This window comes from Symphalangus syndactylus, chromosome 5 (genome assembly GCF_028878055.3).
Source record: "Symphalangus syndactylus isolate Jambi chromosome 5, NHGRI_mSymSyn1-v2.1_pri, whole genome shotgun sequence".
NCBI classification, from domain to species: domain Eukaryota; kingdom Metazoa; phylum Chordata; class Mammalia; order Primates; family Hylobatidae; genus Symphalangus; species Symphalangus syndactylus.
Window position 1 is genome coordinate 109,774,015 of NC_072427.2, and position 72,089 is coordinate 109,846,103.

General features: G+C 34.2%; 1 long non-coding RNA gene across 1 annotated transcript; it reads right to left on the minus strand.

Annotated features, from left to right (window-relative positions):
* Window positions 1–15,844: 15,844 nt before the first annotated feature.
* Window positions 15,845–37,809, minus strand: LOC129481809 (uncharacterized). Its single transcript, XR_008657516.2, has 4 exons — window positions 37,707–37,809; window positions 36,363–36,475; window positions 20,177–20,281; window positions 15,845–15,940 (listed from the first exon to the last, which is right to left on the minus strand). It is a non-coding gene; the product is annotated as an uncharacterized lncRNA (long non-coding RNA).
* Between the last annotated feature and the right edge of the window lie 34,280 nt (window positions 37,810–72,089).

A 72,089-nucleotide genomic window follows, 5' to 3' on the forward strand; every position in this document is an offset into this window, starting at 1 on the left:
TTGGAGCAGGAGTTGCAGAAGCCATAAATATTTACATGGTTACAAATATTTACATGGTTATTTTGATTGATTGTTAGAGATAAAATGTGGACTAGCTTTAGAAGGAGAAACTCTTGGGGGACCCTGTCTTAAGAGGGTCTCCACACTTACATGGGTTTTACACTCAAGAACTCTAACAGTTCTCAGAGCAAAGATCTCTTTGTGTTTCTAGCAGGGAAAGGAAAAGTCATGATTTGGAAACATGGCCAGAGTGCTCTACATAACAAAGGTCTACTCTCCAAAGGAAAAGTCTTTGCTGGAACCTTAGCAGAACCAGGGGAAGGAAAATCCCCTAATTCTAGCCAATTCTAGCCCCATCTGCCTTTCTGTCTCACCCAAGAAAACAGAAGAGGTAGTAAACATTTGTGAAGGTCACAAAGTGCAGGGACATAAGCCCATTAAAAGACTAAGATATAATCATAAGATTGTGGAATACTCCTTTGTACTTCCATCAGCAGGTCTCCAATATAATAATGGAAACTCTAAGAAGGAATCAAAATGATATACTAGAAATGAAAAAAGCACTGAGCCAGGCACCTGTAGTCCCAGCTACTAGGGAGGCTGAGGTGGAAGAATCTCTTTGAGCCCAAGAGATCAGTAGTTCAAGGACAACACAGCAATAACTTGTCTCTTAAAAAAAATTGCTGTAGTAGAAATGAAGAATATTCTTGATGGGCTCCTAGAACATCCAAGAACTGTTACATTATTTTAAAGTGTAACATTAACATAGACATATTTGAAAAACCAGAAAGAGAATCAAGAAGGAACAGAGCAGAAAAAAAAATTTTGAATGTAAAATGGTTGATGATTTTCAAAATTAATAATAGGCACTCAATCCCAGATCAAAAAATCTCTGAGTAGAAAAAATGCTAAAACAAACAAAAGAAAACAAACAAAACACACAAACACACACAACAAACAAATAAGCAAAACTCAACTACACCTAGGTTATGATTAAAATTGTGGGAAGCCAAAAACAAGGAGAAAATCTTGAAAGAAGCCAAAGGAAAAATAATACCTTACCTATAGAAGAACAAGGATAATATTACAGGAGACTTCTTGTCAGAAACCACGTAAAAAAAGAGGCAGGTGGATTGAAACATTTAAAGTGTGTAAGGACGAGGAGAAGGAGGAGGCAGGGGAGGAGAAAAATACACAAACCCAAGGATTCTTTATCTAGAAAATTATCCTTCAAATGTGAAGGAGAAATAGTTTCTTAGACAAAAGCTGAAGGAATTTGTCACAAGTAGGCCTGCCATGTAAGAAATATTAAAAGAAAATTTTCTAGATAAAGGAAAATTATATGCGTCAAAAACACAGACCAAGCTAAACAAATAATGTAACAGAAGAAATAATGAAAGTTAAGATTGGAGGGTCTGGGCCAAGACAGCCAACTAGAAGCAGTGGAAATCAAAGGCTTCCATCAAAAAGAACCAAAACAGCATGTGAATCCCACACCAGCAACCAAGGTATCCAGGTTCTGTCATCAAGACTAGCTTGGCAGCTGGTGTGACCCACAGAGAGAAAGGAAGAGCAGGGTGATGCGGCAGCCCACCTGATAGCCACATGGGGCAGGGGAGCCCCCTCCCCCGATCCAAGGAAAGCAGTGAGTGAGCGTGCTACCCAGCCTGGGAAATGTGCTTTATCTACAGAACTGTGCAACCCAGAGTTCAGAAAATCCCACTTGTGAGCCCATGCTGTGGGGGCCTTGGCTCCCAACCACAGAGTAATGCAGATTCTCAACAGCCACTCAACTGAAATCTGCCTAAGCCTGTTGATTTCCCAGGTGGAGGGGTGGCCATCACAACTGCTGCTGCTGTTTGCTGTCTAAGCTCCTTGAGGGATGAGTGGCAGCCACCACTGCCACAGCCTAAGACAAAAGCTCCCCAAGGGAGGGGCAGCTGCCATCATTGCTGCAGCCTGCTGTCTAAGCCATCTGAGTTTCCTGGGGTAGGGATATCAGTCATTACTATAGCTCCAGGCTGTGCTTTTTCCCTGCTGGAGCCAGGGAGGCTGGATGGCTTGGTCCTAAGAGGTATTCCCCAAAGCGCATCACACCAGCTGTGGCAGATGGCTGCCAGAATACCTGTTCAGGTCAGACCCTTGCACAATCCTCCTTACTGGGTGGGACCCTCCTGAAGGAACTCCAACAACTTCATCCAGGGGCTCAGGGATAGAATTCTGATCTCCCTGGGCCTGAGCCCCTAGGAGGAGAGATGACTGTAGTCTCCGTGGACTGGCAGACTTAGTCTTTCTTCCTGCTCGCTCTGAGGAATCTGGGCAGCCCAGATGAGTGGATTTCCCCCCAGCACAGCACAGCCCCTCCACCAAAGGACAGCCAAAGTGCTTCATTAAATGGGTCCTGGTTCATGTGTGCCCCAAGTGGGTGAGACACCCCAACAGAGGTCGCCAGACACCCTGTACAGAAGTGTTCCTACTGGCATCAGCTTGTTGCCCCTCAAGGTCAGAGATCCCAAAGGAAGAAGGAGGCACCTATCTTTGATGCTCTCCAGACTCCTCAGGTGACAACTCCAGGTGCAGGAGTGAACCAGATGAATAGGGCTTGAAGTGATCCCCCAGCAAACCACAGCAGCCCTACAGAAGAGGAACCTGACTATCGAAAGAAAAACAAACAAAAAAGCAACAACAGCATCAATGAAAAAAGTCCCAATCAAAACCACACCCAACTGTCAGCAGCCTCAGAGATCAAAACCAGACTAACTCATGAAGATGAGAAAGAACCAATGAAAAAATGTTGAAAACCCAAAGGCCAGAGTTCCTCTTGTTCTCTTAATGATCGAAACACCTCTCCAGCAAGGGCACCGAGCTGGACAGAGGATGAGATGAACAAATTGACAGAAGTAGGCTTCAGAAGGTGGGTAATAAACTTTGCTGAGGCTAAAGGAGCATGTTTTAACCCAACGCAAATAACTTAGGAACCATGATAATGATACAGCTCTGATGAGTGGAGGAACACCAGGGCTCTTGTCTCATGTCAAATTAGATAAAATGACATGGACACATGTGGAGTGGTTTTAAGAAGCCGAGAGTTTAATAGGCAGCAAAGAAGGGAGAAGAAAGCAGGAAAAGCTCCTCCCTACAGAGACCGAAGGAGAAGGGGCTCCAAAGCCAAGAGAGGGGACCCCAAGTGTGGTGGATATCAGCCAGTTGTACGAGGAGGCTGTAAGAGGTTGTGTCTGATTTGCATTAAGGCTCAGGGGATTGGTTTGACCAGGCATGTCATTCACTTTGCCCATGAAAAAACTGGCCCTCCCACCCTAACTTTTTAATATGCCAGTGTAGGGTGCCATGATGTTCTACACAAGTGGGGATATGTTGGGGCGGCCATGTTGCCAGGCACATGTGGAGGCAAAGGCAAGAGGACAACTGTGGGAATCACAATGTTGAGTGGACCCAGTTTCTAATGGCCAGCATTTGGATATCAAAGGTTGCCGGCTGGCTCTAAGAGCCAGGGCTTTTCTGCTAGACAAGAAACGTTTCTAGAGGTGCTTTAAAAGAGACAAAAACTTTCCAAGGACCCCTTTTCCTCTCTATCTGCCTAATTTCTTAATAATTCCTAAAACATCACCCCCTATGGGGAAGTCACCTAACTGCTATTGGGGGGTTTTGGGCGACAACTCTTTCTGGCTACCTCGTGCAGAAAAGGGCGTTGAATGGGAAACAGCAGCTGGCGCTCCTCCTGGGGTCGATCTAAGGGTCCTGGGAAGAATGGCATGTCCATGCATAGTTCAGTTTGCAGCACCATTTGGAGTTTGATTGCTTCTAGGTGAGAAAAAGCAATTCAAATTATAGTATTGAGTATACAGGGTCCAAATATTAATAAAAGATATATAAGCAAGAGAGGGCTTAATAAAGGGATTAATGAATTTGACTGAGAAGAAAAGAGCCTTTTTCCAGAAAAACAAGATCCAATAAGAGAAAAACATAAAGGCCTTTCAAATATACCTATAACTTGAATATCCATGTTTAATTAAGCCTAGCACTCTTTAAGAAAATCCTCTCAAATCCCTTGTTACTTGACTTTAGCCACATCAAGCAGTTAAGATTTTCTGCTTTTGAACGTTACAAAAAGTAACGTCCCAAGTGAAACTGACAAACTTTAATTAGATTGTGACTTAACCACAAGCATACAAGGTACTTTTAAAGGGGTGATAGGAAGCTTTTGAAACAGTAATTGCAAAATTGTGACTGAGACAGTGAAAGATCTCACCCAAAAAACTCCATTTTGTTTCTAGCTCCCAAGCTTTCCTTGCCCATCCCTGGGCATGGGTGGAACCAACTTTGGGAGGAACCGGGTTTACAGTTTATAGTCTAAAACAAGGATGATAACAACCTCTTCTTAAGATACACTTCCCTCTTGTCTGGGAACCCGCCCAAGAAACTAGCCATAAAATTAGAAACTATGGCCCAGGAGCTATGCAGCTGAAGGCTGCAAGATTTTGCCCCTCCCTAAATTGCTGTTAAAATCAGTGCATAAGATACTTTGTAAACCCTGCCCCGATGGATTACCTGGCACCACCCAGATTGATTAACTGTCTTATCTGATTTTGTGGCCCTCACCCAGGAACTGACTTAGCAGAAAAAGACAGCCACCACTGTAAAATGGTGGAGGCTAAAACAAAGTATTGCCACAAGGTTACAGGTCATGTTCCCAAGGACATGAAACAAGATGGAGGTCTGTAGTCAAGTTTGTTACTATTTTGTTGGGCTGGCTTGAATAGCAGACTTATGGGGTCCTGGGCCTCCATCCTAACCTAAGATACCCTTTACTTGACAGAACCCCACAAAAAGACCTGCAAAGTACACCAGATTGTCTACAGCTTAAGACCAACTTCACAAATCCTTTTTCATTAATTGTAAATTTACAGAGAATATAAATGATTATCCTTATTATCCCTTTTACTGGTTTGCACAGGGGGAGAGAAGCCAAAAGCCCATTTGTAAGAAATTTTTACCCCTTTGCTGGCATATCAGGCTTCTGGGTTCCCTTCCCTCTAGCTTAAATCTAAGTCAAGCATTTTAAGGTTTGGAACTTTTCAGGTTGGAAGAACATTGTAAAAGAGATATAAGTCATTTTAAACCACCAAAAAAAGGTGAAACACCATAGAAAGGGGTTCCAATTAGCGTTGTCAAAAGATATTGCCTTTTTTTTCCTATTGAGAATGGTGTTTTTCCTATTTCTTTGCCTTTCCGATTTTCTCTTTTCCCTTTTGGCCTACTATAGGAGACATATTGCTCATCTCCAAAATTTTCTTCTGCTTGCAGAGCTGCCTGTTTTAGCTGCAGTTAGGGTTTGGCTGAGGAACATCATAACATTCCTCCATGAGAGGTCAAATACCTGAGTTAAATTTTGAAAAGCTTCTGTATACCTATCAGCGTCGTCAGAAAATTGGCCCAAGTCTCCCTTTACTTGCCTAAGACCCTGCAATGAGAAGGGGACTTGAAGGGGCCCCAAATAAGGGAATCCTCAGATGATTTCCCTGAAAGTTACTTTTTTCATCTGGGGAAACTATTTTCCCTGGGCCTGCCCGATATGGCTGCTAAAAGAGCTGGGTTGATTTTGCAACACTTGCAAAGGTCTAGTAAAAAGGCCATACCCTTGTGCAAAAGAAAATAAGCCACTTTTTCTTCAAAGTTTCAAGGTCGAAGGAGTCCCAGTACTTCAAAATACACTCCAGGGGAGTTCATGTTGAAGATGATCTGTTACCCATCTAGAAAAAGAAGTGAGAATAAAAGATTTATTTTAGTCTCTTTGCTTTTGGTATGTGATCTAGGATGGAGACAAAAACAGTAGAGGGTGTCTCCTCCACTATTTTTTCTCCTTTGCTCCTAAATCCTGGCACCCATTTAAATGTGCTGCCCATTACAGCAGGTGTGACCCTCCAATCTATGGCACCAGAGGAACTAAACTTTTGGTCCTTAGCCATGCTGTCTCCAAGCAGTCTTAGTCCTCTGCCTTTTATTTCCCTTTGACTTCCTAGACTTGTGTGGCCTGTATGCCTCCCCTGCCCCCACCCCCCGCCAAAAAAAAAAAAAAGAATTTCAATAAAAATCACGTAATTGTACAAGGCCCCTTTAAGGGAGGAAGGGTGCTACATTGAATTCTATATTGTGCTATTGTAGCCCATGCTAAAGTATTTACCCATAGAAGAATGGTTCTGGTTAACTTCTGGATTTAAAATCCCCTTACTAATTAAGTACTGTCTTAATAGGAGACAAAATAGGTGCCTTAAAGAAATGTAGGAAACGAATGGCCTACATATTGTCCCAGTGGGGCAATATCGAGATTAAAATTTGGCTATGGAAGACATCTTACCCCTAACTGCTAAAGGCGGAAATTTCCTGTTCCCAGAAGAGGACTAAAGCCTGATTTACTTCCACAAGTTGACACTGTTGGCTTAGAAATGCTATGTGCGCTCCAGAGAAGTGGTAGCAAGTAACCTCACCACAGGGGAAAATGGGAAAACTCTTTCTAGGGTGTAAAAATCCTTGCACATTTCACACAAAGAAAGAGCAAGAGGCTGCAGATAGAGAAGGAAGAAGAGTTTTGCCACAGGACAGTTGAGGATGCTCTAACCACACCCAGAATGGCCTGTCGGAGTCTGTGTCTGGTACAGAGGCCTTTGAATCACACCAGGGTGTGCCGTGGTCAGAGATTCTCAGTTGTCTCAGAAATTTTCCCAGCCTCACATGATGCTGAGGTCTCCCATGAGAAGAAGCCAGTTCAAACATGGCCAACAATCCCAATACCTGTGGGTAAAGGGGGTTCTCCATGTTCTCCCCAGCAAGCCTCACATCCATGTCTTTAGTACGGCAGCCAACACTAAGAAATATTTCTGGAACTGCTTTAAAAGAGATGAAAACTTTCTCAGGATCCCTTTTCCTCTCTATCTGCCTAAAATAATTTCTTAATAACTCCTATAACAATAACAGGTTATAGGAGTTGCTAACTAGAATAACCAGTTTAGAGAGGAACATAAATGACCTGATGGACCTGAAAAACACAGCATGAGAAGTTCATGAAGCATACACAAGTGTCAGTAGCCAAACTGGCCAAGCAGAAGAAAGAATATCAGAATTTAAAGACTATCTTGCTGAAATAAAGCAGACAGACAAGATTAGAGAAAAAGAATAAACAATAATGAACAAAACCTCCAAGAATTATGGGACTATGTAAAAAGAATGAACATACAATAACTGGAGTATGGAGAGAATGGAACCAAGTTGGAAAACAACCTTCAGGATATCATCCAGGAGAACTTCCTCAACCTAGATCGATAGACCAACATTTAAATTCAGGAAATACAGAGAACCCCACCAAGGTAATCCACAAGAAGATCAACCCCAACACACATAATCATCAGGTTCTCCAAGGTCAAAATGAAGGTAAAAATATTAAGGGCAGCCAGAGGGAAAGTCCAGGTTACCTCCAAAGGGATGTCCATCGGACTAAGAGCGGATCTCTCAGCAGAAATGCTATAAGCCAGAAGGCCAATTTTCAACCCAGAATATCATATCCGGCCAAACAAAGCTTCATAAGTGAAGGAGAAATAAAATCCTTTTCAGACAAGCAAATGCTGAGGGAATCCATCACCACCAAGTCTGCCTTGCAAGAGCTCCTGAAGGAAGCACTAAACATGGGAGGGAAAAACCGGTACCAGCCACTGCAAAAACATACCAAAATACGAAGACCAGTGACATTATGAAGAATCTGCATTAACTAGTGTGCAAAATAACCAGTTAGCATCATAATGACAGGATCGAATTCACACATAACAAGATTAACCTTAGATGTAAATGGGCTACATGCTGCAGTTAAAAAACACACAATGGAGAATTGGATAAAGAGTCAAGACTTATTGATGTGCTGTATTCGAGAAGCACCTCATGTGAAAAGACACATATAGGCTCAAGATAAAGGGACGGAGGAAAATTTATCAAGCAAATAGAAAGCAGGAAAAAGCAGGGGTTGCAATCCTAGTTTCTGACAAAACAGAATTTAAACCAACAAAGGTCAAAAAAAGACAAAGAAGGACATTATATAAAGGTAAGGGGATTAATTCAACAATTTATCTATCTATCCTAAAATCAATCTATCCTAAAAATATATGCACCCGATATAGTAGCACCCAGATTCATGAAACAAATTATTAGAGACCTCCAAAGAGACTTAGACTCCAACACAAGAATAATGTGATGAAAAATTAACAAGGATATTCAGACTTGAATTGAGCTCTGGACCTAATAGATATCTACAGAACTTTCTACCCCAAAACAACAGAATATACATTACTCTCAGTGCCACATGGCACATACCCTAAAATTGGAAGTAAAACACTCCTCAGGAAATGCAAAACAAAGAAACAAACAAAAAAAGGAAATAATAACAAACAGTCCCTCAGGCCACAGTGCAATCAAATTAGAACTCAAAATTAAGAAACTCACCCCAAACCACACAACTACATGGAAATTGAACAGCGAGGCACCCATTGCCGCTCTGGGTTCGTCCTAATCTAGCTGAACACTAGTCACTGTGTTCCATGATTCTTTTCCATGACCCATGGCTTCTAATAGAGCTATGACACTCACCAGATGGCCCAAGATCCTATTCCTTGGAATCCGTGAGGCCAAGAACCCCAGGTCAGAGAACATGAGGCTTGCCACAATCTTGGAAGCACCCACCACCATTTTGGAAGCAGCCCACCACCATCTTGGGATCTCTGGGAGCAAGGAGCCCCTGGTAACATTTGGAATAGTTGAATTCATTTTTAGCTTAATACAGATATAATGGTTAAATAAATGAATTGGTAGATACGTGTGTATGTCTACAGGTTAGCATACATACATATGTTTTTTCTTTCCTGTCAAATGAGAGGGCCCAAAAGAACTGACATTCCAGGAGCAAAGAGCACTAGATCTTGGTTTCCAGTACCATTAACCATTAAAGAAACTAACACTGCTTAGAGAAATGGCTGATTCTAAGGCTGAGGCAGAAAATTTAAAACTTGAGTCTGGAGTGTTATGTGGCATTAGAAAGGAAGAAAGTGATCAAAAACAACAAACAAACAAAAAAACCCTTTCACACTGATAAACGTACTTCAAAGGAACATAATAGCCAACTGAAAGAGCTCCCAATGCCCAAAGCTGGAATAATTTGAGAAACAAAGTAAATAAAGTAGTATTGGATTATAACATAAAGTACACAATGAATACACATGACTCCATACTGTTACACAAAAATGATTGTGTAATTTACCAAACAGGAAAGAAGTGCATAACAACTGCCTTCCAAAGTATATATCATGGGAATGGAGACAAAAACAGCAACTTTAGAGTGAAGAAACTTGACACTTGACAAGCACTGCTTCAGCCAGATGACCAAGATCTACATCAATAGTGATACAACTTGTTGATAGTATGTACTCTTCATATGATGTGATGATAACAGGACTTTATATCAGTGCCCTTCCTCCCCAAATCTCAATATAGTTATGACAATATATCAGGATATTTCAAAAGCTTACTTCCCAAAGCTGTCACATCCAAGAGGAGCTTACAGTGATGCAACAAGAACCACGTAATGTGGTATCCCAGATGAAATTCTGGAACAGAGAATTAGAGGAAAAATTAGGATATGTGATTAATCAAGGACTTTAGTTAAAACAATGTGCAATATTTCTTAATTAATTGTGACAAATATACTATTCTAAAGTAAGATTTAATAACAGAGAAAACTGTATGTGTGAAAGGGAAATCTCTTTGCTATGTTCTTATTTGTTTTTATAACTCTAAAATTTTAAAAAAATAATGTATTAAAAATAAAGTGGAAAATAGATACATGCACTAGATTTGTAGTTAGTAAATCTATGCATACTTCTGGACAAGAAAGTCATGGTAGAATAAACAGAATAGAAGTTTGAAAGAATGTTAAATAAGTGTTGAAAGTAGAAAAATTGTGGATAATTTTTAAATTTTAGATTTTTTATACTAGTCTTGTCACCTTCAATTTTCAATTAAAAGTATGTATGAAAATAATAAAAATTGTTGACAAAAAGTAGTGGTGTTATCTAATGGGAGAATATATTCTTAAGAGACTCATACAGATAGTTTTTCAGAGCCATGTTTATAAAATCACATTGAAATCAATAGGACTAAAACTCTCATATTTTATACAAAATCACACATTTGGGCAAAAATCTGTGACACCCAGGACATGAATCACACATCACTGTGTTAACTAGAGTTAGGTGGTCTGAATATGTGATGTACTTAACCATGGTTGTGGATGCTGAGTGATCTACATTTTGAAACTTAGAAATTAAAATAGAAACATTGAATTAGAGAGATGCACAATTCCATTTTAAATACCATTTGCCTCTTTATTCATTATGTTTCAGAAAGTAGTATTTTTAAAAAATAACCATGTTTCTCCAATTCACTGTGCACATGTAGATGCATTCAAATATATTGAAAAGAGGAGAATTCCAATTTCATCCCACCGTTTTGAGGAATGCAGATAATTCTCATATGCAAATATTTCATGAACAATTATGAGTTCATTTCAGCACAATGAGCTTGCCTCTTTAAAAAAAAAAAACTATTGCAAATTGGTCCTTTAGATCTCCATTTAATTATTAGCAGCCTTTTAAAATGTTCTCTTTGTGTTTAAAAGGGATTGAAAATGCCTGGCTTTTTCTCAAATGCCTACAGGTATTTCTTTAGAGGAAAGTAGGATTTCCTAGAGACCATGACCCTGCTGTGAGGCTGTTCAAAGATATTTAAAATAGATAAAATTGTGACTGTGTACAATAGGTCTGGCTTTAGTTATTTCAAAACAGCTATTTCTGTGACATAAAACAGTAGGAAAAAACTCACAAAAGTGGTAGGTTATGAACTTGATTTGCATTGCTGTTTCTATTGTTACTATTTTTTGTAAAAGAAAATAAACTAATGGACTCACAATTAAAGAGAGATTTTTAAAAAATTATTTTCTAATACACTTACATAGACAAATAAAATTTACATATTAATTATTAGCCCTGATTAACAGTATATGGTTTCCAACCTGTCACCCTCTGGCCTAAAAAAGGAACCATCTTCTGGGAGTAATGCATTCTCCGGGGTCTTCTCCCTGTTGGTCAAAATATCTTTGTTCTTATTTTTCTCTTCTCTATCCTGCTTCAGTTTCTTCCTGAAAAACATTCCCACCAAAATTCAGGTATATCTTTATTCCTGTCTCAGGTTCTTCTTCTAGTATATTTGTGAGCTACATAGATACAGGTATGCAAGATTGCTGAATTTGTTTATCAGTTCTAATAGTTTTTCAGTGGAATTGGTTTTTCCAAATGTGAGATCCTATTATCTGCAAACAAGGATAATTTGACTTCTTTCTTTCCAGTTTGGATGGTCTTTATTTATTTCTCTTGTCTAATTTCTCTAGCTAGGACTTCCAGAACTATGTTGAATAACAGTGGTTTGTGAAAGTGGGTATTCTTGTCATGTTCCAGATCTTAGAGGAAAGGCTTTCAGTTTTTCCCTATTCAGTATGACACTAGCTATGTGTGTGTCATATATGGCTTTTATTATGTTGAGGCGTGTTCCTTCTATACCCAGCTTTTTGAGGGTTTTTAACATGAAGGGATGTTAAATTTTATCAAATGCTTTTTCAGTATCAATTGAAATGATCATATACTTTTTGTCCTTCATTCTGTTGATATGATGTATCACGTTGATTGATTCATGTACGTTGACTACTATTGCTGATTGATTTATTTTCTTTCACTATTATGAACAGTAATCATGAAATTCAATATGTTGAATTTAATATTAGTGTTATTTAAAATGGAAGTAATCATCAATGTAATACAGTTTTTAACGTAGAGGTTTAATCTTTACCTGAAATTTCTAAATAAATGTTGTCTGAAAAGTAAAATAAAAGAAAGTCAAGGCTATATAAGGGCAGGTGTGGTTGAGGCAGTAAAAGACAAAAGTGAGGAGTTTAAAATGCCTTCTTGTTTCTCTTAATATTGATAGGATTGTCCATTAAACCAATCCTCAAGTGTTTCTCACTTCTGTTTGCCTCTTGGTGACTGTTTTGGCTTGTTTGCATAATCAAATTTGAAGTAAGCAAAACAGACATTCAGCTTTATTTTAATTTTTAGCATGTGTTTGCATTGCTTTTAGTTTAAAACTTTTATTTATGAAATAAATAAACAAAAAATTAAGACAAATTATATGTATGACCAAAATCTATATGTCAAATATAAATCCATATTTCAAATAATATTTTACTATTATTAGTTTTAAGATGCTTTCTAAACAACTAAAATCAATTAAATGAATAACTTATATAATTTTTTTTTCAAATTTGCAACTTTTGTCAAGGGTTGTAAAATAATCAAAGGTTAAAACCTAATTCATAATTACTATGATGTACCAGTCACAACTAAATGTGACGTCTTTTAATGAAATAACTTGCGACAAATATTATAACTACATTGCATTGTAATCTGCTTTCTAGCTTCTATGTTTTTTCCGTTGCCCACTCATTATTATTACAATTGTCAAAGCAGTTAATTTCATTGCTTTTATCTTTAGAATAAAAATAGAGAGGATCAAATACATCTATGTGGTAGACAAGTCCTTTATAATGTGCACTCTGTTTAATAATTTCCTTTTTTAAGTATATATATAGAGACCTACCTCATTTTATTGTGCTTTCCTTTCTTGTCCTTCACAGGTAATTGCATTTTTTACAAATTGAAGGTTTGTGGCAACCTTTTGTTGAGCAAATATATCACTGTTACTTTTCCAACAGCATGAGTTTATTTTGTGTCTCTGTGTCACATTTTGGTAATTGTCACAACATTTCAAACCTTTTTGTTGTTATTATATTTTTTATATGATCAGTGATCTTTGCTGTTACTACTACTATTGTCTGGGGGCACCATAAACTGCGTCCATATATGATGTAGAACTTAATGAGTAAATGTGTGTGTTCTGACTGCTTTATCAACCAGCCTTTTCCCCATCTCTCTCCCTCTCCTCAGTTCACTCTAATCCTTGAGAAACAACAATATTAAAATAAGGCCAATTAATACCCTACAATAATCTCTAAGTGTTCAAGTGAAAGGAAGAGTGACACATCTCTCACTTTAAATCAAAAGCTAGAAAAGAAAGTTCAGAAGCTTTTGAAAGACCAGGAAGTGAATCCCTGGGGGATGAGGAGGCATTCTGCAAGACGACTTTTAAAAATGTTTACTGCAGAGTCATTTGAATCATTAAGAAATTTTTGTCTTAAAATTTTTTCTTTGATTTTACAAACTGACATAATTTCTTATTCTGTTATGAATACACACTGCTGTAGTCCTTCAACGAGCCTATCACGTTTTCGCTATGTTATCTGTCGACATTGCTTTCTGCTACCCAAGCAATGTCATTTGAATTACTACTATTATCATGATCACCTTGATTCAGAACAAGTTTGGCTGTTTTGCTATCAGTTAATGAATAAAGAATAGAATTTGAAAATTTCTTCAGTACCTACTTCTTCTAGCTTACTGACAGACTCTGAATGTATATTTTTACATATATAAAGAGATTAGAGATTTTTTTTTCACTTGGCATAGGAAATTCTTCAAAAAAACAATAAAAAAGGAGTAAATAAAGCACATACGTCTTGGTCCCAGGTAGGGCACTGTGGGAAACCCACCGCTGGCATGTGAAGCCTGCACATATGACATTTTATTACCTTTTTGGTATTCTTGCTTGTGGAAATCTGGGCATTTGTGGAAAAGATATATTGAAGCTTAAGGGGGTTGGAGAGGTATTTTTTATTTTTGTTTGTTTGTTTGTTTTTTCTTGAGGACACTGAATAAACTCTGTATTGTGCATCTGCAAACCATTATGTGATTTTAGGTGTGGAATTTTCCACTGGTGGCATCATGCCAGCCCTCAAAAATTTCAGATTTGGGAGCATTTCAGATTTCAAATTTTGGGATAAGGGATGCTCAACTTATACATGAATTAACTTGCAAATAATTAAAAATAGCCATCATAATGATACTCAACCAGGTAGTAAACTATTGCAAGGACAAAAAACCAAACACCGCATGTTCTCACTCATAGGTGGGAATTGAACAATGAGAACTCATGGACACAGGAAGGGGAACATCACACTCCAGGGACTGTTGTGGGGTGGGGGGAGGGGGGAGGGACAGCATTAGGAGATATACCTAATGCTAAATGACGAGTTAATGGGTGCAGCAAAACAACATGGCACATGGATAGATATGTAACAAACCTGCACTTTGTGCACGTGTACCCTAAAACCTAAAGTATAATAATAAAAAAAAAGAAAAATGATGTGTACAAATTGAAAATGTCAATGAAGAGAAAATATAAAAAGAACCAAATATAACTGCTACAGTTGAAGAATATGCTAACTGAACTGAAAAATTCAGTAAAGGAATTTCACAACAAACAAGGTCAGGCAAAAGAAAGGGTTAGCAAATTTGAAGTCAGATCACTGGAAATAATTTAACCAGAAAAGAAAAAGAAAAAAAAAGTAAGGATGACAAAGGAAAGCATCTGATAATTTTGGAACACCATCAAGCCAACTAATATACACATTCTGGGAGACACAGAAGAAGACTGAGAGAATGGTGAAAGAAAAAAAAACTTACTTGAAGGAAATAAATGGAAAATCCTGGATCTGGGGAAGAAAACAGATGCCCAGATTCAAGTAAAACAATAAACTCCAAATACAATGAATCTAAAATGTTTACACTGAGACACATAATTGAATTGCCAAAAGTCAAAGAAAATGAAAATTTTGAAAGCAACAAGGAAAATGTACATCATCATGTACAAAAATACCCCATAACACCATCAGCAGGTTTCTCAGCGAAAACTTTGCAGGCCAGAAAAGAGAACAATGACATATTCAAAGTGATGAAAACAAACAAATGAAAAAAAAAAAAATAAAACCACTGCTACTCAAGAATACTTTATCCAGCAAAAGTATCCTTCAAAAATGAAAGAATTAAAGACTTTTCCAAATACATAAGTATTTTTATCTTCACCAGATATACCTTAAAAAAATTCTAAATGAAATACTTCAGTTTAAAACAAAAGGAATGTAGACAGCAACACGAAAGCAAAAGAAAAATAAGCTTACTGGTAAAGGTAAATATATCAACAGGTTTAGAATACTGTAATACTCTATCAGCATTATAAAAATCGCTTTTAATTTTGTCATAGAGGTTCAAAAACAAAAAGAAAACCAAAAGTGTCTTGTGACGAATAATCAAACAAACTATAATATACCAAAAATTATAGAGGCAGCAAAAACACTACTAAGATGAAAGTTTATACCAGTAAATACCTTTACTTAAAAAAGAAAAAAATGTAAATATCTTTTAAGTTCATTTGTTCTAGGGTATAGCTTAAGTCCATTGTTTCTTTGTTGTCTTTCTTTCTTTATGACTTTTATAGTGCTGTCAGTGGAGTATTGAAGTCCCCCACTATTATTGTGTTGCTGTCTATCTCATTTTTTAGGTCTAGTAGTAATCATTTTATACATTTGAGAGCTCCAGTGTTAGGTGCATATATATTTAGGATTATGATATTTTCCTGTTGGACTAGTCCTTTTATCATTATATAATATCCCTCTTTGTCTTTTCTAACCTCTGTTGTTTTAAAGTTTGTTTTGTCTGCTATACGAATAGCTACTCCTGCTTGCTTTTGGATCCATTTGCATGCAATGTCTTTTTCCACTTCTTTACCTTAAGTTTATGTGAGTCCTTATATGCCAGATGAGCCTCTTGAAGACAGCAGATTTTTTGATTGGTGAATTCTTATGCATTGTGCCATTCTGTATCTGTCAAATGGAACATTTAGGCCCTTTACATTCAATATTAGTATTGAGACAAGGTACTATTCTATTCATCATGCTATTTGTTGCCTAAATACCTTGTTGTTGTTTGTTTGTTTGTTTCATTGTATTGTTGTTTTATGGGTCCTATGAGATTTATGCTTTAAGGAGATTCTATTTTGGTGTATTTTGATGATTTGTTTCAAGATTTTAGAGGTCCTTTTAGCAATTCTTTTAGTGCTGGCTTGGTAGTGGTGAACTCTCAGGATTTGTCTATAAAAGACTGTTATTTTTCCTTCATTTATGAAGCTTAGTTTTGCTGGATACAAAATTCTTGGCTGATAATTGTTTTGTTTAAGGAGGCTAAAGATAGAACCCCAAACCTTTCTAGCTTGTAGGGTTTCTGCTGAGAAATCTGCTGTTAATCTGATAGGTTTTCCTTTATAGGCTACCTGATGCTTTTGCCTCACAGCTCTTAAGATTCTTTCTTTTGTCTTGACTTGAGATAACTTGATGAATATGTGCCTAAGTGGTGATCTTTACAGAACATTCTACCCAACAACTGCAGAATATACATTCTTTTCAGGTTGAATATTCAAATAAAATCAGTAATAAAAGAGGAGACATTAACACTGATGCCACAGAAATAAAAATGAGTTACTATAAATAATTACATGCCAATACATTGCATAACCTAGAAAAAATGAGCAAATTTTTTAAAACATACAACTTATCAAAAATTAATGATGAAAAAAGAGAAAATTAGAGTAGACCTATAACTAGCTAGGAGATTGAATTCATCACCAAAACTTCCCAGTGAAGAAAAGCTATGGTCTAGATAGCCTCCCTGAAGAATGCCGTCAAATATTTAAATAAGAATTAACACTATTCTTTCTGAAACTATTCTAAACAATGTAAAGGGAAGAAACAATTCCAAACTCATTTTATGAGATCAGAATTACCAACACTAAAGCCAAACAAAGATATAATTACAAGATGTAAATATAAAATCTTGTATCCTCAACAAAATACTAACAAACCAAATTCAATACCACAGTAAAAATACCTCATGGCATGACCAAGTAGCATTTATTTTTGTGAGACAAGGATGACCCAACATAAACAAATGAATCAATAGGATACACTATATTATATTAACAGAATGGAGGTTTTTAAAACACAGGATTAACTCAATAGATGCAGAAAAAGCATCTGACAAAATTCATCATCTTTTCATGAATTAGAAATACTAGAACACAAGGAATAGAAATAAATTATCTCAATATAATAAAGGACATATACAAAAAGCCACAGTTAACATTATACTTAACAATAAAAACGTGAAAGTTTTTCCTCTAAGATCAGAAACATGGTAAAGATGCTCACTCACATATTCAATAAAGTACTGGAAATCCTACCTAGAGCAATTAGGCAAAAAAAAAATTAAAGTGAAAAAGCACTCAAACCAGAAAACACACTTTACCATCTTTAGTATTGTGAAGAAATATAATGTGACTAGTGAGAAAATGTTCACAATATATTACATCAGAAAAAGCATGTGTTTTAACAAATAGAAACTTACATTTCATCATTAAATGCAGTTCCACTCAATTACAATATTGACTATATGAAGGGGTTTTGGGTTTGGAGTAGGTTGAAAAGCAAGTGCTATGATTCTGTACTAATAAACTGAAATAGTGCGGTAGTTAAAAGTTTTAGCTCTATGGATAAAGGTTAATTTTATTTCTTCAATTTATTGCTTACTGGTTATGTTATTTTTGTCTTGCATACCAAATCTTTATACCCAGTGAACAATAACTCTAAATTTCCCCTGCTTCTGGTCTCAGTTCCTTCCATGTAAAATGGAATGAGTATGAATATATGCAATCTCAATTATTTGTTGTATGGGTAAAATTTGAGAAAGTAGTATGCATATAACACTCTACCTAGTATCTGGCTAGTGATAACAGTCCAACAAATGATCATAATCATGATTATAAGAATTAGAGTCAGCATTATTATCAATGTTTGTTAGTACTCTCATGCTTTCTTGATAAAACAAAGCAATAGTTTTTCTAAAGGGATTAATTGTATTTGAGAAAATTAGAAGTTTGCAAAATTTGTTAATTATTTTTACTTACATGAACAGCCAGTGCACCATCTAGAATTATATAAGTCTAGAAGTATAAAGTATTTTAAGAAGTAACCCTGTCAGTTAATATGGTTGCTCCTTAAAAGAAAAAAAAGTGAAGTAACTCTAGAGGTTGTGAAGTTGTGGAATGTTGCAGTCACCAGCATGAGTAGGAGTGCACAAGATCTAGGTCCCAACCGTAGATTTACTTCAACTTGCTTGATATAAAATTGAATTCATTGCCCCCCCAAACTTTGTTAATATTATTCATTCTGATGTCCATATCTTTTATTTAACAAACAGATACGTCATAATTTATATCAGACAGTAAAATGGGACTATTAATCACGTGACAAATTTGGATTTTTAAATTATTTTGGTTTCTAGTCTAGTTCTAACATTCGGAATTCAGATGGAAATAACTTTTGACATTGTATTAGTTTTCTTTTGCTGTGTAATAAATTGTCACAAACTAATTGGCATAACACCCATTTTCTATCTAATAATTTCCACTAGTCAAGTATCTGAGCATAGATTAGCTTGATCCTGTGCTCAAGAGCACGTCAAAGCTGAAATCAAGATGATGGCTTTAGCTAGGTTTGGTGATGTGTCTGTAGTTACAGCTACTCAGGAGGCTGAAGTGCGGGAAGAGGAAACCACCTGTGCTTAGAAGATTGCTTGCACCCAGGAGTTCAAGACCAATCTGGGCAAGGTAGAGAGACTCGGTCTCAAAAAATTGTTGGTTGAGCTGCCTTCCTTTGTGGAGCTTGGGATAGTTTTTTAAGGCTTATGTGGTTTTTGACAGAATTCAATCCTCTGTTTTTACAAGTCAGGCCCCTGTTTTGTTTCCAGCTATTGGCCAGGGTCCACTCTTCACTCCTGGAGGCCACCTGCTATCTTAACCAGCAATGGAATTGAATTTTTCTCACATTCCACATCTCTTTCTTTTTAGAGTCTACACATGACTAATTCAAGCCCACTGAAATAATTCCTTTTTTTATTAACTCAATACCAAATGATTTGGAACCTCATTTGCATCTGCAAGATCATTCTACCTTTGTCATATAATGCAGCCTAATTATAGTTATAAAATCCATCTTATGCACAGACCACAACACACACAAGAGGAGAAATTTGTACAATGTTTGCAAACCATAAGGCAGCTGTCTTCAGATTCATCTTAGAATTTTGCATAACATGATCCAGGATTAGATAACATTGACATATCCCGAAAAAAGGCCAAAATATCATACAGTATTTCAGCATATGCAAAAGTAAAATACTGCTGATTACATAAGGCAATGCTTGTTAATAAAGTTGCAGTCTGATAGTTATATTTATATCTTAAACAAAATATTTTTATTATTTTTCTAATAATCTTAATTGAATGACATTTGTTTATTACAATTTTATCATAGACTCCATGTAGAAATGCAGAGGGACAAAGACTACCAACAATCATAATTGTAAATTAATTCAAAGACATTTTTCCCTTATTAAGTGAAATAAACTAAATCTCTACTTGGATTTGTAAAATTCCAATCATTAGGAAATTATTATGTGATTTTAGGACAAATAAATTTTAAAAGCCATTCTAAGAAGTTTCTTAGAAGGAGACTTAGTACATAACCATTTATATTATCAAATAAATTGTGCTGTACATTTTCAAATACTTGTACCAAGAAAGACTTATAGAATATTTGCCTTTAAAATCTCCTTTCTAAATCTTCTCTCTGTGTATTATCATGGAAGAGTATGGAAAATGAATATATGTAAGATACCAATGACCAATATGGATCAATAAGATAGTTATACCAGAGGTATTCATATTCATATGTAAATGGAAGTAGATGGAGTTCTAACATTTTAGAAAATTGTTGAAAATATATTGTGAAATGTAGGCATTTCTGAGGATCCAGAATGACATCACGTAGATTTCTAACTACACCTTGCTTTTCATTCAGAAGAATTTTTTTTTCAAAAATTACCTCTTTCTGTCACCACCAGGGCTCACCTTATATTCATGTACTACTACTTATAAACTTCCTACTGTTTTGCTTCCTTTTTGTACATTTCTTGCCAACCAGATAATCTGCCATTCTGATTCTTACCTTTTCTCAGTTGCCACTGGATGGTCAGTCAGTTCTCAAACATTCTACTCTCCATTTCACAGGTATTCTTGTTGGTTGCCTATCAGTCATTTCTTGGTCTTCTCTCTTTTCAGGTGAGGAGGGAATTAGTTTAGCTTGATAGATATTTTTTAACACATTATAAATACAGATTTATTGAATGCAATATTTGCTTATCATTCACAACAGAAATCATTCACAACAAAATTCTTTTCATTGATTTTATTGCTCTCTACTCATCATTATGTGGCAAATTGGTAGTAGGTTTAGCTGTTGTATATTTATTTGGATATATAAGGATTATTTTTAAATATATCACTTATTAAGAGTATACTACATAGTATATTCACAAAAGGTTTTCATAATTTGAAATGTATATTTAAATGAGAAGGAGAAGGTGAATAGCAACAGATGCATCAAAAGCACTTTCCCTGTATTCTCAAATTTGTTCTCATCTTAATAGATTTATGAAATATGTCTAAGTTTACCTAATATTTTGCCTTATTTTGTAACTTATTTTTGAATAAGTTTCTTCCTTTGCTTTTGCTTTTCAATATCCTTCACTTTGCCTTTTCTTTTAACGTAGTCTCTCCTTCCCACCTTAGTAATATCCTTGTAACACAAACACATGAATTATCTTTAGTAAAATTAAATGTCAAGATACTAAATATTATTTAGTATTATATTGGTCAAAGATGTGGAAAACATGGTCAATTCACATGCTGTCTTATGGCATATCTCCAGAACCTTCTAGAAATATATTCACTTCTTTATCATTATTGACACCTTCTCTAGTTCAAGCAAATAGCATTCTTCTTTCTAAAACTGCAGTCAATATCTGCCTGGTCCCTCAAATCTTGTTTCCCCCTCCACCCATTCTACTGCCAGACTTAAAAAAAAAAAAAAAATTAGCTTAAAACCCTTCAGCTCTTACCATCATACTTCAGATGAAATCTACATTATGTTCTATAGCCTATTTTGTTCCCCAGTTATCAATTAAAGTTTCTTTCCTTAAAGTTTCTTTCCTGTTTAGTCAGGATGATTCCCCAGGAACACTGGTGTTCTGTTTCCCAGATCTTCCAAATGACCCTTTCTCTGTTAAAGCTTGACTTTATCATGATTCTTTTCTATAACACTATCTTCATATATGTGGTTCTTTCCTTTCCTTCTAAAAACTAAAAACAGGTGACTTAAAGAAACTTCTGGGTTTTGTTGTTGTTGTTGTTTGGTTTTGTTTGTTTGTTTGTTTGTTTTTGAGATGGAGCCTCACTCTTATTGCCCAGGCTAGAGCGCAATGACGAGATCTCTGCTCACTGGAACCTCTACCTCCGGAGTTCAAACAGGATTCTCCCTGCCTCACCCGCCTGAGAGCCAGGATTACAGGAGCCTGCCACCACGCCCTGCTAATTTTTGTATTTTTAGTAGAGACGGGGGTTTTGCCATGTTGGATAGGCAGGTCTTGAACTCCTGAACTCAGGTGATCCTCTCGCCTTGACCTCCCAAAGTGCTGTGATTACAGGCGTGAGCCACTGCGCCAGGCCAAAAGAACTTTTAAAGTAAGTTATATTCCATATTGTTCTCTGTAACTGTATTCTCTATCTTCCTAACATGTCACATGTTATATTTACTTTTTCGTGTGTTTGCTTATTTCCTGAGATACCCACTCTATTATACATTTTACACAGGCAAGTAGTGCAAACTCAGTGCTTGTTACACATCTAGCCAAATACATGGAACATACTTGCAAGTCAAGAATTATTTAGTGAATAAATAAATGGATGAATGAATGAATGAAGATGGATCAGTCAGTACCACTGGACTGGAGTGGAGTAGTTTTTGTGTTTTATAAATTGTGATATTTAAAAATATAAATTGTGATATTTTAAAATAATTTTTTCCAAAGTACCACAAAATATCTTAAAAACCAAGCACTGACCTCCCACCTATCTCCCATATTTCTGATATAATTACCTTCTCACAGGAGAGGAGTGTGAGAAATTAGCTTTGCTTCAAAAGCCACGAGCTGGTGGAGGAAAGCGCATGCTGGGTTGGCTATGTTGAAATCAGCAATTGGAATCGCTGTTATAGACTACTGAAAATTCAAACAATCACTTGAGATATAATTCTACTCTTGTTTTTATTGAGTAGGAAAAAAATGAAAGCATTAAAATAGAGTCCAGAAGCAAACAAGTATTTATCCGAAATCGGTAATGAAATCATAGCCTTAGTCACTCGTATTTTTTCATGACAGAGTATCTAATTATGAATTTCTGTCCTAGGATAAGAGGTGGGAAATTAGGAGGCTGAGTAATTAATTCCTGTTTGTTACCTTTTCCTCCTTACCAGTAAGATTTTATAATTATGTGGTTTAGGTGTTAATATCCAGAGGCCAGCATTAAAACTGATTTCACTGGACCAAATACATAAGACAGCCTTTTAATTACCACAGTAAACCAAGTATTCTTTCTGCAAAGATAATGACTGAAATGTAGCGAGACCAGCTCTGAGTTGAGTGTATTTTCTTTTAAAGCTCAGGTTAAAGAGGGATGAATAATTGCAAAATGCAAACTGTATAAGTTACATGATGTAACAAAAAATAAATTATGTATTTTACTATTTATTGATGACCTGGAAAAGTCATACTAATCATATAAATTGTTTTTTGTTTGTATCTAAATCATTTTCATCATCAACAAATCTTCTTTTGAATTTAATGCTACATGATTAAGATTATAGGCTTTCAGAGAGTAATAGAAATAATCAGTGAGTAAATTAACAAAAATAATTTATAGCTTTCTAAGTTGCATTAATGTATAGAATATTATTTTACACTATGGCTAGATAAAAGACTGCATTATTATTGTTATGATAACAGAGATAATTATCAAGCTGTTTAAATAAAAGGATTATTCACAATATTTAAGGCATTGAGATTCATGATTTTAAGAATGAAAGTATGTTCCAGATAGATAGCATTGCACTGACTGAATTATATTTAGAGATGCCAGTTGATTAAAACAAATACCTTTCATCCCCCTTTCTATTTTGAACAGCTTTTTGTGATTAGCAAATAAAAAATGCTTTCTACTTTCATATTACATTTTTTATAAATTTATAATTTTAAATATATATCTTTTACAATTAAGATAGAAAAATATGGATTCATATATTATAATAATTGTATGACTTATATTTTTCATCTTCAATGTACTTCTGATTTGTTTTAGGTACCATATTATTAAGCCTTGTATAAAACATCACTGTAAAAGAGTCCTGATACCATAAATTAAACAAAGTCACTTGATATGATTATTTGCACAAATATTTATTGGGTGTGTCTAAGATACTGCACTAAACTCTTTGGGGATTGCAAACATGAGTTTAGTAAAGATCATCACTGCTAGAACCCTATATTCAAGTGAAAGGGTGAAGCTTTCTTAATGTCAGTCAATAACTCCTAAACATAAATTACTGATTGTGAATTCCCTTTTTTTTTTTTTTTTTGAGATGGAGTTTTGCTCTTGTTTCCCCAGGCTGGAGTGCAGCAGCACGATCTCAGCTCACTGCAACCTCTGCCTCCCTAGTTCAAGCAATTGTCCTGCCTCAGCCTCCTGAGTAGCTGGGATTACAAGCCCCTGCCACCAAGCCCAGCTGATTTTTGTATTTTTAGTACATACAGGGTTTCACCATATTGGCCAGGCTGGTCTCGAACTCCTGACCTCAGGTGATCAACCCACCTTCTCCTACTAAAGTGCTGGGATTACAGGTGTAAGCCACCACACCCGGCCTGAGTGTGAATTTCAAAGAAATATTTCTAGAATAGAGTGCTTTAATTTGGATTCTTCCCAGAACAAAGTTCAAGGTAAAGACTTTTTTTAATTAAATTTTTAAATTTTTTATGGGTACATAGTAGGGGTATATATTTATGGGGTGCATGAGATAGTTTGATACATGCATGCAATGTGAAATAATCACATCAGGCTAAATGGAGTATCCATCACCTCAAGCACTTATCACTTCTTTGTGTTATAAACATTCCAATTCTACTCTTTTAGTTATTTTTTAAATAGATGCTAAATTACAGTTTACTGTAGTCACCCTATTGTGCTATCAAATCCTAGATCTTATTCATTCTACTTTTACTATATTTTTGCAACCATTAACCAACCCCACCACCCTTCCCAGGTCCTGGTAACCATTTTTCTACTATCTATCTCCATGAGTTCAATTGTTTTAATTATTACCTCCCACGGATGAGTGAGAAACGAAAGCAAAGACTTTTATGTGAGCCATGTGTTGGAGAATGTTAACTATGGAAAGTACAAAAACTCTGAACATCTCAGTTTCTTTATTAGTAACATGGTGATGATAGTTATTTTTGTTAAAATTACAAGAAATAATGTATATCATTTATCTGAGTAGCCTCTAAAATTTCTGAATAAAGAGTAACTATTATATGCTAGAGATAGCACTTTGCCTTATACTTTATTTTTATTATCATTATTCCTTACATCTAAAGTGCTCTTTACTTTGTCAAAAAAAATAAATTTTTTTCTTTATAAATTTGTATGCTACTTTTACGTTCTTTTTAAACTATAGATTATCCTAAAAAGCAATGTCACCTTTTAAATGTTTTTCATGATAAAACACCATGTTACACTGAACAAGTGGTACAAAATCCTGAGTAACCTTTTTGGGTTGTTTGGTGAAACATTCATTGGGTTATGTGTCTCTCTCTTAGACATGTGGCTGAAATTCCTCTAGAATCCTTGATTTCAGTTATATTTTATTTCCTGTTTAAGTTCTGGAGATATCTGGTTCTTGTCTGTGTGGAGTACATCCCTTGCCAGTGATCACCCAGCAAACTTCTCTTCCTGAATAGCCTTGATGTCCTTTACACATTGCATTCCTTGATATGCTACCTTGCATGACCTATCACGCTAGCACACCAGGTTACGTATTTCTTATCATGGGTTACTCAGTACACAAATATATTTTACCACAAGTATCAGAACTAAAGAAATAATGTGATATGTTGCCAGAAAGAGAAGAAAAAATGAATAAGAGGTGAAGAAAAAGAGAGGAGCATCAAAAGTAGCATAACTCGTCACTATAGTCTTCCTATAAAAATGAAAAACATATTTGACCACTCTGAACATACTAGAATGTAAGACTACTACCATAAATTTGGAAAAACTTTCTGAACTATATAGCTAAATTAAAAAAAAAGAAGAGTTAAAAGCGAAAGTAAGTCTGCTTTTGAGAAAATCCATTATTATTCTTTCCAAAAACTATAAAATAAAATAATCTTGTCTTAAGGCTCTATTGTCCATATGGGAGAGATTCTCCATGATACTGGCAGAATGGAACTTATATTTTAATTGCTTATTTAAAGTTTAAGATGAAACAATCATTCTCCAGCTAAGTTGAGCACCTAAGAAATTGCCTTATGCTCTGTCTTGAGGAAGCTCAGAATTTAAAGACACATTAGGTAGAAGTAGCCAAACTGAAAATTTACCTGATTATTCCAAGTCTCTTTATTGAACATTTATAGATTCTGCCCATAAATTAAATGATTTTTATTTTTATTACTATCCTTAAGTATAGACTCTTCAGTAATAAAATCTTATAAATGTTTAAAAGGACACTGTCGTTTAGTGTCACTCATCTAAATTTTTATGAATCTTCCCAAAATTCTTTTAATGATTTTGCTAAAGAAAAGTGGCCTTTTCTCCTCTAATATTTCCAAGTGTTAGATATTAAGTCATGTTACATTTCCTTTTTTCATGTTTGTGTATATACAAGCTTTTAGTTATTTATTATGAAAAAATATAATTTCAAACAGTGTTCACCGAAAAAAAAGATTCATTGCTTCACTCTTAAACTCATTAAACCTTAAATATGAGTCCATGCTACATGAGAAATTCTCATCAAAATGCATAATTCCAGTTAATATTAATAACTTCAAAATCAATAATTCTAACTTTTCTTTTTCTTAAAACATTTGTATATCATTGAAGGTTACTGCTAAATAAATACATGAACTTCTTTTACTATTGGTTGTAATTAAGTAATATGTAAAGTTTCATTTGACATCAGGTAACAAGTTATTATGTTGGTGCAAAAGTAATTGTGGTTTTTGCATTACTTTCAGAAACTTCAACTACTTTGCACCAATCTAATACTTGCAGAGCAGGCAAATCAAATAAGCTGCATTATTGAAGGTTGTCTAAGTGTTAAATGACAGTTTTAACTTAAAATAGTTAACTAAGACAATTTTAACTTACATGGGGACTTTCAGGACCCAAATGTTTTCTCATATTTATGTATAAATTTTATGTTAGAATTATTTTCAAAATGGTAAAAATATTAACAAATAGGACTTCCACATTGGGTCCTGACTGTTGAGTTTTTAATCAAATTAAATTTTCTGCTGAAAACAAGTATAAAACCTATAAAATATACAAAAAATACTCAGAGGACATAAGAGAGCGATAAAAGGGATATAGAATGTGAGGGGCCACATTCTAAAGAGAAGGGATGTGAGTTGGACTCAGACATGTTCCACATTTACTTTCTTTCTATTTATTTATTTATTTATTTATTTATTTATTTATTTATTTATTTTGAGACAGAGTCTTGCTCTGTTGTCCAGGCTGGAGTGTAGTGGCTCAATCTCGGCTCACTGCAAGCTCCGCCTCCCGGGTTCACGCCATTCTCCTGCCTCAGCCTCCCAAGTAGCTGGGACTACAGGCGCCTGCCACCACAACCAGCTAATTTTTTGTATTTTTAGTATTGATGGGGTTTCACCATGTTAACCAGGATGGTCTCGACCTCCTGACTTTGTGATCCGCCCGCCTTAGCCTCCCAAAGTGCCGGGATTACAGGCGTGAGCCACTGGGCCTGGCTTTCCCTTCACTTTTTTTTTTTAACACATGAAATATTTACATTTCCGGTGTGGACAATAAGAGTCTAAGAAGATATATATTTATTTTGGCTTTCAGTACTGTCACCTAGTAACACAGACAGGTTGAAGTTAAAAAGCTACAAAGGTGACTGGGGCTTAAATTTAGTGATGAAAACGCTGTGCAGCCAAAAGTCTGCATGAGTGCTATCTTCTTTGAGCTGTCATCTTTTAAGGTGGACATGTACAAAGGGAAACAGAAATAAAGCAAAAAACAATAACTGGAATTCAAAATAACACATCAGAGCCTTTAATAGCCTTGCTGTCCTGAAGAGCCTAAAGTATGGGCATGTCATGGTCAAGTCATGATGCGTCTTTCAGGGGCCAGAAGATGTAAGCTGTAGAAGTAAAGCTTTGCTCTAGGAGAAAAATGTATATTCTGGACTAAGATTAAACCATAAATAAACTCGCCATAAAACTCAAATATATCATATGATATCAAAGATACCAAAAGCTATCATCTGAATTCTAAATAATGGCCAGAGGAAAGTTCAACCATCCTGGAAGAAGAGTACATCAACCAATGACTGCAATTTTACAAACAAATTGAAGACTTTTTTTTATAAAAACCTACCAAGCATGCCAGAAAAACAAAAGTACTAAAATGTAAAGAGAAAGAGAGAATAAAGAAGGGAGAAAAAAATAGAAATGGATTAAACACATCAAAGACATTTTTAAAATCTTTATTCTCCATAGTCCAAACATTTCTCATCCAATTTTAACATGAGAAAAAAATGTTTTTACAATACTTAAGAAACTCATAATAAATATATTCGAGCTTCAAAAATGTCTGTGGTTTAATTAGAGAAAGCGAAAATGACAGAAGCAATTTTTCTTAAATTACTCATTCTTTTGCAAAATAGATAAAAGACCAAATAGATAAAAGAACTTAAGAAGGTGCATGAACTGCAAGTAGGATAGTCATAAGGAAAATAAACCCCAGGAGTTGCATAGTAAAATTTCAAAACGCCAGTTCAGAGAGGAGATCTTAAAGTGGCCAGAGGAAAAATCTACATTATCTTTAAGGAGCAAAAAGAAGACAAACAGATGTGACTTCAACTGAAAGTATGGAATCAAGAAGACAGACAAATGACATCATAAAGTTTGGAGAAAAAATCCAATTAAAAAATGCTATATTATTTCAAAATCCTTGGAAAATTAAAATGAAATAGATATTCCCAGGCAAACACATTTTTAAAACCCCAAGAGATTAAATAAAAGTATTGCAGTAATGTATTTTCTCATTTTGAACACTATATTTTGAACCATACTGTGATTACATAGGAATTAAATTATTTCTTAGAGAACGTGTACTGAATTATTACAGAGATAAGGGTATTAGGTAAGCAACCTACTATGAAGTGGTTCAGAAAAATAAACATGTATGTTTTACATACATGTATATTTTTAAAGGGCCAGAAGACCTTAAAGGGCACGTAAGAGAGATCGTCAGTGCACTGCAGATAGTTCCAGTACTTGGCAAAGTATTCATGAATATTTGTCTCTGAGAGAATATTCTACACAGTATGAGATATATATTTGTATATGTGTGTGTACAATTTATATATATATACATTTATATATTGTATAATATATAATTATATATATAATATAATTGTATAATATATATAATACACTATATATTGTATTTTATATATATATATATGTATGCATTTGGAGAGAGAGGGAAAGATTGACTTATTATAGGAATTTGTTTCTGTGACTATGGAGGCCAAGAAGTCCCACAGTGTGCCCTCTGCAAACTGGAGAACCAAGAAAGTGAGTATCCTGAACCAGAAGAGCCAATGGTACATGTCCAGAGTACTGCCTTTTCTTTCTGTTCAGGCCTTCAATGGATTGGATGATGCCTGCCTATATTGGTGAGGGTGATAATCTTTACCCAGTCTACTGATCCAAATGCTGATCTCGTCAAGAAATTCTCTCACAGACAAATAATCCATATGGCATCATGAGAATGTGTCAACTAGGCATTGATGGCTATGAAGATACAAGGGGGCCACAAACCAGGAAACGCAGGCAGCCTTTAGAATCTGGGAAAGAGAAAGCTACAGAATGTCCCCTAGAGCCTCCAGAAGGAAAACAACCCTGAGAAACGTTGACTTCAGCCCAGTGAGAAGCATTTTGCAGTTCTGACCTACAGAACTATATGATAAATTTCTGTTACTTGAAGTGGTTAAATTTGTGGTGAAGTTTTATGGCACTAAGAGGAACTAATAGAAGGCATTTATCCATTATATCCTAATTTACACTTGTTGAGGGTCACATCTGGGGCATTACCTTTGTTTATTCTTCTGGAAGGATCATTCATGATCCTGTAGTTAGAATATTCTCCCAGAGACAAATATTCGTAAAGACTTTGCCAAGACGTTAAATTTTCCAGTTTTATTTAGAAACATAGTATTTTAACTTTAGTCTCTAATACTGTCCTTCAAATTTTTATTTATGAAACATAAATTATTGCGTTGATATACAAATGATATGACTTATTGAAACATGTCCTTAAATGATTATACATCCCTAAAAGCATAATTATGGTCACATAATATTTCTATTCGCTGATTACTCAAGCTAAGCTTACTCTAGGATGTTTGACTGTTTTTCCTTTGTTACCTGCTTCAAGTGTTTTGTCACCACGTTGATTAATATATTATGTATTATCTGTACTTTAGACATCTGAATTGAGTAATTTTTTTTTTCTGTGCATGGTGGAAAGCTTTAGCAACTTATCTCACATGTATATGTAGATTCCCTTTGAAAATCGTCTACTTGTAGGTAACGTTGGTAATTGTTGCAGAAGGGTGTGACTGTTAAATGTTTCTAAGAAAAGATACAGCATATTTAAAAGCTACATATTTAATACCACAGGTGGAGAGTGATGCTATTTCACAATAAAATAAATGCCATTATGAAAAATATACAAAACAAAAACTGGAAGTACAGTTAATATTTCCTAGAGGAATAATTAAGTAGTGTTATTATAAGTATATAGTACTCTGCAAAATATACATGTGATGCTGTCAAAATGAAATTAGAATAATGAAAAACAGCATGGTAAGACAAAAATATCAAGCTTCAGGTTTGTTTAATTATTTTTATAAGTACAGAAAAGCAGAGTTTCTAATTAACAAAGTTGTTTTAATACTTTTTTTAACGAGATCACAAAGTGGTCAGAACTGAAAATTAAATATAATAATAGTGAATATCATAAAACATATGCTACCTAACATAAATATTGTTAATACATTGTATATTTTCTCAGACCTTTTCATATTATAGCTATAGATATGCAATATTTTATGTCACTGCATCTTTAGGCTGATTCCAGGTCAATGAACTTTCATAACTTATCTTTTAATAATGACATTACCCCAAAGTTCCCTCAACATCCTCCTATAAAATCTACCTGGATTGTTTCTGTTTGAGAAAAGTTGCTGTGAGTTACCTATAAAAACTCATCTTACCTTTCTAGTGCCTTGTTTATTCTGAGTTCCTAATCTCAGTGAATAATACTATCACAAACTCAGTAGCTCATGGTGAAACCTGGTAGGTGAACTTGGCCCTTCCTTCTCAGTAATGATCAGAGGACTTGAAACTAACTACCCTTCTGGGCCCACAATAGCATGAGCGTTTCCAGAGACAACTTCTATCTAAAATTACTACCAGAACTTAACTGGTGTGCCATCCAATTACTCTCTGATTTATGCTTCCTTGTGCAGCCAGAGAAACTTTTCTAAAAACGTATGGTTCTTTCTTGTTAAAATCCTTTATTGTTTCTCTTTTATTTTAAGATAAAATCCAAACTCCTCAAATATGGATGTGAATATCCTTCATGAGCTGTAAGCCTTTTACCATGTAACAAGTGATAAAACTTCCTAGTTTCTTCTTTCCTTGCTGGGAACTTCATATTTACATTTTTTATGAGCTTATATTGTAATTTCCAATCTCAAATGAGTCCAGTTAGATTGGCTGACCCAACTTTATTAGACAGCTATTTCCTGTTTGTATCCTCTCTGCTAAATTGTCAGCCCAGTGAGGACAGAGTGCAAGTAATTTTATCTCAAAGCTTATAAGACTTCCAGGCAATAATTTGTTGTGAAATATTTGAATAATTTGCTCAATTTATTCCTCCATTATTCAAACACCAGTTTAAAGAACATTATAGTTATGTCTAATTTTTGACTGCTATAAATAATATTTTGACTAGAGTTATGTGCACATTTGATAGAGTCTTTGTCTTACTATTTTCTAAAACTTAACTTTGACAAAAATATTGATGTTTGGTATGTTTAAAGTTAGCAAGCTCAAAGCTCAAATTTATCACAGGATTCATACAAAGTGTTTGTGGCAGCTGGGGAACTCTAAAAAAGTGCAGTATTAATTCAATGTTACATGTTACATTATTAGTATACATAATTCCAATAGCTTTTCAAATCAAGAATGATAACCTTTGTATAAGAATTAGTATAAAAGCAGGGAAGGTCATGTAATGGTGGGAGAAAGAGCAGCGGGCCTGGAGTTAGGAGGGCCTGTCTTATCCTACTTCCATCATCCATTAGTAAGTGCCAATTGCAAGTCACCTAACATTTCTAAAACAGGGCCCAGTTTCCACTTCTAATAAATTAGGAAATTGCATTAGATGGACTTTAAAATTAAATATCTATGATGAATGTTCCCGAAAGAGGACAGTAAGATTGAAAGGGCTATTTAGGTATAAATATTCTGTTATAATAGAGTCTAGTTTAAAATGCACTTCTCTGTTATTGAGGTTAACATTCACAGTGTGATTTACTTAGTGCCAAGGTGATGTTGAATTTTATATAAATATAGATACAGACAGAATTTAAGTTATATATATGGTAAATTATATCTATAATATTACAAATAAAGGCATATTAGAATTTGACTGACAATATTTGTATTTCAATAAATTTCTCACTACAATTATATTAACAAATCAAATTATTCATGCCATAGTAAAGATAAATTGGTTATTCCTTACTAAACTTTATTTGTTTTATAAATACAATGGGTACACAACAGGCTTTATACAGAATTAGTGTTTTATGTATGATTTATAAAATCATACCAATTTTATATTTTGTGTGACACATTACACCATTGCCATAATTCAACTAAAATATGAAAATATTACAGAAATAATTTTTGTGATTTGTAAAAGCCTGGCATTTCTAATTCCTTCATTTATATAGGCAGAATATGTATGTATTTTTACATACACACCCATATACATGTGCTTATGTACATATATATATATACACTATGAGTATAATTACAGACATTTTTCTCTGGAATTGAAATTTATTTTACTCAATAAAGCAAAAAACTATCTAAATCTGTCTTATCTGTATATATCTGTCTTTTTTTTAAAGTACACTAAATCACAGAAATATAACTCTTCAGTTAAACACAAGTATTTTAACTGTTTCTTTGAAGTTCCTTAATTTTGTTAGAATTTAAAGGTAGCCCCCAAATTTCATCTCTGAGTGGAATTCTTAGATAATAAATATGTGTAGTTTTACACTGACCTGTACATTTGTGGGAATTTGTTACAGGAGAGTAAAATAGCAGTACTTTGCAAGATTTCCCTGAAAGTTACATCTAAATATTATAGTAAACTTGCAAAAGCAATTAAAGATTCACTTTGTTATTTATGATATAATTATTAACGTGGGTAATTCCACATATTGATGATACATAAATACAACTTTTACGTTTGGTGTCCACTTACATTTTTCTTTCTTTTACCCATAAATTCTGCTGAGTTATGGGTGGGGAGAGAGAATTAGCCAGGGCAATTCCGAAGAAGAGCAAACATGGACCTTACAATCCTATGTATGGTCAGAGTAGGAAATCATAAAGCACAAAGTTTAGTTATGAAATAGAAATAGATAGGTATATATTTGTACTGAATGCACTGTGGGAGTATCTGAATCAAAATGTTAATTGTGGTTATCTCTTGCTGGTGAGTGTAATGTTGAAAATATTTTTCTTCCTTTGTATTTGCACCATCTAATATTTTCACAGTAACCCTAGATTACTCATCTAATTATAAATAAAAATAATAGAATAAAACGGTCCCACTATAAATGGAAATGGAAATAAAAATAATAATTTGTCTCCTCAATACTGTATCCCACTTTCATTGAGATTTTATTACCTTGTTTCACTGTATACTGACAACATATCCAAAATTATTATCTCAATAACACTGTCAATATATTATATGCTCCATAATATAAAATGAACATGAAATTCAAAACAAACATAAAGTAAAAGTCACCTGACTTTAAAGTAGGTAAGCTATTTTATTTACTACTCATTAATATATTCACTCTTCCAACAACATTTAAATTTAGAAGAGTGTTTCAAAAATTTGAGAAGGGAAGGCCAGGTGTAGTGGCTCACGCCTGTAATCCCAGCACTTTGGCAGGCCAAGGCAGGCAGATCACGAGGTCAGGAGATCGATATCATCTTGGCTAACACGGTGAAACCCCGTCTCTATTAAAAATGCAAAAAAATTAGCCAGGCGTGGTGGCGGGTGCCTGTAGTCCCAGCTACTCTGGAGGCTGAGGTAGGAGAATGGCGTGAACCCGGGAGGTGGAGCTTGCGGTGAGCTGAGATCGCGCCACTGCACTCCAGCCTGGGGGACAGAGCGAGATTCTGTCGAAAAAAAAAAAAAATTGAGAAGGGAAGTACTTGTTTCTATTTTTAGGGAAATATGCTACTGTATTAGTCTGCTAATGAAGACATACCCAAGACCTGATAATTTATAAAGAAAAGAGATTTAATTGACTTACAGTTCAGCATGGTTTGGGAAGTCCTAGGAAACTGACAATCATGATGGAAAGAGAAGCAAACACGTCCTTCTTCTCATGATGGCAGGAAGAAGTGCCGAACAAAAGGGGGAAAAGCCCCTTATCAAACCATCAGATCTCACGAGACTTATTCATTATCAAAAGAACAGCACTGGAAAGACCCGACCCCATGCTCAACTACCTCCCACCGTGTCTCTCCCACAGTCCATGAGAATTATGGGAGCTACAATTCAAGATGAGATTTGGGTGGGGACACAGCCAAACCATATAAACTACTCAAACAACCAGATTATATTTTTTATGCTTTCCGATTACATGTTTTTGTTCATTTCATGTATATTTTTAAATTAAAAATTTTTCCTGGTTTTCATATGTTGAATATTGTGATTGTTAAATTATTGGCTTCTACATTCTATTGTCCTTTTCTGAGATTCTCATATGTGTGAAGTGCGTTTTCAGTATTCTCTTAATGAGTCTACTATTTGGAAATAGAAAAGCAATCCATCCAGTCCATATTAAAAAAGTTAATTCATCTAGTTTAGTGAGTCTTCTTTTATTTAAAAAGTATACCGCTGCAATATTTTACAGCTTTTTATGTGTATTAGAGGTTTGATTTTTACTTCTGAGATCAAAATAAATTTTCTTCAACTCATGGTACTAAGTTGAGTTTAATATGTTTGCCACAAAAGCCAACTGCAACTTCGTAAAGTGACTTCTGCAGTTTGAAATAAATAGCGGCAAGTAAATAACAAGAAAAGGAAAATAATAAATACAAGTATAAATAGATTCTCAACTTCATGATTGAGACTAGAAAGAAAATCCTACGTGCTTATCACTACGTAAATATCATCTTGGCCTCTGTAAGTAATTTATTAATCTGATCAAAAGAAAAGAGAACTTTCAATGAGTGGCAGAGAGCTCATCAGCAATTTCTTTTTAATAAATCAAGAAAAAATGTGAAGTGCTTGGAGTAAAATCCTTGGGCCACTTTTAAAAAATAAAGCCACTTTCATATAATCATGGGAACATTATTCTGTGCTTTCAGAAATCCATAAAGCCAACTTTCTCAAATTAATATCAGGCAGCTTCTGAAATGTCTCCTAGTGGTATCCATCCCTGATATTCATATGCTTGTGTAACACCCTCTCTTTGAATATAGGCAGGATCTAATTACTTGCTTGTAATAAATACAAAACAGCAAAAGTTATGAGATGTTACTCGCAAGATTACTTTACAAAAAGCTGTGACTTCCATCTTGTTTGTTCTCTTATTCTCTTGTCTTCTCTTACTCTCTCCAGCGAAACAGCAGCCGTGTCATGAGTTGTCCTATAGAAATGCACCTGTAGTAATGGGCCAAGCAAAGACTTTGGCCAACAGCCTGCAAATAATTGAGTCCTGTGACAATCAAGTGAGTGAGTTTAAAATGACTCCTTTGTCAGTAGTCTTGTGATCATTGCTAGCTCCGCCGGCACCTTGAAGGCAGCCTTGTGAGAGGTACCCAGAGTAGCACCTGGCTTCCTAACCCAGAGAAACCGAGATACATAATGTTGTTGTTATTACAAGAACAGAAAAACAAACACCGCATGTTCTCACTCATAAGTGGGAGTTGATCAATGAGAACACATGGACACAGGGAGGGGAACATCACACACAGAGGCCTGTCGGGGGGTGGGGGACTAAGGAGGGATAGCATTAGGAGAAATACCTAATGTAGATGACGGGTTGATGGGTGCAGCAAACCACCATGGCACGTGTATACCTATGTAACAAACCTGCACGTTCTGCACGTGTACCCCAGAACTTAATGTTGTTGTTATAAACCACCAAGTTTGGGAATAATTTATTATACAGCAATTGATAATTAACACATATCATGTAGATTAGTTTCTTTCTTATGTAGAAATCCTATGACAGATTTGACAGATGTAATTTCCCAGTAACTACAAATAGGATCACACTAGTTTTGGTAAGTAAATATACTTAATTGCTTTTAACTTGTACTCAATAGGGAGTGAAGAAAGAAAGGAACTGGGAAAAGTGCAATGGAAATATATATGCATTTTTGACCAAATTAGTAGAATAAGAATTTCTTAATTTTTTTTCAATAAAATTTTTCATCGATTTGTAAGTATTCATCAAAAATGAATATGTATGTCATTGCTAATTAGAGGAAATCAGTTTGGGAGTGCTGGTTAACACCTGTCATCCTAGTGCTTTGGAAAGCAGAGGGGGGAGGATCACATAAGACCAGGAGTTCAAGACCAGCCTGTGCAGTATAACAAGACCCCATCTCCACAAAAAAATTTAAAAATTAGCAGGGTGTGGCGGTCCACACTTGTAGTTCTACCTGCTGGGGAGGCTGAGGTGGTAGGATAATTTGAGCCCAGAAGTCCTAGTCTGCAGTGAGGTATGACCAAGCCACTCCACTCCAGTCAGGGTAATAGAAGCAAGATCCTGTTTCTAAAGATAAATAAATAAATAAATACATACATACATACATAAAATTAAGAAAATCATTGAAAGTTTAAGGATAGTATATATTATGGAGGGATTTGGCATTCAGGATAAATTGCTTTATGTCACCAGTATAGCTTTGTTCTAAACACGAGTCTGCTGATAACTAGTTGGAGACTTTAGGTAACTAGTTTCTGTCTCAAAGATGAAGGTGCTAGATAAGTTGATCTTTAAGATATATAACAACTGTAAAATTCCATAATTATAAATTCCTGATTTTAATTTTTTTCACTTTCAACACATTATAATTTAGTGAGCTGAAGTAGAAATTATCATTGGAAATATGTGTCAATGAGTATGGCAAAATTGAAAAAGAAGTTGGATTTTCAAAGAGACTTTAGGCAGTTTTTATGTAAATTATTCTTTGATTAAAATAATATTAAAATATTATTAGATAAATATTAATAAATATTACAAAAATTAATAACTTCTATTTTGACTGCTACAGTGTTCTAGGCTCTGAGCTAATTTATATATGTACTTTATCATTCTCAGTTACAGGTTAAGAAATGAGATTATGTGACAAGTCTATGGACACACATTCATAAAAGAATGGAAATAAAGTTAAAATTTATATTCCCTAAAATTCGTAATCACAATGGGCATGAAATACGTATACATAAAACTATTTTTAAATTTTGTTTTAATTTATTGAAAAAAATTAACGTTGTGTCAGAGAATGAAATGTCTTAAATTTTAGTAATAAATTAACGTATGTAACATATTAAAGCTAGTTCAAAACAACCAAAAATGTTAAAAAAATACTAAAGTAAAATAATTTCATAATTACAAATGTAAGTTTGTGTTTATAGCAGAAATTAGTACAAAGACTTGATAGATGTAGAGATAACTTATAAAGCAGTTGCCAGAATATTTATATATTTCTTATTAATATATAAAAGTAAAATTGGCTCATCTCTGAGATAGTGGGTATAATTACAGCTATTTCCCTCTAGCTGAAGCATCATTGCCTTTCCTCTTAAACTACAAATTTAATTAAGGTTGTGTTTAACTTAAATATCAAAGTTTTTTTAAGCCAAATAAATCCAGTTCATTTTAAGGAGCCATTTATGTGCTGGGTAATAAGCATGACACGCTAGCCCCTCAGGTGAAGCAGAAAGATAAAGATGGCTATATTTAATTTTTAACAGATGTGACACATAATATAATAACTGACCTTAAATAGGAAATCTCTGTGATTTTAGAAATTGGAGAGCCTCTCAGATATGAAATAAAACCTTCTGAGTAGCTAATATTCTGTGAGTTTTATTACTCAAATGCAAAATGCACAGCTGACAGAGAAGGAGATTAAGCAAAGGGGGTAAAGTGAGCATCATAATGCTTAATTTACAAAGTTAGTGTGACGTAACAGAGCCATCCACCTCCTTCATGAACCAAAAGGGACTGTCATTTAATATTTCACCATTTCAAAGTATTGCTTCATAAATGGAAATAAGTTTTCATAGTACATAAATTATATCCTATTTATATCTTTGAAATTCACCAAGGAAAACATAAGACCCTAAAATCATCTATGCATTATACTTTCTCAAGAAACAACAAGAAAATAGGTTTTACTTAACTGCTGTTTTTGTGTTTTATGATGTACCATTTTACTGGCAATCTAATAACTTTGAAAATCTTTTTAAGGATAAATGCGGAGCATATGTACATGCACAGGTAATGGAATCAACCTAAAAATTGGTTGGTCTTAATCAGTGCAGTCATCATCTTAAAATGATTTTGTGGTAAAAGGATGATCAGAAACAGTTGTAGCTTAAACCATGGACCCAAAGGTTGTTTCACTGAAGTAAGAAGTGAAGAAAGATGATCCATACATTTGAAGAAATCAAACACGTAATTATAAGTATATTAAATTTGGAACATCTAAATTTTTGAAATGCTAAAGTATGTAACTACTTAAAAATGACATTTGTAAACTGCTATAATCAAATCATTTGGGGCTGTTGTTGTTGGTATTATTTTCTGATTGCCGTGATTAATTAAACATTTACAACAAAGTAAATAAATAAAAAAATATTTCAATACTTTTTCTAATCATTCGGTTTTAATTTTCAGTAATATTTGCTGAGACTTTTCACTTTAACATATTTCTTCAGGTCTTCTTAAGTTGCATAAATGCATACTTCCATTGATAATTTTAGGCCATCTTTATTTTAATTTTTGTCATAATTTGCTGTTATTCCGTCCTATAATTCAATAGTATACCTTGTCACTTTATTACTGATGAATGTGTCTCCCTGTATTATCAAACATCAAAATTATTTCTTTAAGGTTATGCCAAAATAGCTCTAAATCTTTCCAAATATTTTATTAAATTGCTAACTTAAGGCAGGCAAAGCATAAAATTCAGAAAGTGTAGTAGCTTTATCTTTAAACTGACATCTTGGTTTATTCTTTATATAAACTGAATTAACCTAATATCTCAAACACTTCCTTTCTAAATATTAGAATAATTTTTGAGTGGCCCTTAATTGGCTGATAATTCACATACAAATGTCCAAGTAGGTCAATAATTATCAAATCTTTCATGTAGAACTAAACTAATGGTTTTCCCACCATCTTGAATTTTGAATAAATTTTGATAGGAAATTTGAATAAATTAATAAATTTTTAACTAAAAACAAGAGTAATTTTAATACAATATATTGTTGAATATGAGTAAGATTAATATTAGGAATCTTTTTCTTGTCCTTAGTTTGTTAGATGAATATAAGCTTTCACTGATAAGGCAGCCTACATAGAATTTTACAGTTGAACTGATTTATCACAGAAATGAATACTGTGCAATGTTCAATTATATTCAATGTGAACTATGAATTTGGAAAATAAATACTATCTAAAGTCTTTCAAAGAACTATAATTCCTTTTACACTAAGATACAAACACATGTGTATGCAAATAGATCACTACGTGTTGTAAACATGCATTTATTCATATACTTAAACACACCAAATAGATTGCATCTTAAAGTAAATGACCAAACTGTAATACCTGCAGTTTGATAATATTTTATATTTTTGATAAATACTATAAATATTTTTTAGCCTTTTTTACCTGTTATATTACCATTAATCTTGGAAATAGGCATCATTTGTAAATCCGTATCTTTAGACGTTTTGCAATTTAAAAATCAAAATAAATAACAAATAAAAATTGAGGACAGAAGGTAATTCTGACAAATATAACCTGTGGATATTAATTTAAAAATTAAAAGGCATGAATTTAGGATTAATCAGTGCTGTCTGTGTAGTTACCCCCCTCTTCTAATTTTTACTAGCAATAGAAATTTTACCGAACTTGAGAACCTAAAACTGCAATCACCATATAACTGTTGGATTTCATGATGCCATTTATGTTCTGTAACTAATTTGATTAATTTATTTATTACAGATTTTGTTCATTTTTCTAGTGCATAAAGATACTCAGAGGCCCTTACAAATACTTGGTACTACACAAAAAATATAATTACTGTTCACTTTTAAAATACATATTTTTAAGTTAGTGGGTACATCCTACGTGTATTTATGGGGTGCATGAGATTTTTTGACACAGGCATGCAATGTGAAGCACGCACATCAGGGAGAACTGGGTATTCATCCCCTCAAGCATTTATAATTTGTTTTACAAACAAATCATACCCCTTTCATTATTTTAAAATGTACAAGTAAATTATTATTGACTATAATCACCCTTCTGTGCTATCAAATACTATGTCTTATTCATTCTTTCTATTATTAAATAGGGTGAAATAATATCTCATTGTATTTTTGATTTGCGTTTATCTAATGATCACTGATGTTGAACACCTCTTTATACGTCTATTTGCCATTTCTGTCTTCTTTTGAGAAATGTCTATTCAATTTTTCCCATTTCTTAAACAGATTATGAAGTTTTTTTCCAATATAGTTGTTTGAGCTCCTTTTATATTCTCATTATCAATCCCTTGTCAGAAGAGTAGTTTGCAATTTTTTTTCAATTCCGTAGGTTGTCTATTCACTTTGTTGATTGTTTCCTTCAATGTGCAGAAGTTTTTTAACTTGATGTAATCCCATTTATCCATTTTTGCTTTGCTTGCCTGTGCTTGTGGGGTATTTTTTTTTCCATAGGATGGAATGTATTTTCTGAACTTCAAAGTAAAAACCATTACTCTGCCCTAGGAAATTTTTTAAAAATTTTTTTTATTTTCATAGGTTTTTGGGGAACAGGTGGTATCTGGTTACATGAGTAAGTTCTTTTGTGGTGATTTGCAAAATTTTGGTGTACCCATAACCTGAGCAGTATATACTGAACCCAATTTGTAGTCTTTTATCCCTCACCCATCTCGTACCCCTTCCCGTGAGTCACCAAAGTCTGTTGTATCATTCTTATGCCTTTGCATCCTCATAGGTTAGCTCCCACTTATGAATGAGAACATACAATGTTTGGTTTTCCATTCCTGAGTTACTTCACCTAGAATAGTCTCCAGTTACACCCAGGCTGCTGCAAATGACATTAATTTGTTCCATTTTATGGCTGAGTGGTATTCCAACATATATATATATACACACACATATATATGTATATATGTGTGTGTATGTATATGTGTATATATGTGTGTGTGTGTACATATATATATATATTTTCACAATTTCTTTATTCACTCGTTGATTTATGGGCATTTGGGCTGGTTCCATACTTATGCAATTGTGAATTGTGCTACTACAAACATGCTTGTGCAAGTATCTTTTTCTTATAATGACTTCTTTTTCTCTGGGTAGATATCCAGTAGTGGGATTGATGGATCAAATGGTAGTTCTACTTCTAGTCCTTTAAGGGATCTCCACACTGTTTTCCCTAGTGGTTGTACTAGTTTACATTCCCACCAGCAGTGTAGAAGTGTCCCGTATTCACTGCATCCATGCCAACATCTAGTATTTTTTTTATTTTTTGATTATGGACATTCTTGCAGGAGTAAAGTGGTATCATATCATGGTTTTGATTTGCATTTCTTTGATCATTAGTAATGTAGAGCATTTTTTCATGTTTGTTGGCCATTTGTATATCTTGTTTTGAGAACTGTCAATTCATGTCCTTTGCCCACTTTTTGATGGGATTGTTTTTTATTCTTTCTAATTTGTTTGAGTTTGTTGCAGATTATGAATATTAGTCCTTTATCAGATCTGTAGATTGTGAATATTTTCTCCCACTCTGTGGGTTGTCTGTTTGCTCTGCTGGTTATTTCTTTTGTTGTATAGAAGCTCTTTAAGTCCCACCTATTTGTCTTCGATTTTGTTGCATTTGCTTTTAGGTTCTTGGTCATAAAGCCTTTGCCATCCTCTAGAATTTTTAGTTTCAGGTCTTAGATTTAAGTCCTTGATCCATCTTGAGTCTATTTTTGTATAAGGTGAGAGATGAAGATACAGTTTCATTCTCCGACATGTGACTTGCTAATTATCCCCATACCATTTTTGATTAGGGTGTCCTTTCCCAACCTTATGTTTTTATTTGCTTTGTTGAAGATAATGTAAGTATTTAGGTAAGATAATATAAGTATTTGGGTTTATTTTTGGTTTCTGTATTCTGTTCTATTGGACTATGTGCCTATTTTTAAACCAGTACCATGCTGCTTTGGTGAATATGGCCTTAGAGTATTGTTTTAAATCAGGTAATGTGATGCCTCCAGATCTGTTCTTTTTGATGAGTTTTGCTTTGGATGTGTGGGTTCTTTTTTGGTTCTATATGAGTTTTAGGATTTTTTTTTAGTTCTGTGAAGAATGATGGTGGTGTTTTGATGGGAATGACATTGAATTTGTAGACTTCTTTTCACAGTATTGTTATTTTCACATTATGGTTATTTTCACAGTATTGTTTCTACCCATCCATGAGCGTAAGATGTGTTTTCATTTGTGTTGACTGTGATTTCTTTCAGCAGTGTTTCATAGTTTTTCTGATAGTGACCTTTCCCTTGTTGCATAGGTATATTCCTATTTTTATTTTTTTGCAGCTTTTGTAAAAGGGGTTGAATTATTGATTTGATTCTCAGCTTGGTGGCTGTTGGTGTATAGCAGAGCAACTGATTTTTGTACATTAACTTTTTATTCTTAAACTTTGCTGAATTCACTTATCAGTTCTAGGAGCTTTTTGGAAGTCTTTAGCATTTTCTAGGCATAAAATCCTATCATCAGCACAAGTGACAGTTTTACTTCCTGTTTACCAATTTGGATGCCCTTTATTTCTTTCTCTTGTCTGATTGCTTTGGCTAGGACTTCCAATACTATGTTCAATAGAAATGGTGAGAGTGGGCATACTTGTTCCAGTTCACAGAAGGAATGCTTTCAAGTTTTCCCTGTTCAGTATTACATTGGCTGTGAATTTGTCATAGATGGCTTTTATTACATTGAAGTATATTCCTGGTATGCCGATTTTGCTGAAGGTTTCAATCATTCATAAACACTAGATTTTGTGAAATGCTGTTTCTGCATCTATTGCGATGATCATGTGATTTTTGTTTTTAATTCTGTTTATGCAGTGTATCATATTTATTGACTTGTGTATGTTAAACCATTCCTGCATCCCTGGTATGAAACTGTATTGATCATGGTGGATTGTCTTTTTGATATCTTGTTGGATTTGGTTAGCTAGTATTTTTTTAAAGGATTTTTGCATCTATGTCCATCAGAGATATTGGTCTTTAGTTTCCTTTTTTTGTTATTTCCTTTCCTGGTTTTGGTAATAGGGTGATATTGGCTTCATAGAATTTTTTTTAAGAAGGATTCTCTCCATCTCTATCTTGTGGAATAGTGTCAATAACTTTGGTACCAATTCACCTCCCACTATGTTCTTCCCTTGACATGTGGGAATTATGGCAATAACAATTTGAGATGACATTTGGGTGGGGACACAGAACCAAACTGTATCAGAAGATACATAGCTAGGCACCTGGGAAGTATAAGTATAAAGCACATTCCTGAATGTTTACGTTGAAATACTGAAAAATACTAAATACTGATTTGTAATTATTACTGACTGATTAAGCACATTAAACACATTTCACCACTGTTGCCAAATATTTGCCTACATCTGTAACCTTAAAACTTTAAAGCTTGTTTATTTTTAAAATTGTATGTTAAAAAAACAATGTAAGCAAGAAGGAAATTTGGGGACCTACATAATTAAAAGTCAGTCAAGGATAAATTTTGATACTAAAATTATGTCGTTTCTCTGCCTTTCTTTTTCTCCATCTCTGGATTCCATTTTACTTTATTTTAGTTTTTTTGTCATGCAGAAACCTGGGCTTAAGCAAATTTATGTACAGTGTTAAAGTTAAGATGACAAAGCCAAGCTAAATAGTAATTCCATCTTTCCAGAGCAATATTTCTGTCTCTAGAAATCTCAGCAGTTGTTTCTTTTCAAGCATTAAAAATTATTAATGGACACTGATTGACATCTTGTGTTCACTTTTCTCTCTATAAGCAAATTACTTTGTCCAGGTCATAGAACCTTTGAATATATCTGACTCATTTATTTGTGTGTGTGTCTCAGGCAAAGATGATGCAGTAATAACTCTCACCAGAAAAGAGAGGGAAATCATATAATTACAAAATTTACTGTTTTCTACTAAAACTTCCTATAATCCAATGTGGCATATCTACTTTGTTTTGATGGTATTGAGGTTTACAATTCTTTTCATGTCATTTTATTTACACATCAAATTCTTTTTTCGTTTATATTAGATTATGCTATTATCTTGAATGTCCCTTGCCTTCCTTTTCAATATTCTAAATCCTATCCATCTATGGAAGTAAAATTCAATATATACACTTTCTATGAAAGTTTCTTTGCTCTTTTACGGTTAAATGATCTCTAATTCCCCTAACACTTTATGGTATTTAATATATCATTTAACTTTTTATCACTTTATTATGTTACATTTATTTAATGACTTAATGCCAATAGAAACTTAAATAATAGTATTGTATCTCCTGAAGTGTGCTGACATATGTTAAAATACTGATTTTCTATAGTTATCAAAAAGTTTCTTAACGATCAATGATTTTCAATAAATAGAGTTTTCAACGTGTATAGATACACGCAGATACATGCAAAGCTATGTATTACCCAAGATGTAGCATTAAATATGGCTATTCAAAACCCCTAAGGTTACTTACTCTTATTTATACAAAATAAAATTAACTTATTCTATCACAGCACTTATAGCCGCCTATCTGATCACAAACATCTCAGGGCATTTTACATCACAGTTATGTTTTGTTTATTATATTGGAATTCAAATTATACATTCAAAATAATTTAATAATTGTGTTGATTTAGAACAAAAATACTCAGGGAGTGCCAAACATGAGTTAGATGAAAGTGGGGTTAGTTAGATTTGTTAAAGAGATACTTAGCAAACTGTTACTCCTTCTTAAAAAGTTAAACCTACTTTAAAAATAGAACTCCTTCATTCTTGGTTGAAGATTTGTAATCATTCTTAGTTATACAATGTGTGAACGAGTGAAACAAAATTATTTTCAACACTTTCTAAAAACCCTGTAAGACAGGATTGTCTATATTTGCTAGAAAAGGCAGAGAAAGGCAGAGAAATAACCATATTTCTGGTTCATATCCTAAATTCACTGTTAGATCATGAATGATAAGATATCTGTAGATGCCATTCTAATCAGTTCTGTTATTTGGAGTGCTATGAACTGAATGTTTGTGTCCACCCCCAAAAGTCATATAGTGAAGGCCTAATCACCAATGTGATGATATTTGGAGGTGAGACCTTTAGGAGGAAATTAGGTCATGAGCATGATAGTTAGGTCTTGTTGTGTCCTCAAGAATGGAATTAGTACCCTTATAAAAAGAGACTCTTCTCTGCCCTGTGAGATTTTCTCTGCCATCTGCAAATTAGGGAACAGGCCCTCAACAGACACCAGTTCAGCTGTCACCTTAATCTGGGACTTTCCAGCCTCTGGAACTATGAGAAATGCATGTGTGTTTTAAGCCACCCAGTCTATGTAGTCCATTATATATCAGTTATAGCAACCGGAACTGTCTAAAACACAGAACTTTTATTAGAGGGCATCATATTTGTTATTAAATTAGTTTCTACTTAGTTCAATGTGATTAAAGGAGATGGTGAAAAATTTTGTATTCTTAAGTAAAAAATAATTTATATAGATATCTTAGAGAAAAATTTGTATAGATATGTTAAATACATGGTTAAATAGAAACAAGACTAAACTTAAAATATTTGAAATAACTGCAAAAATAAATAAATAAAAAGAGCTGGGTGTAAGTTTCTCTCTATTTGTAAGAGAAATGCTAAAGTGGTAATGCTTCATGTTTTGAGAACATGTTTTTGTTTGTGACCCATGAAGATGGTACTAAAAGACAATGGATTTATGCAGAATTTGTAAATAAAAACCCAACTTTGCTTATGAGGCTGTTTGTTTCTCTCTAAGTTTTCCATATACCACTCAATAAAAAGGAATCATAGTTGATTCTGTGATCCAAGAATGAAAACTGATTATATGTTAGAATTTTTTATTATAATAACTATGCAAGAAAAAAGTGTCATTTTTAAAATAATGATTAAAATGTTTAAAGATTTTTCAACACAGATAAGTAAATATATGTTTGTATAAATAAGAATTTGCACTTATATAATAATTGCATTGGAGGTTTCTGCTAATAAGAACATTTTGAAAATTTGAAATCACAGAATTTTAAAAAATCTGTATTTTTTTCCTTTTTTATGTGAATATATAGAAACTAGTATTTTTTAAAAAATATGTATTTACAAAACTTCACATTTTGGTATTGTTAAATATAAAAGCATTTTTTCTTAATATAATAGTAATAAATAATATCAACAATAAAATATATTTAAAATAATCTTCTGAAATGTCGCTAGAAAAACTGTTTCATTGCTGTAAATTATATTTTCATATACTATAAAAATTATCAACTCTTTTCATGCATTCTTATTTTTATTTTTAACGATATACAAAAGGTTTATAATATATCTTCAATATTACAAAATATTTTCAATTTGTGCCTCATATAGTATTACAGTAAAATTTTTTCTCTCCTGTCTTTAAGAGCAGAATGTTATGGGCCTATTTAAAATCTCAGAAAAATTTCAAGGAAAAATTCAAGTATCAAATAGGTAGGACTTAATTGGATAGGTTTTAGTTTTCTTTAAAATTTTTTTCCCTATGCTCAAAGATGAACATCAATTCCTTCCACTTAGCCTCCAATGCACTTTGTCTCCCATTATGCATTGTAAAATTTTTAGTTTAAGTACTGTACTCAAAGATATATTTTTCTCAAGTAGATATAATAATATATTTCTGAATCTTTCCCCTGCATTACACTCATCTGTAAAGCTGACTAAATAGTCTTACCATGAAATTGATTACTTAGGCAATGAGGCAGAGCCCACTCTTTGATATATTATTCAAAGACAGTTCTCTGTCCTGGTACAAGGTAGCTCTATTATATAATGGGACTATATATCTTCCACAAAGCTAGATGCCCAAAATAGGGAAAACCATTTGTTGTTTGAATTCAAATATGCACATCATTAATAAGATAATTTTGTGTATATCATCATGTTTTAGAAGAAAACCTCAATGGTTCAAAGAAGATGATAAAAGAAAAACTTCAGTCAAATTAAATGTAAAGGAGTTTAACTGAGCATTGAATGATTCGTGAATGGGGCAGCCTTCTCAACCAGAGTAGGCTCAGAGACTCCCGTGTAGCCACAAAGTGGAATAAGATTTATGGACAGAGAAAGGAAAGTAGTGTACAGAAAACGGACGTGAGGTACAGAAACAGGTGGATTGGTTACAGCTTGGCATTTGCCTTATTTGAACAAGGTTCAAACAGTTGACTACATTTGACTGTCCAAAACTCAGTGGTTGGCACAAGTGTAGGCTGCAGTCTGGTTACACCTCCATTTGTTATAGTTGATGTACAGAAAAACCTTTAGGCTAAACTTAAACTATGCAGCGGGGCAGCTTTAGGCTCAACTTGATTTAACAAAGGTAACACGTATTGACCTAAAAGAGACTTTTAAAAATAAAATATATTTTTATATTTTAAAGGCCTATAGTATATTGATCGACATAAGAGAAACGCCTAAAATTTAGACATACTCATCTTCGAAGGTCTAGATACATTTTAGTCTATGTAAAAACAGGATTTCTAAAATTTGAACTTAAGGATTAGGCATAATTCAGACTCTTATTTAAAAGAAAAACAGACAAATGTGCCAGTGCATTTCCCATCTCTTAACTGTTAGAAGATCAATCCTAATACTATAATTAAATTATTTTACAACATTCGTCTGGGGCCTGCTTGCTCATTGAAGACAGTAAAAGCTCCAAAAGGATGAGGGGAAGCTTGTTATGCTTCTTAAGGAACAATCTTAGAACTGGTTGATTTTCACTTCTGTCCTCCTTCCACTGGCCAAATAAGTCTCCTATTTCATCAGTGGGGTGTGTGAAAGTCATATCAACCCACAGGGAAGTCATAGCAAGATTGAAGAAAATAGAAATAATTTTGGCCAAATAATACAGTCTCATACTACAGTGGATGTAAAGGTTTCTCTCTTAAGGGCTTCTTTTTTTTTTTTTTTTTTTTTTCAAGACAGCGTCTCAGTCTGTTACCCAGGCTGGAGTGCAGTGGCACAATCACAGCTCACTGCAACCTCTGCATCCTGTGTTCAAGTGATTCTCCTGCCTCAGCCTCCTGAGTAGATGGTATTATAGGTACGCAACACCACGCCCAGCTAATTTTTGTATTTTTAGTAGAGACGGGGTTTCACCATGTTGGCTATGCTCGTCTTGAACTCCTGACATCAAGTGATCTACCTGCCTCGGCCGCCCAAAGTCCTGAGATTACAGGGATGAGCCATAGCGCCCAGCCTGTCTTAATGTTTTAATACCAAATAAAATGCAAATTTAACAATGAAGAGGCCTAATGTACTAGTGTATTTCAAAATTTTACAATTTTTATTTCAGCAATGAAGAAATAAATTACTTGTTTATTCTTAAAATTGTCTTTAGTGCATTTAGTTTTTAGTGAAAGAGTTGACATTGAAAATATGAATGCTAACAGAAATAAAAGCCAGCCATCTGCTAAGGTCATTTTTGTTGACATATTGTTGTGTAAATATAAGAGAGAATTGTTCTTGTTTTAAATTGATGATAACTTAAAATGATTGTCTTTCGAGTATGTTATTGGAGGAACTGATTTAGTTTTCCATTGGTGAGGAACAAATTGCCATTAAATTAGTTGTGAATTACTTAAAACTACATCCATTTATTATATGACAGTTTCTGAAGGTCACAAGTCCAGATAGGCTCAGCTTGGTCTCTGCTTAGCTTCTTACCAACTACAGTCAAGGTCTTGGTTGAGCTGAGCTCTTACCAGGAGTTTCTGGGGAGGAATTCCCTTCCAAGCTCATTCAGGTTGCCGGCCAAATTCAGTTTCTTATTGTATCCAAGGGCTGTTTCCAGTTTCTAGATACCACCTGCAATCCTTCTCATATAACTCCCTCCATTTTTAAAGCCAGGAAGTACATGGTAACATCCTTCTTGTGCTTCAAATCTCTCTGACTTCATCTTCTGTCAGCGGTGTGAAAACTCTGCTCTAAAAGGGCTCATGTGATTAGGTTAGCTATACTTGAATACTTTCTCTATTTTATAATCAGCTCCTTAATCTCACCTACATTTGCAAAGTCTCTTGCCATGTAGTGTAAAATAGTCATAGGACTGAAATCTGGGAGTAAAGGTCACAGGAAACACCTTACAATTCTGGTTAACACAGGAAAATGCATTTTCAGATACATTTGATATTCAAATTCAGTTAGTTGCAAAATTACAGATTAAGTTTTACATATTTTTCTTCATAAAGGCATTAGATTTTCATTTTTCTAGGGGGTTTTCTACAGTTTGCTATTCAATTACCTGGGTTAAATTTTCTTCATTGTTATTAAGAATTGCATGCTTATTAGAGAGTTCATCATTCATTGCTTTCTCATCTTTGGAAAAGACAGAGGCTGACTTGGTAGATGAAAACTGACACCTTTAAAGGCCCAAAAATATTACAGATTTTTTTTCCCACAAAATTGTAGACACTCAAAGTATCATCAATCAGCAAGTATATTCTGTCACTCTTGAAGTAGAAGAATAGAACTAGTTAAAACTGGTGGTATAAAAATACATAAATAAAATAGAATCACCATAGATGCATTGCATATATCCAGGGCCATAATAGAGAATTAATCTGTGTGCTTACACAGACTATAAAGCTTAGAAGAAGAATTCAAGCAAAGGAATTCCAGCACAGTCTTTCAAACAAAAAGCAATTTAATAACAATACCCAGGACTTTAAAACAGGATACTGGAAGTGCTCCAGTTATAGAGCGTATTGTTTATAAATGTCTGTGTCCACGGCAAGGTCTCACCACAAAGATTATCAAAGTCACAGTGACCACAAAGGTTTCAACAAACATCAAACTTGATCAATTGGTTTGTGAGATATTTTGCTCAAGGTCTATATCTCCTGTTCTTTTGAAGCATGAAGGACCAACATTGTAGACACACTTGACAACTTAATACATTTCCAATTTTCTCATGAAGATTTAATTTCTCCTACACAAAGTGTGAAGAAAAATAGCACTTAGTAGGACACATAGACCGTCTAAAATAGTTACTAATGCAGCCAGTGTAAATATAAGCCACAAAGGTAGCCATCTCCTCAATTTCTAGAGTTCATGTACATTTCATATCATGTTCATAGCCTCCACTGTCAAGCCATTGATGGCATAGTGAATCCTTCTTGTGCTTTAAATCTCACTGTCTTGATTCTCTGCCCAACTCCCAGTGATATCATCAGTCTATCTTGCTGCAGATATTCATTAAAAGACACCTGGCAGCCCTTAATGAAAATGAATAGCTGGTCTTCTGTTTTCAAAGAACCACCAGTTATAACATCCCTTTACTGGTCATCCAGTACCACATGCAAATATCTGAGACCAAATGCACTGCCTCTTTCTTAAGCAAATGCTAAACTGGTGACTCCCCAATATGACCTTGGGCTCTAACCACTCTCAGAACCCAAGCCCTAGTACTTCTGAGGTTCTTGGCGTAGCTGAGTGATGCCTGTAACTCTTTATTTAAAAGGCTATATAATTTAGTATGCAAGTAGATTTTGATACAGGGAAATGTGTCAGATAAGCACCTGGACATGCCTGTTGCTTTTTTTTTTTTCAATCCATTATTCTTGAAAAGTATAAGCTCTGTGTAATTTATTTTAATTCATAATTCAAGGTAAACGATCTCAAAGTTTTAATCCAGCCATCTTACATGCCTCGTTTCCCAGACAGGTATCTCCTCCTACGACTCGTATTTTCTCTATGAGGAATCATACTTGCTTCTGAACAGATAAATTATAGATGACATGAGGCATAAAATCACCCAATCGTATACCCCTCCTTCTCCAGGACTTACTTCTCTGCTTCCTTGCTTACATTCAGGTGGCTAATCTATCCAAATGAGGTTTTCCAAACCAGAATTTATAATCCAGTTCATCACCTCATCAGCTTTTTTCACTTATTTCGTTTAGGCATTTACTTTTACCTTTTCACTAAATGACTCATAAATGTGACCCCCATAAACCTACTGATTGCTCAATCAAATGGGTATATTTTAATTCTTAATTAATCTCTCTGAAGCATTTTATACCTTTGGCACGTCTTCTTACAATGTGATTATCTTTTGTTTCTTTGTATTTATATTTCCAAGACATCAAGGTTTTTACTCCTAATTTTCTGAACATTCTTTCTCAAGTGTCTTCACTGAATCCTCTTTCTCTGACTGTCTTCTCATTGCTGGCATTCCTCAGAATTTCAAATTGAGCCTCTTCAAGATCCCTGTAAACAAACTACACATCCACTCCCAAACTGACTATTCTTAAGTGATCAGTTTTCTCAGATATCAATCAGTACATATTTTGGCAATTAACTAAGAAATTACCAAAATAATGTAGAAATGTTAAAATTTTAGTGTGAATAAAATTTTAGTCCGACTAAAATTTTAGTCCTGACTTATTACAGGAAAGAAGAAGCAAAAGATTTAAAGGGTCAAATGAAATCTGAAATATCCCAGAAATATTTTAAGATAACATGAATTTTTGGATTTGTAACTACTGCTATTTTCTACAGTTTTAAAAATATATGATTTTTCTTTAAACTAAATCTAATAAATTATACTTTACAAATGAACACAAGACTTGAGATCATGATTTCTCATGCTGCCACGGAAATGTCTAATTGCTACTTTTTTAACACAAATTAATTTTTTCATATGCTCAATTTAAGTATTATTCAATTTTCCCCTCTGTGGCCTTTTGCTTAAGGAGTGATTACATTGCTGACATTTTTAATTAAAACAGTGCTATCTACTTTAAAAAGCATTAAGCCTGCCATTGATTTTAGATCCTGAATTTATTTTTGCTTGATGAATCAGGATATGTCTTAATACTCTATGAACCCTATATATATATTAGCAAACAACTTAAATCCTGTAGTATTCAGATAAAATGTTAAATTTCTTTAATCAACAGCATCATTGGAAATTGACACTTTTATAATGAAACAGATTTTTAAAATATGTAGTGTATTATAATGAAGATGTATATCACAAAATAATTTAATTTACAGTTGGAAAATTGGAGATTTAATATTTTAGTAATTTTTGAAGTTCTAAAAAAAATCTATGATTTGTTACATATTTATTAAAAATGTTCCCAAATGAAGGCAAATGTTTCAAATTATTATGACAAGGAGCTACGAGCCACTTAACCAAAACATTGAGAGTATTGAAGTGTCGTGCAGCATGCTGCTAAAAAATAATGTTGGGAAGGGAATGCACAGATCAACTGAATGGCATTATGAATTCTGAAAATGAAGATCATAGTCTAAGTGAACAAAAGAATCTAGCAATCTCTGGATGAGAACAAAGCAGAGAATTAGCCAGGCATGTAAACAAAGGAATTTTACACAGAAATTCTCCCCAACCAAGGTTCCGAAACCTAGAGGTAGATTCTTATCTTATGTATGTAGACCCACATTAGATAATGCAGGAGTGATTATGATCAATTTATGGCAGTCATGTACAACACAACCTTGATTTCAAGAAAAATCCTAAAGTGAACAAATAAAGTCAGCAAGAATGTCCTCAGTGACTGACATGAGGGAGAAGATAGAGTTTTTATATTTTGTTACTTTATAGTACAAAGGGGCTTTAAAACAAAGATATCCCTAGAATATAATTGTTATGGTTACCTACTTATATCCCTCCTACTATATTCGTTTTTCTGTAATCTTTACATTATAATGTTAAATAGGCCTAAAGAATCATTTTCATATTTATGATGTATATGTTAGATTGTTGCCTGCATTTAATGTTTAAATTTAGTTTAAATATTCCTTAATTACAGATGAGCTAATATTAAACATAGTCAGATATACAGTTTCTCAGAAATGAGGCTCTCTGTCTTGGATTCAGACATTGAATTAACTTCATCACATTTCTGAAGCTTATTTTTTTATTCTCTAGTCTTAACCCAACAATATAAACTGAACTTTTTTCTCCCGTAATTTCCTTTCATTTAAATTTCCTCCACTATTAAGAAGTGTGATGCATTCCATGTATGGTTGGAGTCTGTGATTTTGCCCACTATGAAGTACTATAGGTGGTAATACATGTTTTCAAAGTTTTCATTTTATTCTTTAATTTGAGACTCCTTCAGCTAATTCTCATAATTTTGCAGCTCCAGGCATTAACCAGTGGGTAGAATTTAATGATGAAAGCAGCAGATGTTATTAATACAAATATATGAGCTGCATCAAATTTCTATTTAGGAGATATGATAGTTGAGAAGAGGGAAAGTCATGGCTTTTCTTATTGTTTAATGACTGTTTTTCATATTGACAGACACTAGCAAATTTATGCCCCATTAGGGAATTTTTCAAAATCATGATGATGAGGAGAAGCAATAAAGAGAGGTCAAAATATTAAATATACCACTCATAAATCAACATCTGTATAAAAACTGCATATGTCAAGAACATTCCTCAGTAATCACTAAATTTTCTGCAATTAAAAAGAAATAAGCTCTTTGATACCTCTTTAATCAAGCTAAGGAAATAATGATTCATTTCTGTTATTAAATTAAATTTATTTCAGAAGTATTTTGAAACTACAAAATTATTTTTATTTTAGCCAATATTACCTCTGTGTATGGGTTTGAATTTGAATAATTTGCTCAATGTAGAATGCATTTTGAATCTGAGTCTGGGACGTGTAAATATAGATCTGTGTACATATGTAAAATATTCTATACTACATTGAAAAATGTTGAGTGATATAAAAAATTGTGAAATCAGAGAAATTCAAATTAAACATGTTTGTATTCATATAAATATCAAAAAATATTCAATGATGAAATACTAAAGATCAAGACATTTTATAAAAATAGTACATATTTTTGTGTTATTTTCATTGTATTGTATTTAGTCAGTTCACTGAACATTCATGTTTCTTAGCCCGTTCGTGCCACTACAACAAATTGCCACAGACTGGATAATTTATATGCAATAGAAATTTATTTCTCACAGTTCTGGAGGCTGGAAAGACTAAGACCAAGACACCTGCAGGTTCAGTGTCTAGTGAAGGCTGTTCTCTGCTTCCAAGATGGTTCCTTGTCGCTGCATCCTCCAGAGGGGAGGAACGCTGTGTCCTCTCATGGTGGCAGGGACAAAAGGGCTACAGGGGTGAACATGGTGCGAAGCCTCCTTCTTCAAAAAGGGCATTAATCTCATTCAGAGGGAAGAGCCCTCATGACTTGATAAACTCCTAAAAAGCCCCACCTGTTAATACTACTGCATTAGTGATTCAGTTTCAAAATGAATTTTGGAGGAACACAAGCATTCAAACTGTAGCACACATACTGTTGGTATAGACACACGTTAGTAAAATCTTTCTCTAAAAGGATAGCAAAATGAGTGAAAGAAAAAATGCAGCATAGACTTTAATATACAAGTTGATGTGTGGCAAACACATGCTCTAGAAATAATTTGATAAATGGCAAAGAAAAAGATGCAAGCAAGTTTATTGTAACGTTTCTTATGTTGGAAAGTATGCAATGGTGAATGGATAAATAAATGAGAGAGCCTCAGATAGGAATGAATACTATAAAGGAAGTGAAATAGTGTTATAGTCAAGCATGATGAGAAGAGGCTAATTTAAGGAAGGTGTTCAGGGAGAGCTTCTCTGTGGATGTGACATTTCATTTGGTTTTTAAATAATGTGGAGTAGGTTGCCACTTCAATAATCCTAGACAAATAGTTATGTGAGACTGCTAAAGAACTAGGATGAAAATAAGCTTGACATTTTCAAGGATAAGAAATTGGTCAATGTATATGAGGTAAGCGTATGAGTGGTAGGAGAGAGATAGGAGCATTGCAGCATTAGATCGGGTGGTAGACCCTATGATAGGAAAATCTGAAGACAGAAACTTCTTTTTAATGAATAGGTAATTTCCAAAAGTTGTGCTCCAACTTTTAGAAATTAAAAAATCGGGGTATCAGTTTGTAATCAGGTGATATAATATTTTAACCCCTAGGAAGTATTTTGGATCTATTTAAATGTGCAAGGAAGCCACTGGAAATGTTACAGGATCTCCATAAATGTATTAATAATTTAAAAGACCAGCTCTCCCTTGGGAGAAGGTATGTACTTTAATGTGGAAGTATATGTATACATATATACAGCTTCTGTTGTATCTCCCTGCTTCTATGGAGGCCTCCTGCTTCTATTTTATTTTATACATATGATCGCTAAAACACATTTAAACACTTAATTCATATATCTGTGTTTGTGTATAAATTACATGTAAACGTTATGATCTTAACAGTTCAATTGTAACAATTACAAAAAGCTCAAAGTATTATAAAAATTATCATTTGAAAGAAACTAAAGAGCAATGGAAGCAAATGTAAAATAGAATTGAAATTTCAAGACAGGAAACTCTTCTTTGGTGAGCTAACTATCCTTTCAGTGGCTATTATTTTTCTTGGTGGCAAATGCTGATTATACTCTGGAACCACACTGGGGCTTGGCTCTGGGGGAGGCATGATTTATGCAGAGGAACAGAAAGGTAAAAAAAAAAAATGGCAATCTTTTGAAATTTGTTCAGGGCTGATAGGGGAAAGGGGAAACAGGAAACTTGAGAATACTCAAATATAGCTAGTTTTCTCCAATGGGCAGATTCTGAATCTTGACCTGCCTGCAGGTGACTGGGGAGATAGTAAGCTTAATAATAAGCTCCTATAATCTTGTAGTACTTGGGGCAATTTCCCCTAGAGAAATGGGGCTTGCTTCAAAATACAGTTCATTTTGTCTTTGAGGCGTCTGCCATATTTAGATGCCTCAGGAGCAAGAGATGGAAGAGTGAAACTGGTAACTTCTGAGTATCAGGATTTCCCAGGCTTTCAAAGTCGAGGAAAAAACATAATAGGCTTTCAACCCAAAGCTTGAGATTTTCCAAGAATATGCCCCAAGAACAAAAACCGATTGAGTCTTATGAAATTTGCAGCCCAGGGACAACAAATGCATTTCTTGTCCTATTTGTCTTATCAGTTATTTATCCTGTCTCTCTACACAGGAAAAGGAAAGCCCTCTTTGAAAACAAAACAAAACAAAACAAAACAAAAAAACACTTTCTGGAGCCTCTATAGTTCTTTTAAAAATAACCAGGCATTCAAAAAGGTAAGTGAAAGGTAACCAATTACAAATAGAAGCAGAACAATAATCAAAATAGTGAAGAAAATACAATAAAAATTTCTTAATATGTTCAATATATTCAATAATATAAATGATAAACAAATGGATGAAAAGACAAGAATTACAACAGAAAATGGGAATCTTTAAAAACAGAATCAAATGTCATTATAAAACAGTAAAATACAGTATCTGATAAAAAAAAAATGCTTGAATGATTTTACCAACAGGCTGCATATAGAAGACAGGTATACACATACATAAAAATTAGTTAAGCTGCAAATGAGATCTCTACACTTTATTATATATACTTTAATGGATATTAAGAATATATGCCATATATATTTATTTAATATACACCTATATATGTTAACACTGACTTTGTTTGGACTTGTTGCTATCTTTTTTTGTTCCCTTTCTTTTTTTTCCATTCTCTATTTCGATTAACACCAGCTACCATTTTAGACAGAATAATTAGTATTAGCTAATGCAACAAATAATCCCCAACTCTCAGGTGCATTAACACGGCACTCTTTTCTTTGTCATAATAAATAAAATGTTAATATTTTTGGTGAGGTGGTCCCCCTGGACAACTTTCCACTAAGTGGTGATTCTGAGATTCATGTTATTTGTACGTAATGGCTCTACCATGGCGCAGGTCCTCAGGTTCCTCTCCGATATTCACTGCTGCCAGAAGTTTGACAAGAACCAAAAGAACCCTTGGGAGATTGCAGTCACCATCTTAGCCCCTCAGCAACACACACTATTCTTCCATCCACTCCCCAACATGTAAATACTGTTTCACTGGGAGCTGGTAAATGTTGTGTCTGGCGGGTGGACCACTCCCCAAAATACCTCTGCACAACAGAAAGGGAGAATGAATCTGGGCAGTTCAACAAGCAATCTGCCACAATTAATGCAAGCAAAGAAACAAATTATGCTCCACATAAAAAGTGCATAGCCTCCACATTTAAACTCTCTAAATGCTTACTTAATCTATGTCCTATCTCTTGTTCTTCTCTAAAATCATCCCTTAAATTGGGCCTATTTACTTGAGTAAAATAAATTTCACACAGCTTTAATGCATAAAGAAATTGTCACTAAATGTTATAATTGCTTATAATTCACCAGAGAAAAGGGATTATTTGTCTCTTTCACATTTGCCAGTCTCTTTTTTAATGTACAGATTAGATTTTGTGCTTCTCTCATTCTGAATTTACAGGTGAAAGAATAAAATGATGGACCTAATCTGTAAATAGATGCATAGAGCACGATAAATCTCTTCATTTTTCAGTATTTTTATTCTCAGATAATTTTCCCCAGACAAAACTTATAATTTCTTACCAATATATTGTCATTTCAACTTTTTTCTGACTACGATTGCTTTGAAAAAATTTTACCTTTTTCTCTCTCTCACACCTGTAATCCCAGCACTTTGGGAGAATGAGGTGGGCTGATCATGAGGTCAAGAGTTCAAGACCAGCCTGGCCAACATCGTGAAACTCTGTCTCTACTAAAAATACAAAAATTAATTTGGCATGTTGGTGTGTGCTTCTAGTGCCAGCTACTCAGGAGGCTGAGGCAGGAGGATCGCTTGAACCTGGGAGGCAGAGGTTACGGTGAGCTGAGGTCATGCCACTGCACTCAAGCCTGGGTGACAGAGTGAGACTCTGTCTCAAAAAAAAATAAAAAAATAAAAAATAAAAAATTTAATAAAATCTTTACTTCTCTGTATTCGTTGGTTTTCACATTGCTATAAAGAAATTTCTGAGACTGAGTCATCATAAAGAAAAGACATTTAATTGACTCACAGTTGTGAATGGATGGGGAGGTCTCAAGAAATTGACAATCTTGACAGAAGGTAAAGGGGAAGCAGGAGGCATCTTCACAAGGCAGCAGGAGAGAAAGAGTGAGAATGAAGGGGAAGAGCCCCTTATAAATCCATCAGACCTCCTGAGAACTCACTCAGTAACACAAGAACAGCATGGGGAAGACTGCCTCCATGATCCAATCACCCTTTCTCCCTCCATTCGGGATTACAGGTCCCTCCCTTGACACACAGGGATTACAATTCCAGATGAGATTTTGTGGGAACACAGAGCCAAACCACATCACCCTCGAAGTATAATTTAGCGAGCATCCATCTTTCAGATAGCTCTGTGTGCTCCTCCCAGTTCACTTGCCCATTCCACCCTCTCACACTGAAGCCTGACCTATGAGACAACTTCTGACTTCTATGCCTTTTCTAGTTATATCCAAACAATAGGAGCCCCATAGGGAGACCGGACAGAGGATGCATGCAAATGTCAGAGTGTTTATTGTTCTGAGTTAATCTATAACCCAACTCTATGGGCTGGGAACAACATTGCTTCTCTCTAGATGACCTCTTTTACAGGTTTCTATCCTTCTAGGTTCTGGTACAAGTCTTTCCACTTGTTCTTTCAGGCCTGGAGTAATAACAGCTCCTTCTGCTTTCAATCCTACTTTCAGTATTACTCTATCCTCTACTGTGTATTGCTTTACATCTAACAAATACATAATTTCAAATGCATTGAAAAAACAAAAATACCCATCATAATTTAAATATGTATTAGATTACCAATATATCCACACTGGATTGCATTGTTATTTGGCCATAAAAGATTTCAACCATATTATCATTGCAATTTCATGTATATTATTATAAGAGGATATACTACAGTCATTCTTCCTTTTAAGTATTAACAGTGATTACAACATATTATGTATGAGATCAAAATTCTAGTGTAGTAGTACAAAACTGAATATGCCATTCAAAAATGATAATCACATTAAAATTTTATTTAGTATTTTACTTCTTAGCATAAATATGTACTTTAGAAAAATTATGAAAAAACCTCTAGGAAAGTACATGAATACAATAAGAATCGTTCATGTTTCCATTACTGAAAGATAATCAATTTATTTATTTATGTCTATTTTTCAGCATTATTCACTGCATGCTAGAAAATGATGCATAGAGGTGATAGAAAGCTAGAGATTTTATAAAACCCTTCATTTTTAACATAATATTTTATAAACTGATTATTTTCAGTAATTATTTGCCTAACTTCATTTCTTTCTTATTTGATCAAACTGTATTTTTAAATAAAATTTTCCCTTATTATTTTTGGTTAGATAACACATGATCCTGGCTCCAAATTTAAAATAAAGAAATGTATATTGTTTTAGAATCTAGTTCTGTTTATCATGATGCCTGGCTCTCTTCCTTCTGAGAACATGAGATATCTGTATTTTCATACTTCCTGAAAGTGTTGGTAAAGCCATGTTACTTGCTCTGTACTGCCAAATAGCTGTATGTGTATATGAATAGATGTGTGTCATTTCCGTGGAGAAGCATTTACTTGCTGGTGCTCTCTTCTTCCCTTGAAAACAATCTCCAGTCTCTACGCATTTGCCTATTCTGGACATTCTCCAGAAATGGATTCACACAACACTTAACCTTCATACCTGGCTTCTTTCACTTAGTATAGCACTTTAAAGATTCCTCCACATTGTAGCATATTCTTCCCTCCTCATTTTTGACTCTGCATCAATAATCCAGGTTTCTGAAATTTTTATTAAAACCAAATAGTGAAATTATTAATATGTGGTATCTTTTTATTGAGTTATTTTTCCATTTCATAATGTCTATTTGTCTTTTCTGAAGTAGAAAACTTTTAAAGGCACATAATATTTGCTTCTCCAGATGATCATTATTTAACTAAAAAGTACATGTTAGCTCGTGACTGCATTGGAACTTAAAGGAAAATGCAAATCTATTTTCTCTAGCTGTTGTAATACATTCTTCTAAATGTTTATAAAAACATATTAGACTTTTAATGACTTATTTACCTTCTGTAACTCAATGTGAAAGGAAATGTGAATCATATAAAATTTTGAAAATTGAGTTGATACGTTCTAAGAACAAAAAGTAGTAAATAAAAGCTTTATTTTGCTAACTGATATAGTCTTAGACAATTTCCATGAAATTTAAATTACATAAACCTCCTTCTTTTTATAAATAGAAATGAACTGTACCTTAAAGTCTTCGGATCAGAAGGTAAAACATTTTACTTTAATATATGTGAAGTTCTATGACTCAACTCAGCAGTGAAAAAGCTACAAATGAATTCTTCACCCTTGGTATCACTGACAAAAAGGATTAAATAAATGCATTTGATTTCTTTTCTTTCTTCCAAAGCATAAGCTAGCTACAATAACAGAATAAGGCTTTAGATTTCTTTTTTTGTACTATATTGCAAAATTCTTATCTAATGTAAATTGATATTTAACAACTTTTTCTCAATCCTATAAGGATTTTGTGCTTTTAAAAATCAATCCCTCTTTCAACAGCCCTAAAGTTAGTTTGCCTATTATAAATTTTCTTTGCTAAAAAATATATATTTTCCATTATGTTACTGCTTATTGCTTCTATCATTCCCTCTACCTCCTCATACACATATTAATTCTTGAATATTAGGATCATGAGTTTAACCTCTTAGTTATTAATCATTGCATAATCCCAAATTTTAAAAAAGTTTTTAAAAGAAGGGTTAAGCTGTAAAATGAGTTGGATATATAAAAAGCAAATATTAGGTAAGACATAATGTGAGTCATCAAAACTTTGTCATTTCCAATGACTCAGGGTCTTTCAGTCTTGTCCTTTGTATTTTTGTGTGATTATTTAACAGGAGATTTTTGAAATACTAGGACTCCTTGAGTAGGTAGGTGCAAGCAGCCACCAAGGCAGTTCTGAGATAGTAGCCCTGCACTGCTGCTCATAGGTGAATGTAGTTTCAATTTCTAAAACATAGGGGTTTGGTGCTAAAAACATCATTTGCCCTGGTACCTAACTGTCTGCTTTCCCAACAAGCATGCCAGTGTTGATCCCCACCCCCACAAAAGTACAACATGGGATTTTCACCTATTCAGTAAAAACTTTATCTCGATACACAATGATTTTCAGTAAACTAGCCAGCATTGTTCTGCACTTGCTACTCTGCAAACTCCATAAGAATTAGTAATAAATTTATCATTAGGGCATAGCAACATCTTTATAGTGTCGTTACTTTTTATAAACTTTGCATGTATAAAGTAATTTCATGTGTAAACTTTTCTAGGCTATAGTAACGAGTTTTTAAATTAAATACAATTCTAGCCTTTGCTGTGAAGGTAATTTGTAGATGTTATTATCTATGATCAGATTACTTTAAGTAAAGGAGATCACTCTTGATAATGTGAGTAGGTCTCATCCAATTAGCTGAATGCTTTAAGAGCAAAAACTGAGGTTTCCTAGAAAAGAAATTCTGCCTCAAGAACACAACATGGAGTTTTGCTTGAGTTTCCAGCCTGTGTCCTATAAATAACCAACTTGTCAGCATTCACAAATGTGTCAGTCTGGTAAAATAAAATTAATATGTGTGTGTTTTTGTATACTTTTATATATTCATAAGTATACACAAGTACATATATATCTATATTTATACATATGAAGTATTATATTTTATTATGTATACTTGATGTATAAACATAAAATTTGTTTTTCATATAAAATAACCTTGTTTCATGTATATTTATCAATAACAATAATAAATGAATATTTTATGTTGGTAAAATATTATATATTTTTACACAATTTTATAAATACAGAATACTTTTAAAAATATAAAATACTACATATTTTAACTACATATTTGCAGCATATATATATTATATATATAATATATATATAAATAATCTATTGAGTCTCCTTCTGTGGAGAACCCTGACCGATACAATCACCCTCTGTCTCTTCTGCAGCGTCCCCTTTCTCTCCTTCTCTTCTTCCCTCTCTCGTTTTCTGTGCAGTGTTTGTAGTGGCCAAGATGATTGTTGGGATTGTAACCGAGGCAGTCACTCCCTTCTTAGAAGTAAATAGTCGTTCTTCATTTCACAATGCATCACTATGTGCTTGCTTATGAACTCTGACAATTAGCCTTGAAATAAAGCCAGGGCCGTGAATTGTAAAATATCCTACCCTGGAAAAATGCTGAGCAGTTAATCTTCAATCATGCTGCAGTCTTACTGATGCCTGCCAGACCACTAGATGATGGCCCATTACTCAAGATAATCATTGGAACAACACCTGCTGACCTACACATAGCCAAATTCTGCACAGAGTTTCTCAAGCCCCTTGCCTATGAATCCCTTTTGGCCAGCCTGATAAATGAGACGTGGTCTCTGTGATGCAAATCTGCCATCTCCTCGGGTTGCGGGCTCATGAATAGACCTGCTTTTCCTCTCACTGACTCTTGTCTCTTTAGTTTTGGCTTTTGAGCTTTTGAGTAGAGAGTAGTTGAAACTGAGTTCAGTTACAGGATCTGGTTAAGGGGAACATGAGTTGAAGATCTATTTAGTTGGGTTCAGTGAGATATATTTATGTGGTTTTGGAGTGACTTCCCCCTAGACTGATATTGATATTGATAGCCACCCCATTGTAATATCCTCCAAGGAATATACTTTTGCCCTCTGCGCTGACACTGTGACTAAATGTACAGGGCAAGAGGTTACATCACATGGGAACATGCCCTTCAGAACCTGTCTCTAGAATAATGTCAGGAATAGAGAAAGAAAAAAAAAATTTTTTTGAAAGACACAAGAAACCAGTCTTCAAAAAATTCTGTCACATCTTACAGCTCATATAAAATGTTAACTAGACAGGAGATGTTTTTTTCTAAATTTAAAAAACACTAAAATTCAGATGAATGAATATGAAATAAAATAAATTTGAATAACAAGAAATAAACCTGAACCTAATTTATGTAAGTGATCAATGAGAAATACATTCTGATTAACCATGATAGAAAATGAAAGTTCCTATTAACCCTCTCTACAGAACATATTTAAAAATTGTCACATGATAAAGCAATCTGAAAGAAGGCAGCCAAAAAGTTAAAAAAAAATGCTATAGCTTTGTTTCAGGAAGTTAATTCAGAAATGTTTAACTGTATGGATTTTTATGTCTATAGTATTTGTAAGCTTTGTACAAATTTATTTGTAATTTGTTACTTTTTCTCATTCTAAATAATTGTTTCTTTTCATACATAATTTTGCATTCACCATGGTGTACACTTTGTTAAATCAAGTTTAGCCCAAAGCTACCTCCTTACATATTTTAAGTTTAGCCTAAAGGTTTCTCTGTACATTATGAACTATATATCCTAAATGAAATTGTCAACAGGCTGTAGCCTACTCTTGTGCTAATCACTGAGTTTTGGCCAATCAAAGGTGGCCAACTGTGCAAACCATGTTCAAATAAGGCAAACGCCAAGCTGTAATCAATTCGGCTGTTTCTGTACCTCATTTCCATATTATGTATGTTACTTTCCTTTTTCTGTCTGTAAATCTTTCACCAGGTGGCCGCACTGGGGTCCCTGAGCCTACTCTGGCTCCAGAGGCTGCCCAGTTTGCAAATTGCTCTTTGCACAATTAAAGTCTTAAATTAAATCACCTAAGGCTTTTATTTTAACAGATGTTGTCAAAAGTAGGATCTGAAGTACAGTGTCTAACAACTCAAATGAGTGCTGAGCGAACACGCGAGGTACCCACCAACCCCACTGTGTCTGCTGCTTTCCCCAGGTAGCTGGGGATCATGGTAAGTTCTCTTGGATTTCAAAGCTCCACAGATATGTGTTTTGAGCTCTCCAAGTTTCTTTGAACATATTTATGATCAAAACTGGGCTTGGTAGTAATGACAAAGCTGGGTTTGGGAGTAATGACAGAAACTGGATTGGGTCCAGGATCAGATCTGGTAATTAACTGGACTGGATCCAGTTACAGGGCTCTTAAGTCTGACTTGGTCAGAAAGAAACTGGTAATAAATGGAAATATTACAAGATGTGTAAAATTTGGCTTTTGGAAACCCACAGAGATTTTTGTGTTCTACATCCTTTGTTTAATGTTTTGCATGCTTATGTAGGGAAAAAATTACTGGCTAATTAGATCAAGGGAATCTGAGAGCCAAAGCCAATATTTGAGTTAAAAATGGGATCCTAAATTTTTGAAGAACTGTGTTCCTTCTGGGTCATACATGCATAAATATTAGGCACCAGAAGAAGGAAAGTTTTACAGAAATGGCGAAATCTTACTATAGGTTAGTTGCAGTGGAACATTCCAAATGAACACCACTGCCCTGAAGTGCAGTTGAAAATGATGCTCCCAAATTTGCCTCATCTAGGGATGCCTATTGATATGCAGTAGCTTCTAAAAAGATTTCTGTATTTTTATTTAAAGACTTTTTAAAAGGCAGATAAAAAGCTTAAATGACCAATTAATAGATAAAATGAAATCTGCTAACTTTTGGCTTAGTTACCATCCTGTCCCCAAAGTGGAAAGAAATATATCTTTGGCAAAGCCTTTATAAAAGGTAGGTCCTTGAAAAAAATAGGCTTGCTTCTTTTATAGATAGATCCATGCTGATTCTAGGCAGGAAAAATGCTTTCTTTAGCTTTTCCTTAATGAACTCCACCCTGAAATCAGTAATTTTAGCTAAACAGAAACAAACGAGCAAATAAACAAAAATAAAACAGTAGCTAAGTAAAAATGAACACCATGGCAGTTGAGAAAAAAAAAAAATGAACACCATATTAAACTAAAATACACTTTCATGGAATTTAATTGATTATCTTGACACTCTTTTGTAAAACAAAATTTACGTCTATAAAGAAAATCTCCATTTTAAGATATGTCTGCCTATGTACATTAGAAACTCTTACCAGTCTTTTAAATTTACAAAATAAGTCATAGCTTTGTTTAAGGTGCTTTTTTGGCCACCTTGTCTTAAGTGAACTTTTATTTGAACAATTGTTTTCGCCTTTTGTTTGAGCAAATAATGATACAACACTTAGGCCGAATATCTTAGCTCTGAACTTATGCAATATAATTTTTTCCACCTAAGAGCTGTCCCTTTAGAAATGCAAATTTGTTGCCTAGTTAACAATTGCTTAGGGCAATAAAACAGGTAATTGAAAGATTGATATATTGAAGGGGGAAAAGAAAAACGATTTAAAAGCTTGCAAATAAAGATCCTTTGTGAGCTGTAAAATCTACTTCTGTGTGTTTGTATGTCTACATGTGTTATGTGTATATGATATTTGGTAAATAAAGCAAGTTTTTAAATTGTTGACGAAATAGAAATGGCTTCAAAATTATTGGTTAAAAATAATTCGATATTTGTTTGATTTGACTGTGACCTTATGTCTTTGGTTTAAAGTCTCTGGTTCAGGGTTCTTGGTAGGTGGCCACGATGAGGTCTAGAGACATGTTCTTCGTCCCTAGATCAGCAGGTGCAAGCCAGAATCAAGCTCAAAATAGTCCCTTTCTCCTCTGCTTTCCCTGTTTTGCCTCCTGGCTATTTTATGATGGGCTGGATTCTCCAGGTATAGTCTTTACAGCTGTTTTCTGTCCTGATGGACTTAGACAGGCCTTGATCTTCATAGTCCTCCTGGGTACCACATGGCTACCTGAGACCTAGAATTACTAGAGAAAGACGTTAGGAAGGCTGCCTGTGTCAAAGCTTCAAAATTCTTTTCATAGCTTAAAATCTTAAAGTCACGTTATGTTAAATTAAGTAATAGACAATCATAAAATGTCTGAGTCATCTGTAAGTTAAGATACTGATATACTAATTATTAAACATGAGCTTAAGTCTATATACCTTGATATATTATTTTCATGTTATAAAAAGCTAAATATACATAGATCTGTTAATAAACAATAATTAGAGAACTATTTTTAAAAAAATTATAAAATGGTTTTTATCTACAAATATTGATATAAAAAATTTAAAATTGGTTTCTAGGGTTTCCACTAGAATTTAGGGTTGCTGAGAGTTAAAAACTACTCCATATAAGAGAAACAATTCTGTATACAGAATGTAGAAACAAAAGCAAAATATGCATTTGATGAAGAAAGTTTTAAAAGGCATAATATGTATGTTAAAATTTTTATCTGGTTTAAGGTTACTTAAAGGTTTTAAATTGAAGGAGTAAAAAATAAATAAAACAAAATGAATATAAAAAGTTGAGGAAAAATGTAAAATGAAATTTATGGAAATTGTGTGTAATTAAAAGATGATAGATTTTATAAATTTATTTATGAGATTTTATTAAAATTAGTGTCAGTATTAATAACACACTAATCCAAAAGTAAAATTGCATTTTATTTTTTGAATGAAAATTTGGTATTGTTTTAAGAAGACAAAGTAAAATGTTTTCATTTACTTTTTAAGTAAACTGCAAAAAGGGAAATAAAAGTGGAAAGAAGAGACAGATTCTCTTTCATGCTGTCTTAGGACTTTTGATTGTTTGGAAAACTGAGTGCCCTTTATCAAAGGGTACAAGTTTTTGTTTTTAAAAGTCTTTCAATTATCACTTTGGTTAAATGAATGACTATTGTTTTATGGTGAACTGTGATCCTTTTTTGGTCAAGTGTTTTAAACCTTTGACATATTTGACAGGCTTTCCAAAATCAAATTTGAGATTTAAAATTAAGTCTTTTTTGACCTATAACTTTGGGATGCTGCAGAGTGCCCCTAAAGCATCCAAAAGGTTGTAAAGATGATTATTTGCCATGTTAAGTTACATGAGAAGCATTGTCAAAAAAGAAATAAGGTTTTCTTAGGTTATATATTTTTCAGGTTATATATTAAGGAATATAATGTGTATAAATGTATTTTCTAAAATTGTATGGGATTTCTAAAATTCTAATATGTCTGAGTATATGCTGTCAATCATAATTATGTTTATTATGTTAAATTACTGTAGACAACAGAAATCATCAAATTTCCTTGTCAATTGTGTCTTTATGACACAAACAGTTGTCATAGTTATTTAAAGTTATTTTCACAGTTAATTGCTTAATTCTGATGTAGTTTCTGAGAACTTCACAAGCAGGCAAAATCCTGGAATATGGTGTCTTTAAGGAAACTTACGGAAGGACGAAAAGGACCCTGAAAAGTACTCTTGAATACACGTTAACTTTAGAATCATATTACTTGGTTTGGGGCCAAATTTCTGGAACTTTAATGAAAAGGTTGACTGGTTTATAAACCTGCTAACCCAAACAGAACAAACCTTAATTAAATACCAGTAAAATACTTTGCCAGAAATTTATGTTACATCAGCCAGTACTGACATTGTTTAGCTATACAATCTGAATGAACTCCATAGTCTAATTCAAATTACCAGTGATAACCCATTAGTTATCAGTGTGATGCATTTAAATTGGAGAGACAACTGGTATTCAAGGGGATATCTGTACAGTATTAATTATGCACCATTGGAGAACCAGGACAGCTGTCTTGTCCTTTCTGAGTCCTAAAAGCTTCTGTTATTATAAATTCTGCATTCCATGATTTATCATTTTAAAGATAAAATGATCCAAATTAAATATCTGTGTGTGTGTGTGTGTGTTGACTTTTTTTTTTTTTTTTGATGGAATCTTGCTCTGTGCAGTGGCACAGTCTCGGCTCACTGTAACCTCCGACTCCCTGGTTCAAGCTATTCTTCTGCTCCAGCCTCCCTAGTAGCTGGGATTACAGGCACGCACCACCACACCAGCTATTTTTTGTATTTTTAGTAGAGACGGGGTTTCACCATGTTGGCCAGGATGGTCTCCATCTCCTGACTTCATGATCTGCCCACCTAGGCCTCCTAAAGTGCTGGGATTACAGGCATGAGCCACCATGCCCGGCCTGTGTGTGGTGACTTCTAAATTGCTAAAATAGTGTATGACCAATGTAAATATATGTAAATATAAATGTGTGTGTGTGTGTGTGTGACTTCTACATTGCTAATAGAGTTTATGACTAATGTTTGGTTTATCAAACCCATATTCCTGGAAAGACTATCAAAATTTCAGGTACATTCTGCTACCTGATGGACCATTTATATATTTATGAAGAGATTTCATTCAATTGTTATTTTCAATGCATGTTTTCTGGTTGTATAAAAGTTTTGCCATGCAAGAAGGTTGACGTTGTAACAGTAGCTCATTATGCCACAGTGTATTTTCACCAGGTAAAGAAAGCTTTTCATGGTTCACTGACAGGACAATCAATCCCTTCACAATCTAGAACCCAAAGACTGGATCTTCTGAGAATATCAGAGAAAGACTGACCTTGCCATCTACACTGCAGCAACACTTCAGGACCTTGAACCCTGAGTTCATAATCTCACACCTCATAAGTATATTTCCACACACTTGAAACTGTACACCCATTGAAAACCTTAAGTGAAAGCTAATCAGGGAAGTTTCTCCCCAGAAGAAGATGGCATCCTTGATGTGGACAGCTTTTTCCCAAGATCATGGATCAAGACATCTCTAATATCTTGAGACTCTTATCCTTCATTTATTTTTTTGCTTGCTTCTGCCTCTGTGAACAACAGAGTGAAAAGAGGGTCTGTCGTGTGCACTCATGGGGTATACTTTTATTTTCTGAAGAATTTTGCAGCCAGTTTTTTCCATGAATAATCTTACGCCTTCATAGATGAAAGATGATGGCCCAATGTAGGCAAAGAATTTTAATGGTTCATGTGTTGCCCCATAATCAGTCAGAAACAGAACATTTGTTCACTCCGCTTAACTCACATCATGGATTAAAGAGAACTGCTCCAAGAGGCCTTCACTGTTCTAGAAGGGCATCATTTGTTAGGTCTTTTTTTCTTCCCATGGTTTGGAGGAAATGAGGCAATCACTGGGAATTTATCCGTCATGATAGGCTCTATGGCAGATTCTACTGTAAAGCCTATGGATGCACAGCAGACTGAATTCTCTTGTGAAAGTTATGATAAATAAATAGATTTACTCTAGATTACTTACTGGCTAAACCAGAAATAACTGTGCAGCTGCTGGGACTTGTTGCTCATAGAGAAATATACATCACATTGGGTATTATAGAGATTCAGTTATTGGGATTTTTTTTTTTTTTGTTTTGTTTTTTTTTTTTTTGAGACAGAGTCTCGCTCTGTCACCCAGGCTGGAGTTCAGTGGCGCAATCTCGGCTCACTGCAAGCTCCGCCTCCCGGGTTCACGCCATTCTCCTGCCTCAGCCTCTCCGAGTAGCTGGGACTACAGGCGCCCGCCACCACGCCCGGCTAATTTTTTTTATATTTTTAGTAGAGACGGGGTTTCACCGTGGTCTCGATCTCCTGACCTCGTGATTCGCCCGCCTCGGCCTCCCAAAGTGCTGGGATTACAAGCGTGAGCCACCGCGCCCGGCCCAGTTATTGGGATTAACAACGAGACTACTTAGTTGAGGTGAGTAGACTCTATCTAGCTCATGTTTTGATTTATTTGATTTTCGTTAGTTTGGTTTATAAGGACCCTGGCTAAGGAGCATACATCAAACCATTGGTATTTTCCTCCTGATAGTCATAATAGTAGTCTCCCTGGTGCACTGTATTCTCTCAAAAGTTTTAAATGTTTGCTTGCAGCCATCTGCAAGCAAAAATGAACAAGCAAGAAAATAAAATCTTTAAGAAAAAAATATAAAACTAGAGCATTCATTGCATTCCCAGTCACTGAAATTCTGAAGATGAACTGGACTCTGCAGCCGCTGCTGTCTCGGGCTTAGGTGTTGTTTCTTCGTGGAATCCATGCCTGAACCTGCTGTATACAATTTTTAGCTGCCTCATTCAACCGGTTCCAGTGGTATTTTGTCTTTTAGCCTTGGCACTCCAGTTATACTTTCTCTTGTACTTGGCAGAGTAGCCACATTTGCCACAGGTCACTTCTGCAGGTGATAGATCTTAGCCCGCAGTGGTGGCACAAGAGCGAGTGTTATTGCAACACTCCAAGCAATGGCATTCCTTTTGTCACCTTGCTTTCGTGGCCGATACCAAAGAGACTGGAAAAGCAAATAAAATCATTAACCAATAACTTTCCAAGAGAAAGCCACATTACAAATATGCTTTAAATTATTCTCAGAATTTTGGTCTCCTAATCCTTTCATTTAAGTTTTTATTATCTGTAGTCTTCACGCACTCCAATATTTTGACATCCCAAACTGAACAACATATTTGGATTTGATCACATTTGAATATTGAAAAAATTCCTCCGTATATTCTCCCCAATTAAACCAAAATAATATTCATTGAAATTAACCCAATTTGCTCTTGTCTAAGCTTCGCTACTTCAGTATCTAGATACTGTAAATGATTAAGTTCCAGTTTTGGTTATAGGAGTTCATAATTTGATTTTTTTCTTAACAGAGAGATTGACAATACATAGTCAATATTGAGCTTTATTTCTTTAGAAATGTTAGAGAAATATGGAACAACAGATGGATCTAAATCTTTCTAATACAAGATATGCTCTAAATAAATTACACAAAAGGGTGTTCTCTGTTTTTAAAGAAGAGTTTTCACTAATGGTTTAAAAAATCAGTACTACTGGGTTATTCCAGCAGTATGTATTTTTATTAGTCATGCTGTCTACCTATGCTATTTTATATTTCATTTTGTTCTTAAGCTTAATAAATATTTTGCAAAATTCTGCTATTTTGACTGTTCCCTTTAGCTAATTTAGCATATTGTCTCATAGATATCATCAGTAGCTTTGTATATTTGTTAACCATACTGACTTAGTAGAAAATATACTGGCCATTTTAATAAAGGTTAAAATATAATTATACTGAAGCATATTCTCCTTAGTTTACTTTCCCAGGGGATAATACTAAAAACTGGCTATAAACCTACAGAGGACTCCCAGAGGCTGAATTAATTTATGTGAAATAAGAGATGGGAAAAACAATTAACACTCTCCTGGATTATTAGTCTGCAAACAGCACAGAAAAAAATAATATGATAAGATTGAGGACTATAATCATTACCCTCTGATGCAGAAACTCCGTCCTCCCGTTTCCTTTAATATGGTGACCAGGGATGTCTGGGATTGTGACTTGCTGAGTTGCCAACCTGCTTTCTGAGTTACTTTGATGTCTCAAGGTATGGTTGTCAGATAAAATACACAATACCCAGTAACATTTGATTTCCAGAAAACAACCACAACAACAACATTAGTAAAAGTATATTCCAAATATTGCCTGGGACATACTTATACTAAAAAAGATGTCCATTGTTTATTTGAAATTCAAATTTAACTGGTTGCCTTTTATTTATTTCTTCATTTATTTTGTTAAATTTGACCACCTTAAGGCATTCTAACAACAGAGAATGAAACATGGAGCATGAGCAAAAAATAAACTGACTTTTAAGTTGAGATTCTGCAATAAAAATTAGCTAATTTACAGGAATATACCTATCTATACGCAAATTTGCTTTTAAGTGCCAGAAGGAGAAAAATTATACTCAATCAGTTTATAGGATATTTGAATTCATCTCTTGCCACTTCTTCTAATAGGTCCAATTTGCTTTATGTTTAATTTACAGAATTATCCTAATTTATGTCCATATAGCATTGAACCTGCCCAATAGGTTTATAGAAATTTAAGTGTTACTGTTCATTTCACATTTTTAACTTAATGTATATATACAAGTTTCAGCTTATGAGATGTTATACAGCAATAACATTCATATTTTTAGTATTGACTAGGTATTGATAAACATGTTTCTAACTCTACATTGTACTAAATCACTGGCAAATGGCCAGTAACAAATTTAATGCACTATAGCCAACTA